The 72,089-nt window shown below is 42.5% G+C and overlaps 1 protein-coding gene across 1 annotated transcript; it reads right to left on the bottom strand.

Moving 5' to 3' along the window:
* Nucleotides 1-21,384: 21,384 nt before the first annotated feature.
* On the bottom strand, nt 21,385-64,255 carry LOC124553834 (ankyrin repeat domain-containing protein 65-like). Its single transcript, XM_047127824.1, has 3 exons — nt 64,120-64,255; nt 37,096-37,251; nt 21,385-21,977 (listed from the first exon to the last, which is right to left on the bottom strand). The coding sequence occupies exons 2-3, from the start codon at nt 37,230-37,232 to the stop codon at nt 21,485-21,487; spliced, it is 630 nt and encodes a 209-aa protein (XP_046983780.1). The 5' UTR covers nt 37,233-37,251; nt 64,120-64,255; the 3' UTR covers nt 21,385-21,484.
* Nucleotides 64,256-72,089: the final 7,834 nt, after the last annotated feature.

Raw genomic sequence — 72,089 nt, 5'->3', positions numbered from 1 at the left:
ATCAGTCCTACTGTTAATTTCATTAACATGTTCACATTCGGCCTTGAAATCTGTTCTATTGTCAGTATCTTTTTTTACATTCTTCCCTCCAAACTGCATGTTGGCCTGTGAATTGCAGTTATAAACAGCTAACCGGAATTTGAGCTTCATTGCCTTCTCATCAGCTCTAACTTTTATTTTATTCTCTTTCCCTAATGTTAACACCCCTCTTCCTAGATCGATGATAGCTTTCTGCACTGAAAGAAAATCTACATCGATTATTATCAGCTATTAGTTTCAGTATTATGAACAGATTTACAGTCATATGTTGTCCTTGGCAATCAAAGTCTAGACATATTTGTTGAGATATTTCCATACTCTATCCAACTAACGCACCTCATACCTTTGTTTTTGTGTACTGTGAGCATAGGTGGATTAACTGACTTCTTGCATCTAGCGAACAGCCTATTTCAAATAGCTGAGAGTTCGCTTCCACTATCTATTACAGCAATACCCATAATTCCTCCAACTTGTACTGTTACCACCAGGTAGATTTCCTGTATGGGTAATGTTTCCTTTTCATCAAGTAATATCTCCCTAAGTCCTCATATTCTACAATATTTATGTTATTACTTCCGAGACGGTTTATGGGCGCATTTTTTCTAGTGTCTGTCGTCTGGCCTAGTCATTGTTCATTTTCCATGTTATTTTGGCGTACTCTCCCCTGGGTTAGGTGGTCTAATTTCAGTCGATTGTTTCCAATTCCTGTTGTTCTTCAGTCTACCCCATCCTCGGTCAGACCAGTGACAGGTTTCTCTATTGTCGCCCCATGATGCGCCATAATTTTGTGGCTCCCATCTCCGCCCATTTTGTTGCCTATGTTCTCTGCCATAGTTTCTCCACTGCCCGTTATTCCCACTACGATCTCTCACGCCCATGTTTTCGTGATGCGGACGATTTACATTGTTTTGCTAATTATGGGCTCTATTATTCCCTTCGCTGTTCTCCCTTCTTTCGCCTTGCACGTCTCTCTGCCTACGTTTTTCTCGCGTCTGCTGCTCATTGAAAGCGAACTCCAACTCTCTCGAGATACTCTTGAAGTCTTCTACACCACTTCCACATCGGTCGACGAGCGTTTGCGGTTAGGCAATTGGCAGCTTCATCTAACACAATATTATCTCAGCCAGTGTGCATGGGTCATCCAAATACTGATTTTTCTTGGTCAAGTCTTCAAAAACCTTCACTGGACTATGGAACCCTGAGCTCTCCAAGTCTCTGCTCATCATTAGATCCTGTCCTGTGTCTCCTTGGAACAGTATTTGTTTAAAAATGCGTCACGAAACTCTTCGCATGACGTGTAGGTTTTTGCAATCTTCCACATGCATTCGGCCGTTGTTCCCTCGATATGTGAACATACGAAGTACAGTGAGGTAATGATAAATCAATTTGACCAATAAAAGTTTTAGAGTGTAAAACATTACCCTCGTCTTTGTAATGCTGAAATTTTCGTACAGAGATAAAATGCATAAAATCGAAAATTTCAATAGAGTTTCTCCCCCCTCGTCCCATCACATTCTCACTTGGTGCTAAAGTTTCCGGTCTACCATTACTTTGGGCATCCCCTTTTCTATTCTCTGTCACGTTTTCCTCACTGGAAAAATGTTCCGTGTTGCGGATTAACGGATAACAATTAAGCATTTGAAACATTTCATTGCTCTTCTCCGTATTCGCAATTTTCGATCCAGTCGTACTCTGTGTAGATGCGGGATCCATATCTCTAGCGATATTTCGTCACTCTGCAGATACGCTTTCAGTCTCTAGTTGGCGAGCAACTCTTACATTAGAGCACATTCTAATATCGTCTGGGATTTAACGTTATCATGAAGAGTTTGAACTGCCTCTTTCACAATCTGTTGTTTCAGAAATTACGTATTATTTCTTTTCCGGGAGGTGATTTTTATCTGTCTTGGTTGCGACCTGACTTCCTGAGATAATTGTTTAATTTCGCTTTCTATGTTCTGTTTAAATTGGGAGAGCTCCACAGTCAACGTCTTATTTGATGCAATTTCTGTCGTTTGCAGCTGTGTTATTTCTACTTGTCTCACACGCCTCTGCAACTTCGTTAATGCACCTCTACCTGTCTTTGTCATGTTTTCAGTCTTCTCTGATGTTTCAATAGCAATCCGCTTTGCGCCCCTCGCTAGTAATCGCGCCTCGTTCGCGGTCCTTCTGACTTCCGCTGTCTGTCGTTCTAGTATTGTTCTGAGCGTCATTACCTAATTTTCACTTCCCTCGTTTCATGTTTTATTGCCTGAATTTCGACACTAACGTTCTGGATTTTATTTCCCATTTCTAAGCGTACTTCGTCGGTCCCCTTTCTTACTTAACATCCCAATTCAGAGCTGACCTGCATTTTACTTCCCATTTCTGAGTGTACTTCATCATTCTCCTTTTTTATTTGCTCTCCCAATTCAGACACGACCTTCAGCATTTCAGCACTAATGTTTTGAATTTTATTTCCCATTTCACTTCCCATTGCTTTTAGGTATGTAAGGACGTCCAACGCATCTGCGTTATCTAAATCTTCTCTCCTGTTGTGACTTTGCATTCCACTACTCTTGCGTGAACTTCTCCCCTTTTCCCTTTCCATTTTTTGGTATTCAAAAGAGTCATCACCACGCGCCCCTTATATGCTGACTCCTGACGATGTCACTGACGGCGATATACCACAAATCTTAGATGTTCCGCACTCACTTGGACTCCATACGTAATACTCCCGTATCTTTACAATTGCCTCAGTGTGTCGCTGTTCCTCATCTTCGCTATCAGGTTGCCCACCACGGGCTTGACTGTGTGCATCATCCTCACAAAATTCCCTTGGATCGGTATTCTCCTGACCAGTGCCTTTTGCTGCTAACATAGCTGACTCTTTCTTATCCCATAGGCTTTCTTGACTACCCCGTGTATCTGCCATTTCTAGTACTCTACTGTGCTGCTTAGCGCGCTTTCGCCCTAGTTAACATGGACTGACCCCTGATAACAGTTCTCTCATAAAGGTACACAATCTACACAACCCACATTTATTATGTAACGGGCATGTAACATAAACTATCTACAACAAGGAAGTTAAACTAATGGCTACGTCATGAACGAGCGCCGACCGTGTGGCCAAGTGGTTCTAGGCGCTTCAGTCTGGAACCGCGCGACCGCTACCCTCGCAGGTTCGAGTCCTGCCTTGGGCATGGGTGTGTGTGATGTCCTTAGGTTAGTTAGGTTTAAGTAGTTCTAAGTTCTAGGGGACTGATGACGACAGATGTTAGGTCCCATAGTGCTCAGAGCCATTTGAACCAGCCATGAACGAGCAGTGTCGTTACAATTTAAGCAAAAAACAACGATATATACATTACATGAATATCAGTGAACTGCAGCCAGAGGGATGAAGCGCAACGCCTCTGAAGAGAAATACATTAAAATACACAAAAGCACAAAACAACGATATATACATTACATGAATATCAGTGAACTGCAGCCAGAGGGATGAAGCGCAACGTCTCTGAAGAGAAATACATTAAAATACACAAACATTATTTTTAATGTTATCACGTGAATTTGCCACTGCAAACTATACACTCAAGCTTGTGATCACTATCAACAACACCTAAACATTAAATGGAAATAAAGATGAAACGTCCCCTTTGAACAATTATATATGACTGTGCTTAAACTGACACACAATATTTGTAGCGCAACGCAATCTGACTTTAAAAAAATCCCTACGAAAGAATGGCTCTGACTAACATTAACCTATACCTTTCACTAATCACTTACCTCACAAAAATCTTCGTTACTGGAACTACTGCAATACAGAGAGCGCCACTACTGCCAGCTAAATAAAAGATTCAAACTACGGAAGGCACTAACTACTGATAGGCATAGTTAGCAAATGAAAGATTTTAATAGAGAACAAACAATGTATTTACCTTAATAGTGTTGAAAAATCATAATATACATAGGAGTTCATGACATCCAGTCTTAAAAATTTCCAAACTCCACCATTTCTCTCCCCACATCCACCACTGCTGGCGGCTCACCTCCAACCGCGCAACGCTACGCGCTGTTCACGTCCAGCTGCCACTGCCCAACACTACAATGGCAGACAACAATGCAAACTAGCCACAGATTGCACACAGCACAGCCAGTGATTTTCACACAGAGTGCTCCGTGGCTTTACCAATAAGAAAACCTAAACAGCCTACTTACATAGCCCCCATGCTGCCCACAAAAAATTTTACAAATTGTTTTGGGCAGTGGCCAATAATGATTTGATAAAACTTTTCATAATTACAATAACAAAGATATCAAATGCACACACTTATTGATACATTGTTGGTCAAAAGCTAAAATTTTCTCACAGTCCATAAAGACAGTCCTGATCATTCATCACAGTAAAATTGCAGTGTTTTTCTCAAAGTCTGAGCAGTAAAAGAAAATGCACACGGAAGTAGTGGATTTCCATGCAGTCTTGAAGAAGTAGTGTTGCCCTTCCAATGGAAAGACAGTGCTGACTCTTGACATGCAGACGGAAGTTTTGAAGAATATTGGTAGATAGGTCATCACAGAGCAGACCCACTGTAGTCCTGGTAGAGATTACGGTATTGGTGGGCCACCAGAGGTGCAGACCCACTGTAGTCCTTGTAGAGATAATGGTATTGGTGGGCCATCAAAGGTGCAGCCCCAATGTAGTCCTTGTAGAGATGGCTAGCAGCCATCCTTTGCGACTGTGCAGGTGCACAATCACCATCAAAGAGTCTTGCAGAGAATATAGCAAGTCCATAAACCACCACTAGTGCACTCACAAAGTTTTTTTCTAATTGTCCTTAGAACCAGCAATGCTGTTAACCAGTCCCTTGCTGAATTATTAACACACATCCAAACACTAACAGTCCACACTGCTCACATACTGTGCATATATTATGACCAACAGAAACGTGTGCAGTGAAATGATACTTAATTAGAAGAACTGGTGTCAATTACAATATTATAACATGAGAATACGATAACAAAGGTACAAAATACATCATTAAAGAACATAACAATACACATGACATTTGTAGTAATATGGGCTTTACAAAAGAATAGAAATAACATATACATGTGTCACAGGAATTATGACATAAGTACATACATGAAAGATCAGAATAACTTTTGAAACATCAACTTCACACATGAGCAACAAAACAGAACAGGTAAATAATGTATAAACATCTTTACAAAGTAAATAACATATTATAAATGAAAATTATATTTGAAAAGGAAAGGACAGGGTTTGTTTTACTGCAGTATTTTGCAAACAAAACTTTCTTTACTTCTTGGGGATCTCCCTTCATTCATCATTATTCCCAAAAAGTCCTATCTATACCTGCTTTCTGTATTCTATTCATATTTCTTTCAAAATAATTATTTCCCAGTGTACAATACTCATTTTTGCCAAATCTGTTTCATATAACTTCTCAATGCATTCTTTCCCTATTCTTCATAGTTAGTTTCTTATATAGTATCCCCCCTCTTAAGCTAACTTAAATCTACTGAGCTCAGATGCTAAACTAAGAGATGAGGCAATGCAGCAGCATAAAACAATTAATACAAACAGTAATGAAAAAAATGGAAATTGTCAAAGCAAGCTACAGTAAATCTGAATTACCAAGCAATGCAACATTACAACTAATATAAGGCGATGAGCAGCAAACAAGAAAAATAAATCAGTAGTAAAACTGGCTTAAAAGAATAATACAAAGTGAAATTTAGTAGCACTATGTCTGGCAAACAGCAGCAGCAAATGCAAAAACTTATATCTAAACATGACATAGCTCAAGCAGAAAAAATATTACACTAAGAACGGCCATGTCTAATACCTATGTCACATCTTAACACTAGTGTGATGCATCACAAGAACTTACACTAGCAGATAAGTTACCAAATCGTAAAGAAAATATTTATGCAATTCCTGTGAAGGGAAATGTCTATTTATGTGCCCTCGTTTTCTAGCAAGTAGATCATAAATTTCTTATTGACTGGATCTGTAGGCATAAAATAACTATATTAGTACATCTATTAAATTTTATTTTAACCAATGCTGCAGTGCAGCTAGAAACTAGATATTAAAGAAAATGAGCAAATATGTACAAAGGACGGCATGAAACATCATTCATTAGCCATATGGCATTTCATAAGGCAGTAAAAATTCTCTCAATTCTCGAGAAAGACGCTTGTCAGAATCAGGTGTGCAGATGTAAGTATCTTTCCAAGTAATGAGCGTGTCGTATTTGCGGTGCTTTCTACAATGAATGTCAATAGCGAGGATAATGGCCTCCCTTTTGTTTCTCTTTTCTACCTGTGCCTCTGAAAAGGCACGCACTAATAGCTTTTTCTCCAGGTGTCTGACACAGCTGGGTGCCCACGACGCATTACGTGCAGGTGGTCACTTAACTTTCTTATGGAAATATTTACGACAGCAGTTTCCGCTACAGTGGCAGTCTCATATAAAAAATTTCAGAGGTCGAGAATTTGCGTTGGAAATGTGTAGATACAAAATCTTATGAATATAACAGTGTCGAAAAAATTTTCGCCGGCATTGTGATACATTCACACATTTACACACATTTCATAACTCTTAAAGTACGATTCTTGGTTTCCAACATCCTTTTTCACAAGTCAGAGTCCCTAACCACTATTCATTACTCCTTGCCTTATTACACATATAAATATTCGTCGACACTTCTTCAATATTTCATCATAACAGATACGTAGCATAATCAAATAACTCATATAGCATCAGCTTATTGATCATAAACATACCGCAACTGCATAATACACATCATCATCGTAATAATAACATCATAAAACCTCAGCCAAATCTCAAAATCGTCGTTGCTTCCTCCAATAGTTTCAAAACCTAAAAAAAATTCTCTGCTCATGTCAAAAGTGTCATCTGCCTCCAACGTACTTTAAAAATCGTGATCCCATACCAAATATATCATTCAAAGCTCTCATAATATCACAATGGGTCTGAAAAAATGTGAACAGTTCACAAAGTACAGACAAAATACAATTTCGTAAGTGTGAAGTTATCCAACCATGTAATTATGTAAACATCTGTCACTGATGTAGTAAAAAAAAACGTTTATCTCTCAGTTACATGATCAGATAGCTGTGTCATTTGTGTTAGAGAAATATGGTACCGATGTGTAAAATTGTATAAGCAAATACCATATTAGGTAGGGCTCCTTGTGCTTGCCACATACATGGTACACAAAGTAAGCGTGTACCCTCCTGAGGATTAATGTAATCATACCCTCAGGTGTTACAGATTATTGCAATGGGATGAAATGTATCACGGAAAACTTTCTTTGTAATTCAAAAATATTTAAAAATAAATGTTTTAAGTATAAAATTAATCACTCAAATATGTGTACTGTAGCCCTAAACTGTGTGTCTTGTTGCAACATAATCTCTGTGGAAGTGTCGTAGTTATCGTCCTCTGAAAGCTAAGTTCTGCAGAAGCCAATGTACCTACCTCATGATACACCAAATTTCAAGTAAACCAAAGTGTGGCATTAAAATCTAATTAGCAGTACTGGTAAATGTTCTAAGTATGTGAGCCTTATAGTCGTTACGTAATCATGCAAGAATGTACACACACAATAACACTGTGTCGTCTGTTCACAATAACAATGCATTCGTAATTTCTGTTCAAAATGTTCCCTAGGTTCTAGGGTGGATAGTTAACTCCAAATCATTGTTGCATGTTAACAGTTTCTCAGTGTGACAAATTGTACTAGTAGCGTGAAGTGAAATGTTTTATGGCAAAGACTAAGTTAAAAAGCAGATTATCTCTCAATAAACGGTTTTACATGTGAAATGTGGTGTAAACCTTTACTCTTCATAGTACTCAGAGTTTCAACTTGAACGCAATTATCATGCGGTATACTTCGGTAAGGAATACTGGAATTTTTCTCAAGGTTAGCTTATGTTATTTTCCTCAAGCCAGCCGGCGCACGCGGCTGCCTACGGTGCGAGTCATTGTCTGTCTCTTTCTTGGCGCGCGTCGTTATTGGGATTAGGAGACCTAACTTGTACAAATTCACCTTGACGAGAAGGTCCTGCCCTGTTTGAAGCTCGCCAGTTCTGATGAAATTGACATCTGTCGTTAAGATTATATCGTCTGTCGTCATGTCGGTAGATTCCATAGTTTCTTTCTTGTCGGTCACGTGGTGGAGAATTTCTCCCTGAATCGTAACTGCGCGCTGGACCGTTGCATCTGAAGTTATTCTGTCTCCCTTGATAATAATTATTTTGGTCCCATATTGCCTGTTTCTCTGATTGTCTCTGTGATAGTCATTACCGCAGAGAGGTGATCTTTCCTTGTAATTATTACTACTCTGCCAACGGTTGTCATATGGGTGGTGTCTGTTTCGGTCACGATTTACATTGAAAGAATAGCCCTGCCGTATAATATTTCTGTCATCGCGGAATTGCGACGGATGTGACCTGTAATTGTTGTGTTCCTGTTTTGGCGTTCCGCGATTGTCAGTGTCAATTTCTATTTCTTGTAAGAGTCCCCGAAAAGCTTCAATGTCGTCTTTGCAACGTCCTGCCAAAATAATATGCTGTAAAGAGAATTGATGAAGCCACGCTTGTGGATGAATGTCGTTGCCAGAATTCTTAAATGTTTTGAATTTACGTGTAGTAATGAACAGCTTATAGTCAAAATCATCATGTTGGCGAGTCGCATATCGGTCATTGTTACGTCGTGTCGGCAGTTCCATCTCAAAATTCGGTGCACCTTGCCAATTTCTTTCATAATTTCCGATATGCCCTGTGTTATTATTTTGTGGCTTTTCCGTATTTCTAAGTCCCTCTTCCCGTGTTGGAGCGCGAGTGTCCTCTGAAATATGAAATTTTTGTATTACTTGTGCCAACTGATCTTGTACTTCCCGGATTTCTCTTTTGTATTGCGTATTAATTTGATTCTGATTTTGTTTGAATTTCTTAATTTGTTCATACTCTTCTGTGTCAGTGATGGCTATAGGTCTTGTGTCATTCAGATCATCATCTACCTTTGCAGATAAGTTAGTGAACTGATCCGAAACTTCGGCTACTTTCTCCGATAGTGTACTTATTTCCTCAGTGTGTTTTTCTGAACCAAGTTTCAGAGTGTACATTTGTGTTGAAATCGTATCTACTATGTCCTTTAAGTTTTCTTGAGTTTTTGCAAGTTGCGTAACCGAATCGATAGATGCAACTGAGTCAATTTTAGCTTGCAAGGTGTCGTGATTTTCATGAACAATAGTTTGGAGTTCTTTTATGGCTGCTTCGTGATTCTGTAATGCATTTTCATGACGCGAAAAAATAGGTTGGAAATGCTCACAAATTTGTGTTTTTACGTCATTACAGACTTTTTGACATTTCGATTCGATGTTATGTAACTCAGTAGTTAAATCTTTACGTGTTTGTTGAAGCGTGGTGTCTAACTTTTGAAGATTTTGTTCCATTGTGTCTAACTTTTTAAGATTTTGTTCCAGTGTGTCTAACTTTTGAAGATTTTGTTCCATTGCGTCTAACTGTTGCTGTGTTTGTCTCTGGTGTTGTTCCATTGTGTCTAACTTTTGAAGATTTTGTCCCATTTGTTTGTGATTTTGTACGAGCGTTGTGTCTAACTTTTGTAGCCTTTGTCCCATTTGTTGCATTACCTGTAATAACAATGCATTAGTGTCTGGAATCTGTTCCTCTACGCTTTTCGGCAGTGCATTTGCACCGGCAACATTCACATTTTGACAAGCAGAAAATGTGTCTTGACTTATTTGAGAAAACGGTGAGGACGCATAACCTGAATCTACAGTATTTGCAAAATTGTGTCCTGTCATTTCGGATTCCTGAGGAGAGCTGTTGCCGAGCGATCGATCGATAATGCTTCCCTGTTCACTAATTGTTTCGCTGCCTACACCATTATTTGCCGCCCGCTCCATTTCCCTATGCACAATTACCAAATTACTACTTCGAATGTCTCTTAATTCATTACACAGCGGTGCTGATAAGCTACGGTCGTCATCACTGTTATTTCTCAGTTTACTTTGGAGCCTAGTGTTGCGTTTTTCACACGCCATTATTGTCACAATATTTCACACGATAACACAGAAAAGCACAATTTGAAGAGCAAAAATAATAGAACACATTAACATTGCACTGAAAATAATATCTCGTTAATGCAAGCGCAGCTGCGAAATACTTGGTGCAAATCTGCATTCATGCAACAACTGTTTTACTGTACAAGAATGAAAAACTACAACTACAAAGGAAATTCTCTCTACAATTACGCGCTAGCAATAAACAAAGGCTGCACTAATTACACAAACTACAAGAAAAAAATCAGAAGATTCCAGTGAGGTATCCTCGGCTAAGGGTTGACATATGAAACGTCCCCTTTGAACAATTAATTAAGACTGTGCTTAAACTGACACACAATATTTGTAGCGCAACGCAATCTGACTTTAAAAAAATCCCTACGAAAGAATGGCCCTGACTAACATTAACTTATACCTTTCACAAATCACTTACCTCACAAAAATCTTCGTTACTGGAACTACTGCAATACAGCGAGCGCCACTACTGCCAGCTAAATAAAAGGTTAAAACTATGGAAGTCACTAACTACTGATAGGCATAGTTAGCAAATGAAAAATTTTAATAGAGAACAAACAATGTATTTACCTTAATAGTGTTGAAAAATCATAATATACATAGGAGTTCATGACATCCAGTCTTAAAAATTTCCAAACTCCGCCATTTCTCTCCCCACATCCACCACTGCTGGCGGCTCACCTCTAACTGCGCAACGCTACGCGCTGTTCACGTCCAGCTGCCGCTGCCCAACACTACAATGGCAGACAACAATGCAAACTAGCCACAGACTGCACACAGCACAGCCAGTGATTTTCACACAGAGCGCTACGTGGCTTTACCAATAAGAAAACCTAAACAGTCTACTTACAAAGACTTTTAGAAAATTTCCCAGGTTTCAAACCACTTTATGACTACTATCAAAAGGGTGTAGGTAGGATCCTGGCATAAGCCATATCCAAGATGCTACTAGAGGGAGGTTTAAATGAATGTGCACAACAGAAAATAATAAACGCTAAAATGAACATTTGGCCCTGTCTGACTACCCCCTGAAGCAGACCTTAGGATCTCTTAATGGACTTTAACATGTAAATTACAACGTAAACATAAATGAATGAATAAGACAACTAATACTACTAAATGATAAACGTTGTTGCTGCTTATATATTTTTGTATATAAAAAACTGTATATTACATAGTTTACATTTCCTAAGTAAAATTACTAATGCGATCTAATTACAATAACGCGAAATGACTGGCATCATCTAAGTACTAGAAGACACTACTTTTAGAGATGATCTACGGTGGTATGGAACCTCAGTGGAAATAAACTAAGGTGATCACAGCTGTTTAGCTTTTATAGCCCTAATAAGCCGAAGCAATTTCGATATCACCGTTTGTACTGCGTCCGGTACGTCGAAATGATGGTTCTCGTACTCATCTGCGACGATGGAAGAACTCCAGCCACAAATAAACTCTTTCAAACACTAGGACGGCACCAGGCGGTCCTCTGCCTAATATATTCTAATACCGTCTTCTCCTTTCTGTGTTCTACAGACGAGAAACGCGAACTCCCAGCCACAAGGACGGAGTTCAGATAACTTCTCAAAGTAAGTATAGGCAAGGGAACTGCTCCCAACAACTGAAAGCTGTGTACTCAACGACGACTTCCAATCTGGAGATGAATTGAAGCTCAGTATCGTATAGGTTCGCAGCAGTACAGTGCCTAAGTGTTCTAAGTATAAACTCTCCTGACAGGAAAAACAGCAAGTCCGTCTGTCCCAACAAAGCCGATATCGACCGAACGTCACACATGGCCACTCACAACGGAAGACCTCGTCTCTCCACCGCTGCCTTCCCAGCAAGGCTCAGCTCCCCACCATCGTAATTCCGGAAACGAATCATATTCCCGAAACTACGAAATACTTTGCCTCTCTACAGATTCTTCCGAGCACCGACCAAACATATTTTACTATTTTGTCGTCCAGCGCGGAAAGTTTGCGTGGAAATGCGTATACTCATACAATGGTAGGCTTCTGAGTAAAAATCCTTCGAAATAACCCAGACTGCGTGGTTTCCGGGAGGACGCTTCTTCGTTCCTCTCACCTGCGTCCAAGATTTCTAGAGTTCGGAAGTATCATCCAGTTATCCTTCTGGCCCTACTACAATAGCGGCCGTTCGCCCCTGTTTTGTCTTCACGCTCAGGTGTCCAGACTGTCCGTCTCGGTACTTCCTGTGTGGAGCTGAACCACCATGCCTGTGGTGGCCCTCCACCCAGGGCTTGAGTTGCACCTGCCATTTCATCTCCACTGCAGTTCCAACCTCTACTAGTATAGGCAATCATTCATTACGCCGTTCTGATAATAAATACACTGCATCACTTTTCATTCAATAAGCGTTAACAGTTATTTACAAGGCGTATGTGGCAATGTCGGTCTCCTTTATATATTCATATATAAGAGGTGCAACCTATCACATGATACTTAATTGTGTTAGTAGATCAGTGACAAAGAATGTGGATGGGTGCTTGTAAGATGCGAAATTATAGCTACCTTACAGATGAAAGAGGAAGAAAAGCGTGATGTGTTAGAATTGGTCTCTGAGCACTATGCGACTTAACTTCTGAGGTCATCAGTCACCTAGAACTTAGAACTAATTAAACCTAACCAACCTAAGGGCATCACACACATCCATGCCCGAGGCAGGATTCGAACCGGCGACCGTATCGGTCGCTCGGCTCCAGACTGTAGCGCCTAGAACCGTGTTAGAATTGCAACAACATTCCTATTGCATTTCTCCAGATATCGATGAGTATGTCTGTTGGCTCCAATGTATTTATTTATTAATTTTCGTGTTCAGCTCATCTTCAGTTGCGGACGTATTCTCTTTGACATATTCCTCACAGCAGAGGAAGGTCATCCTTGAATCTAATATGGCCCCATTTCGGACGAATATAGAGACTGTGTGTGTCTGGAGAGGAGATGGAGTCTACTTGTGGGGTGTGACAGCTGGTAGGTATACCCCACAGCGCCAACGGGCTTGGCGCTGCGCCACTTACTCGTGTAAAATGCTCTTTGCTCAGATAACAGCTGCCCCAGGAAGATAATAACATTAAACTGGTGGAAGATATTTGCCGCTGGCAGGGCTATAACGCCCAAACGCGCAAATCGCAAGCTGAACCTCATCACAGAGCTGAGCTCATCGACATCCTTTTGCTATGAAAGGTGCGGTACATGAACGTGGTCGATTAACCATGCTGTTTACTGGTGTCTGTGGCGGGGAAAAATTCGATGCTCTAACGAAATAATGTGCAACCAGTTGCGTTTTGCTGTATGCACCTCATTGATGACACTCGCAAACAATGTGACAAGATCCTGAAGACGGGCCAGAAATCAGATTTCTTTTCTGCAGCTGGTTGCCGGCAGAAGTGCCCGTGCGGTTCTAGGCTCTGCAGTCTGGAACCGCGAGACCGCTACAGTCGCAGATTCGAATCCTGCCTCAGGCACGGTTGTGTGTGATGTCCTTAGGTTAGTTAGGTTTAACTAGTTCTCAGTTCTAGGGAACTAATGACCTCAGAAGTTGAGTCCCATAGTGCTCAGAACCATTTGAACTATTTTGCAGCTGGTTGCTTATTATTCCGTCGCATACTACAGCTCCTGGTTAAAACATTAAATTCGGTGCTGTTCGCCACGTTGTTTCATTGGATTCACACAACACCCCGTTCTGCATGAGCTGCTCCAGCGTTTCAGCATATCTTTCTTACGCTGTCATAAAATGCCAAAAACTGACCACCATTTCGGTGCCAAAACCCTACAAGCTAGGCATGAATTCTAAGTAAAAGATTACTGGCTGACAATACTGACACTAGTAATGACAGTATTCGTTAAACTGACACTTCACCTTACATATACACATGTAAAAAGAAAATCGAAAGACCGAAACAGAATTGTCTGACATAAACGACAGTTAGCAGGCATGTTCCTACATCTGAAAGATGGCATAATCTCAAATGTCGCATCAGTTGAATAAGAGTGGAGCTAGTGGCCCCGCTATGAGGGTTCAAGTGAGGTGTGCTTCAAACGTGCGATGTAACAGTAGCGGTCGTGGGCGTTAGTTGCCTTTAGCAGTGGGAGTTGCTTTTAAGGCGACAAAGACGCCATTACCAACACCCCACTGAGTTTGAAGGAGGTCATGTAATACGGCTACGAGACGCCGGATGTTCCTTCTGCAGAAGGACTTGGCAGGAATGTAGACACTGTGTGTGGTTCCTGGCAGCTGTGGTCACGGGAATGTACAGTCGCCAGAAGACAGGGCTCCAAACAGCCACGTGGCTCTGCCGAGAGGGAAGACCGTCGTGATTGGCGTATGGCTCTGGCACATTGTAATGCATCTGCAGCAGCAATCTGAGCAGCAGTTGGCACCACAGTGGATATTGGTGGTACTATGGGACCAAACTGCTGTGGTCATCGGTCCCTAAGCTTACCCACTATTTAATCTAACTTATGCTAAGGACGACATACACACCCATGCCTGAAGGAGGACTCGAACTTCTGAGGGGAGGAGCTGCGCGGCTACCCCGCGCTGCAGGCATCACAGTGACACAACAAAGTGTTGTACATCGGTTACTTCGAGGACAGCTCCGAGCCAGAGGACCTGTAGCGTGCCTTCCACTGACCCTAAACCGCCGCCATTTGCGACCTCAGTGGCGTCAAGTGAGAGCTCATTGGAGGGCAGGGTGTGTTTTCTGATGACAGCTGGTTCTGCCTCGGTGCCACTCACGGCCGTGTGTTGTTCAGTAGGGGGCCATTTGACGGCCTGCAGCCAACCAATCTGTATGCTAGTCTCGCAGGACCTACACCCTAAGTTTTGGTCCGGGAGGATGCACTCTCGTGGTTATCCCACACACCCGGATTGCAAATTTGTATGTCGATCACGTGATTCGACCTGTTGCGCTGCCATTCATGATCAGCATTCCAGGGGGTGTTTTCCAAGAGGATAACGCTCGCCCATACACTGCTGTTGTAAGCAAACATGCTCTACAGATTGTCGACATGTTGCTGTGGCCTGCAGTCGAGCACACGTGGGACACCATCGGACGACAAATCCAGCGTCATCCACAAACAGCATTAACAGTCCCTGAATCCACCATCACACAAACTGACCTTCAGCACCTCTACAACACAATGCGTGCACGTTTGCATCCTTGCATTCGCCGTTCTTGCGGTTACGTCGGTTGTCAATGTACCAGCAACTCCCTTTTGCAATGGTTTATCTCACATTTACATTAATCTGTATCTTGCAATGTTAATCGCTTAAATATATTACCTCGACAAATGTATTCTTGAAATTTCGTTAGTATACACTACTAAATTTTGGATGTAGCAATGGTCTTCCCTTCAGTGTTCATATAAATCTAGCGTAAAATCTCTTGCCATGAAACAAAGAAAATTATGTAAGAATAAATGAAATACTCAACATAGATAACAACTTCATGCAGTTTTATTTTCTTGAGTGAATATGGAGTAGCCTAATGGTTCGACATAGATTGACAATAAAATACGTAAAAACCTACCATCCACGAAAGCAGCATGGACTGTGATTTTGCTTGTTTCGTTAATAGCTGTTATCCAGCAGATGGTTCAAGGCACTTGACTAACTCATTTAAGCCGGCCGGTGTGGCCGTGCGGTTCTAGGCGCTACAGTCTGGAGCCGAGCAACCGCTACGGTCGCAGGTTCGAATCCTGCGTCGGGCATGGATGTGTGTGATGTCCTTAGGCTCGTTAGGTTTAATTAGTTCTAAGTTCTAGGCGACTGACAACCTCAGAAGTTAAGTGGCATAGTGCTCAGAGCCATTTTTAACTTAATTAATATTTGACATGTTATCAGTTTTGCTGTAGTCTCTAACTTCGGTGTTTTTATTGATACAACTATGAATGACATTTTATTAGACACATCACACTGTGATTATTTGAAATGCTTGGTTTTGATCTACCATCTTCTCCTGAATAATAACAGATCATATACTTATTTAAGAATGTCCACCTTTCGTAGGCCTCAAATTCTCTCCAGTGTCCAGAGTCACCCACTCCAGGGAAGGCGAGCTGCCGGCAGACCTACGACGGCAACTGGGCAAAACCTGCTGGTATGGTAACTGCCTTGACACCCCCTTCCTTGCTGAGCACTCAGGCCTGCCAGAGGAAATCCCATACTGTGCTCAACAGCTACTCCATCTAGAACAGCACTCACATGTAACTTTGAAAACATTTTCGTCAGTTCCTCATTTATCCAGCATACGCTTTAACTTATGGCTTCCAGAACAGTTCGTGCATAAGCTTCAGGAGTTTAACATTAACTACAAGTTTCGATGTTTATATCAAAGCACTGGCCTGACCGAAGCAGTCGGCCACTAGGTACGTGTCATTCATAGATATTGTCAGAGTATGAGATGTGTTTCCTTAAAAAAATTTACTTTATTACTGAAAGAGTAAGTATTAATTCTATTACATCATATGTGTTAGCCCTGGGTGGGGGGTGTGGTTTTGTAGCATTAGGTACACATTATTCGCGCCAAATTGTAGTACATGTTTCTAGTATGGACAACTTGAAAACGAATGGGAGGGGACACGATGTTTGGGAGGAGCAGATACTAAAGATAAATTTATTGTCTGTAGTCAAAGCAACCATTGTACTGTTTAGATACATGGCCGGAATGTGTACCGGTAACGTATCACAGCAACACTTCTTGGAGGAAGATGCAACTATAGCGCGAAAAATTGATCAATATAGGTTTCACAATTCTATTACCAAGGCCGAAACTACAGCAATAAAATAAAGTACATTTGATTATTAATGACCGGATTTCACGTTATTCTGCATCTTCCTTTTTGTGCAGACATATTTCGCGATATGTATGGATATCATGAAAATGCTTTCCATCAGGGCTACTAAATAATATGTAAGCACTTCTTACCACACACTTACTAGCACGTTCTTTCATTCAATGCACCAAAGCTTGTCCTACTTCCGGCATGGAAATTTTAGCTCTTAAATTTATTTCGGAGACATCTGTTGGTCATCTACGTCACTATCGTTGGCCGTTTCTTTACGAGAGTAACTGCCTACGATTTCTTCGTGTCAGAGAACCTGCAGTCGGTGTATTGGAGTATTTCAGTCCTAACGAACCACATACTGCACTGTTTAAACGTTCATCTGAGAGGTTAAGAACAATTTTATTCTTCAGTCCTTACTGGTGTTTGCCTTTGATGCGTGTTTAATTTTGATGTATCAGTTCGCATCTATCCTAAATCTCCATAGCAAGCCCCAAACATTCACAGTGCTATCCATGACTTGTGTGGCGAGATTAAATGCAAAGAATTTTTCGAACAGGAATTACGCTCATCAGATGATGGTACAGATTTATTCCAAACTGGGGTTGTGTAGCTGTGGCTAGGGATAAATAACGAAACGTATAAGCAGTGAGTGTGCCGTGAATTACGTAGGACATGAGATCTACTTAATGGCACTACTTTCAGTTCCTAGTATCCGTTGGTTTTCTCCTACCGCACGTAATATTCTGGAGAACACAATTTGTTTTCCCATAACCTCTCATACCTTGCAACACCCAGTACCAAGGCGATGGTCTGGAAGATTGCGTGTGACATGATACGAAATGTTTACTGGAGTTCCTATTGGGACATTGGGAATGAATAGCAGAGGACCCGAAAAAACTAAACTACAGCCAAGAAGTGCTCACCATCCAGAGTAGCTTAACTTGGGAAGGTGGACGAGAATCAGTGCATTCAAAGATGTACGGTTGTATGGGTGTCCCTCCAGAGACACAGAATTCACAATTGTCGGCCGAAACCGGACAATATTTCATGCAAGGATGGCCTTCCTGCACTGTGTACAATGCGGCAATGAAATTACGTGTGTAAGTGGTGGTGGAATGTTGGTCTGTTTCTACTGTAGACTGTCCGTTCCACCCTCCACTGGATTCAGCAGTTGATATTCCCGCTAAACTGGAGCCACACGCTTTTTGGAAAATGCCCATAATGCAGAAATAACTCGTGTCGGCATTTTAGTGAGAAATTGAAATGGGCTGTCCTATTTGCTATGTCAATTTTCAAGTTCTTTGGACCATAAATGTGAGTGCAGTTGTGAATGTGACAAATGCACTCAACTCTTGTAGCATCGGCATAACCATATTCGTTGTAGGTCTGTTCCCGAGATCACAGGTGTCACTTATTTTCCAGTCAGTAGCAGGCAGTGTGTGTAGGGCAGTCTGGCTGTGTACTCAGCTGGAAACTGGACTGCCGTGTGTTGGAGACAGCATTAGCTAAGAAGGACATTGTACTAACATATTTCGAGTAATGATAACAAGTTCCTATTTCATATATTTGTAACTGTGTAGTTTGTTATTGTTATGACACTGCGTGTGGCTGCAGGTTATAGGGGAAATTTCATAATGCAACATAAGGTTTTGTCCTATAATTGAAACACATGATAAGGAAAGTAACTGTACATGGGAAATTTATTAAGAAATATTTTGCTAACCTGTGTAGTTGTGAGAATTTTATGGAAGAATGTATTGCTATTGTGGCTTAATAAAGCACACTTATACTTGGAATCTTTGTTCTCATTTATCAGTGGTGGACTTTAGTTCATCATTTTTCATTCTTTACCTTTGTGAATGTGTCTGCGTACTGCAACTACACACTGCGAATTGCATACTGGAGAAACATTTTTATGGAAACTGATAAGATACCGCTTGCACTGAATATCTTTATCAAGTGCGGTAGATGAAATTTGGTTTTTGACAGTTCCATCATTATCATAATAGTAACAGGTTGCAGAACAGACGAGCCTTCTGTTTGCACAGATAGGCCAACAAGTGTAATTACCAGCAAAGTTAATGCCCTCTGTAAGGTACAGTGACTGTCAGAATGTATCCGTTAAAATCCGTTTCAGATCGCTAAAAGATTTCAGAAAGTTGATATTTTGTCAATTTTCAAGCACTTTTAACACAAGGTCAGATGTGTAAAATTTTATGTTCTCTTGCTCTATGATTACAATAACAGTTCTGATAGAGTAATTGTTTGCAACTCTAAAGATAAAAATTAACAATATTCACGGCCAACATTTTAATGTGAGTCGTTTTGCAGTCAAATAGCATTTGTAAAAACGGACTGCTCTCTCGCAGGCGAATTGACTTTCTGGCTAGCGTGGATTCTGCTTCGTGTAGCGTGTGCTTCACGTACTTCCGCTCAAAATGTAATCTTAACGCATTTCTGTTGCCCTGCACGGAGATTTACGTATCTCTATAGCAAAATAAATTTTAATAATTTCTCAGATACCAACCATACATTCACAAACATAAGTTTAAATAAATAGTATCACATTTCAGAATATAGGATGTCCCGTTATTGAGCAGTTACCAGTAGTGAATACTGGCGTTTTTGACGATTCGAGGAAAGGAAGTGGAGTTATGGGCTGTTTCCACTCTGCTGAAGCGTGCTGTACCGTTCCAATGTGAGGAAATAGCAGACAACACCAGACAAAGGGCGTCAGGTGCATTCCGTATTTTCGGCAAGGGGCATAAGATTGCGCTGTTTTAGTTCCATAAAGAGCGTTTAATATCATGGCGGAGGTGTGTAAGATTGTGTCTGAGATGGAAGTCATAGTTGCACACAAAGAAATCAGACGTCAGTTTATATCTGCCACATATGGGGAATATCTGGGAAAAAGAAGCACTCAAGATAACTGCGATACTTCCCGAAGACGTTTCTCCTCTGTTTTCAGGACAGCTGCTGTTTCTAAGAAACTCAATTAAAATGGATGTGGCAGCTATGGAAAGTTTTAAAAGAAAATATCGGCAATGAGATGGTCTATGTGGGTTGGCACCATGCATCCATTTGCTGAGAATTTACCAGGATTACAAAGGCTGGTTGAACTTGCTAATAACTTGGACTGCGGGAGCAACATATTGAACTAAGGAGCATTCAGAAGTATTTGAAATTGTTATCTGGAATAAACATACATATAGTTGTACTTCAAACCAGAGAAACTACAAGACATGCAAATAGTATTAATACGTGTCTCGGAGAAGAATTAAATCAACTGAGAAATGTTAGGATACTATCTACGCAGGAAGTTGTGAAGTAGCAGAAAATATTGGAATATCACCTGAACTGAATGTAATGATTGATGACAGAGACAAACGGCAAGGCAGAAGAAAACGATTTGTTGATGAAGCACCAGATGACGATTTAAACCAGAGCTGGAAGAACAGTTTTAACTAAATGTTTCCCATTTTAATAGACAGCTGTAAGAAACTAGAGTGTACTGTGAGCAGCCACACACAGCACAAACATATTGTTTCCTGTGCAACGACGTAAGGAAAACGACGAATCTTCCTAGAGTGTAGCCGTTAGTAGGGAGGGTCTCAGATAAGAAATTTTGGTGTTGAAAAGATTCATGAAGGGAATGTTGGGTCTGAGCGACTTCTTCTGCGTCTTTTAAATGCTCTTCGTAAGTGCAATTTTAACGATCTACTGCAAAAACACGATGACGGCCTTACGGACTGTTCTGCAACAGGGTCACAGTTTGTCTGGTGGTTGCATTATATTAGGATTATAAAAGAGGTGACTCCTAAACAAACTAGAGAGAAAGTACAGTTTGGTGAAGTATCGAATTTGTACAAACAGCTGTGGGGGTACTGTGAGGGGTGAGGTTGTGCTCTAAATGTGTTTAGTTAAATGTGGACAGACTGTATATTTCCTGATGACAGGCGCGTTATGGGGGATGGATGTTGCTACTAATATCTCATTGTAATTAGACACTGGGAGTATGGTAGTATACAATGTATGCTGAATATGCTGAAGTAAAGTAAGTGTGATATCAGAAGGGAAAATTCGGTTGATACAACTCATATAACAGTGCATGTTGCAAAATAAAGTAGTCTGATACAGCACCTTATAGACTGCTGTGAAATACTTTTCAGCAATCAGATATCATAGAACAGTTGTGTTTGTTCACAATGACCTGTTGACTTTTGCCAAGTTTAATCTGGAAGAGTACTCACGACATTTTTCTTGAGAGATAGATTGTCTGTTGTTATCTGAATTATTTTGCTGTTATCTGGCGTTGTCTTAGTTTTGCTACAGCGTTGCTTAGAGTATTTTTGTGCTGTATGCTACTTGAGGAGGGCTGAAATTAGTGAGTCACAATTGGATTGAGTTATTTGCTTCTTTATTTAAAAAATTGTGAATACTGCTCTTCTACAAATTGTTTCAGTTCTCTTTTCTCGCACAGAGTTCGTTGTACTGGCTGCCTCATGACAGCATCTCCACCACCCGCCTGTAGCCCGACTCCCTGGCGATCTCCAGTGCTGTCTCCCCATCATCACCAGTTGTGGCCCCCCTGTCGGCCCCCGCGTCGAGCAACGCAGCCGCCACTTCTGCCTTGCCATAGGCTGCTGCAAGATGCAGAGGCCTCCACCCTCTGCAATCTCTGGCGTTGGGGTCGGCGGTCGCCCGCAGCAGCAGCCGCGCGACAGCGGCGCCTCCCTGCTCTGCAGCCAGGTGCAGAGGCGTCCTCTGCTTGCCCTTGATCTCCCTGGCGTCCACCGCCGCCCCTGCCTCCAGCAGCAGCCTCGCCGCCTCGACGTCTCCCCTGCGCGCTGCCCAGTGCAGGGCGGTCCGCCCCTCCAGCCCGGCCCTCGCCCCCACGTCTGCCCCAGCGGCGAGCAGCGCCCTCAGCTGCCCCACTGCCCTCTTCCCAGCCGCATGGACCAGCCTCATGTTTCTCGTCTTTGCAGAGAGCCTCCTGCACAAAACACAAACTGCCACTCTCTGTTACAAACATACAACACACCCACATAACGAGGAAAACTGCCGCACGAGGAAAAAAAATGGTTCAAATGGCTCTGAGCACTATGGGACTTAACATCTATGGTCATCAGTCCCCTAGAACTTAGAACTACTTAAACCTAACTAACCTAAGGACATCACACAACACCCAGTCATCACGAGGCAGAGAAAATCCCTGACCCCGCCGGGAATCGAACCGCACGAGGAAACAACTGTTGTGAATACAAAAGTGTCATGAAACAAGCCTACAATATAAGCTACAGCTTATCTGTTCTATCCGCCCTCATAAAAAATTCTTCACTCATCGTCCATTACAAATAGCATTACACAACCTCTGAAAGAATTACGTTGTAACATTTTGTCACACTCATCCCTCGAATTCAGCTCCATTTCTATCATGACGCTACAGCTAACCAGTCGCTAACCTCCAATACAGATCAGGCTTGTTGCAGCTAATACTACTACTCTGTCTGCAGCTTCACTGCCAGAGGTCACACACAAGAAGAATCCCATACCTTGGTTTTCCAAGACACACTTTCCTGATATGCGGCCACAAAATTTTCACTGCAGTTACCGGCAGTTTTCTTGACACAGCCTCACCAAATACTGAAACTTTCTGACAGACAACCATGCCTTCGAAACATTTCAGACGTAACATACAGCATAGTGGCCACTCCACCCCCATAAAAAAAAACTGTGTGCGAGTGTGTGTGCGCACATCACATTTTGTGTGGCTGATAGCATGTGCACATGTATTTAACGTGTACTACCATGCACAAAAGCATCTGTACAATCTGATTTGTTGTCCATCTTCGCGTTTTCGCGGTGTAAAGACTGTGCCATGAAGTTTCTGGCATCCAGCAGCATAAATTCAGCCTCTTCTCCTAATATTTTGGCTGAACACCGTCCAGCCATCTCCAGAGTGAGCCGAGGTGACTGACCCTCCCGCACTTGCTCCGTCCTTTTACGCAGTGGTTCGGTCCTCGGGTTTAAAAGGACGGACCAAGCACTGCAGCGTCAGTCACCTCGGCTCACTCTGAAGATGGCTGGACGGTATTCAGCCGAAATATTAGAAGAGGCTGAATTTATGTGGTTTCATACCCTAAACTTTGTGGAACGACCTGAATTGTGATTCGCCTCATTTGTGATCAGTCCACATGACATTGTTCATCTGCTCTGTTTTCGGTACAGTCTTTGCCTATACAGAATGTTCACTGCATGGGGCCACGAGAGACAACTGCTCTGTGCGATGCAAATTAATACTTCGATAATGCAATTACCAGAAACATGTTATTGGGGATTACATAGCCATTACGCTTGCAAATTGAAATTTATTGCAAAAATGAACCTTCAAAGCAACTTCCACCTTCAAATTACACGACGATTTTTATTTTACTGCGCTACTGTCTGGGAATTCAATCGAGCAATTAAGGACGACATATTTTTAAGTATGGTTTCAGTCACAAGTAAGAAAGAGTGTGCACGTTCAAACTTGAAATGACCTGACGCAGATATGTGTTTACCGGATATTCCAACACTTAATCGTATGGTTAACTAAGCACAGTCAAACGTCAGAAATCATTTTTCAGCAGCAGTGAGATGACAAACTGAAATGAGGAGACTAAAGTCTTGTCTTATGGGGATTCCAACCCAGCACCTACCGACGTTGACATCTATAACCCGTTCATTATAGGAATAAACCTGGTGTAAACAAATGCAAACGCGATGACTGGTCAGAAGCCGTAGCACACGTACACTGGTGTTGTTAACACTTTTGGAAGTAGGACCTACTTATGTATTAGGTATCTTATTACTAACTTACGTTAAATGAAACTTTAAGATATTCAAATGCATTAAGAGCCATCAAAGTTTTTGTTAGTCACGCTTTAGCCACAAAGTTGTTACTTCAAAAATCGTGTACAGTCACAGCCTCTGCAGCGTTGTGCTCTGATTGTCGTGCTGTTAATGCGCAGTATGAAACTGGCTGAGGCTGCTCTGTTCCGTGGTGAAAAATGCGCATGAATCACGGTTAAAAAGTGCCGAGAAATAGGCTGTTCCTAATGTTTTTTCATAGATTTAGAGAGATAATCGGCTTTGTGGTTTTTCCAGAGTTGTACATAATGCAGTTGTTTACAAGAAACTGCCGCCTGTGCCGCAGCGCCGCTTGTGTCGAAGCCGCTCAGCTCAGTCTTGTTGGTGTATCGGCCGGAGTCGCATCGTAGTCGGCGTAGCGGAGTTTGTCGTCGTTTTGCTCTCGGCGGCGGTGTTTTCTGCCGCGCCATGGTGTCCGTCGAGTCTCCAAAATCTGTTCCTCGTCGAGCCACTGTTCGTTTCAGTTTTGACGCGTCGTGTTCAACCTGGCTCCTTAGAAATTCAGGATTGGTTGGCTGATGTTATCCGTGGTACACCTGATCAGGTAGATACTGCTTACTTCGATTCTGATTTGTATGCATTCTTTGTGAAGTTTTATGATCCCGTTCAAGCAGAGAGACATCTCTCCCGGGTTGGTTCTAAAGTGTTGTTTACACATCGCGATGGTTCCGTTAGTCAAGTCCTCCTTGAAAATGTGGCACTCGAGTACACTCCGGTTAGAATTTATTTCCTGAAGTGGACGATTCATTTCTTAAAACAGCGTTGCTTCCGTTTGGAGTCATACGGCACGTCCGATGGGAACGCCGGTCAGCACAACGTCGCTTGCAGTGTTATAATGGTATCCGGACTGTCAAAGTGAAGTGAATTCTTTAATTTTAATTGATTGCCTTCAGTAAGTACTTTGGAAAAAAAAGGAGTGACTATTTTCGTTTTTTGAAGGAATACACTGCCATTTGAGTGTATAATTTCGGTGTTTTTCCTGTGTCTGGAAAAAAAAAGAAAAATTAAAATTGGTCGCGGTATTGTACTGTGGGGTGAGCGAGCAATAATAAAAAAAAAAAAAAAAAAATGTGTCTGCCATCTAAGTATGACATCCCGCGCCCGGGTTCCCGGGTTCGATTCACGGCGGGGTAAGGGATTTTCTCTGCCTCGTGATGACGGGGTGTTGTGTGATGTCCTTAGGTTAGCTAGGTTTAAGTAGTTCTAAGTTCTAGGGGACTGATGACCATAGATGTTAAGTCCCATAGTGCTCAGAGCCATTTTTAGCCAGATGACATCCTGCGTTCGAGCCCCGGTCGGGAAGAAAAAAAGAAACAAAGTGGTAATTGTAAAAAAAAGAGGTAATCGTCATACATTCTAAACTTACAGTCGCGTGTTCGCGTCCGAGTGTATCGACCTTTTTTTTTTTTTTTAACTACATTTCGGCCCTCGTCTAAAGTTACGAGTCAGATAGAAAATCTAACATAATTCGCTTCACATTCTACCCAACAGTAACACAAAAAAAAGTGTCGGCTAGTCGGTAGCGTAACTGAATGCAAACCACACGCGGTTATTCGTGCGTTTGTTTAAATCTCCTCAGTATCATTTTTTTTCCTCGTTCAATTTGAAATACCTACATCTCGCAATTATAGAACTACTCATCATTTTTTAAGAATAATGCATGTCTTCTTGTTTCTAATTACATACTGGACGAGATTTCCAGTTCCCATTTCAAATACAAATTCTTAATTATTATATGTTTTATGAAATACTGTTCATAAAAGTTGTTTAAATTAAAAAATATAATAGTTTAATTTTTAATGCAAAAATGAGAAACCAAATCCTGTTTATTTGGACTATGTCCATCGTTTTATGCCACAGAGGTAGACTAGTATCGTACAAACACGTAATATGAACCCAACAGAACTGAGCTGGAGCCAATCAACGGGATTTGGCCCGAGAAGTAACAAGACTGTTAAGCTGTCAGACGTACCGGAACTAACGCACTCAGCTTTTTCACGTCACTGTCGTACGCTGGCGCCTTGTAGAAAGGGTTCATCATAAAAGAATAAGAGAAAATGCTCTGCCTGGTTGGCTTCGTGGATTCTAGCAGCAGGTGAACTGAATGTTTTTCTCGGATTCGGGTAAGGAAGGAGCTAAGAGATTACCAGACGACTGACTATAAGAAATACTTCAGTGGCTTCAATATTTACCTGTACAGTGAAATGCTTCACTCTTCTCTCACGTTACACACAGATTATACAGAAAAAATACCATGTGGCTCAGCCAGGAATTTTCATCATTCTTGCTGTCTGCCGCTCGTGGTCTTGAGATAGCGTTCTCGCTCCCCGCGCACGGGGTCCCGGGTTCGATTCACGGCCGAGTCAGGGATTTTCTGTGCCTCGAGATAACTGCGTGTTGTGTGTCCATCATCATTGACGAAAGCAAGTCGCCGAAGTGGCGTCAACTAAAAAGAACTTACGGCGGCGGAACTGCCCCGCATGGGGCCTCCCGGCCAACAATGCCATATGATCATTTCATTTTTTGCATCATTCTTGTTTATAATTACTATAAAACATTAGCCAAAAACGATAACGTGTTGCGGTTTGCGTCTAGTCGTCTAAGGAGCGTATTGAGGAAGATTTGCAGTGTATTATTTCATTCTGCTTAAAGATTAAATGACATTCGAAGCTGTATTGCTCCTCTGCTCGTCTCTCGTTACGTGTGAACTGCAGCTGGGCACGCCACACCAGGCTAGCTGCACCAGCTGACCGGCCAGTGCTGTCCAAGATAAAGGCACCGGTAAAGCTGTTGTCGCGTATTGTCGCACAGTCCATGTGCGCGTAACGCACCACACAGAACATACCCTTATTACCGTACCTGACAGTACTTCAGACAGCTTGGCTGCAGTTCCACGTGAAAAGAAATCCAATGAGGTTCCAGAAAATGCCGAAGAATACATAGTGCAATGTTTACATCAGGTTTATTCTTATGAATAACGGGTTATAGTCACTCGTAGACGTTATATATTGGTTTACTCCATGAGCAGCGAAATGTGCACATGTATGAATTGTAAATATCATGATGAATGTTTTCTGTTGACTAGGAATCGAACCCTAGACACATAGTTGTTGAGTACATACAAAGACACATTGACTGTACTATTCTCTTTCACCAGTTGCTAGGAGTGGCATGTTTGAAACTGACATAAGAGAACGAAAAGCTGCCTGTCTGACTTGGGAGTCAAAACTAGAGCCCACTATTATTGTTGACAAAGCGCAGACAGGCGTTAAAAATCATAATAACTTGTCACATGTAGTTTGGTGTGCGCATGGTACAACTCAAAATGACATACCAGCATTCCAACCCAGACCTGTGTCTTTTGTGAAGGTCTTTATGACTTTTCAGACAAGTGGAAACAATGAGGCGGAGGAAATGTATCATCTGAAAGGCATCGAACATCGCGAAAAGGGAGAGGTGAGTTTGAATCCCAGTCCAGCGCCAATGTTTTCCACATCTCAGGCTCGAATACAGTAAGCGCCCTGTGGCCTTGCACGGTGATTGGCTCATTGATTTAAAAATATATCGCTTAAGAAAGGTGACTGGTGACAGAGTTTCGACCTGGCATGACTTCCTCCTCTGCCAGGGCCCAGCCTGTACCGACTCTCCTCCAGGCTACCAGAGGTGGGAGAGGTGCTACTTATGCTTGTTAAAAATGATTGCCGGATGTGAGAAACAAACCCAGACCTTCGGCATTCGTAGCAAGAATCATTTCAACTTTTTTTAACTAACAACTATTATCACGAATTAAAATTCATGCAAGTTGCGGTATTCGAACCCACTACGCCCTTAACCCCTTTTCTTTCATTTAATTTTTTGACGATTCCGAGGTCTGGCCACGCCTCACCCATACCTGTCACCGAGTCGTTGCGTTATTTTCGCAAAAAAGAAAAAATAGCAAACAGTTGAGAGCCTTTCCAGGTTTCTGTGGATTTTACAAAAAAATTGTTAAGGGACAAGGCTTCAATAACCCATACTTGAACAACCTCTTAAAAAGGAATAGTGCGTTTGTTTGGACAGATGAGTGTCAGCTGGATTTCGAATCTCTGAAGAATGAACTTTTACATAATAAATGTTTTACATCAGCCAATACTGTCAGAGACTTTCCATATGAATACCGACAGTAGCAGCTATGGGATTGGTATTGAAATTTTCCAAGCGGTAAATGGTTCAGAAAATTCAGAACAGAGCTATAGCTTTTGCCAGTGGGATGTTGATGGGATACGAAAGGAACTATACCATACACAGAAGGAGGAGTTGGTCATAGTACGGGGCCTAAAGAAATTTAGAAATTATTTGTGGGGTTATAAGATCATCATGCACACTGACCACAAGAGTCCAACATTTTGAAGAATCTTGCCTTCTAAATGGCATGCTAACTCGATGAGTTTTATACCTGTAAAAATTTAATTGCGAAGTCTGCTATGTAAAGGGAACAGAAACTTATGTGGCAATGCATTGTCCCAATGGTATGTATGAGGTACTCAAGGAATCCAATGAAGATGAATCTTTCCACATTAATCACATGAAGGAAGTTTCGGGCAAAAATAAAATTGAACGATTTACAAAAAAATGATATACCAATGAAATGAGGATCCAAGTTGAAATCTGTGAAAGTAAATTTTGATAATATATAATATCCCCAGATTGAGAAGTTTTTAAAAATATCTTGTGTAGGAGGAAAGACTTCGTTTCTGAAGAATGGAGGGTGTGTTGGCCTGTCAAATTTGATACCAATGTCAGATTATTTTCACCTAGCATTGAGACAAAGGGGTGTCCAGATAAACTGGCTAGTGTTATAGTGATTGCCAATAGTGCGCGTAGAAAGGTCACTGAACATATTAAGTCTTCTGACATCTGCAAGAGAGCTAAGGTAAACAACAGAATTAACCAAGGCCCAATGCAGAACACGTTACCTGAAGATACCATGGATTTATCATCTGTGGATCTGTATGGCGCCCCTTCCCCAAAACTTCTCGTAATTGCAAATATAATTTAGTGATTTTGGAAGTATTTTCTACATTTTCAAAACTGTAGGTGACAGCAAAGTCAGTGTTCTATAGGATGATTGAGTATTTGGAAAACCCAAAGCAGTACTGTCCGATAATGGCACCCAATTCAATTACAAAATCTTGAAAGATGGCATGGAGCGAAATGGTGCAGAAATTAAATATATTGCAGCCTAACATCCAGCAAGCAACACTGTTGAACGGTATGTGAGGGAAATAGGAAGGTTATGTAGGACCTATTCCATCGACAACGAGGCAGATTTGTATCTGAATTTGAGTGTGTAATGAATATCTTGGCTCGTGAATCTACTGCGTTCACACCTGAGGAAATCATGCTCAATAATAAGAACAAATGTTTAATTGAGAAAAAAACTAGTTCCCACCATGTACCCGATTTGACATTAGTGCAGAAGAAATAATTGATAAAAGAAGAAACAAAGCAGAAACGAGATCTAATAGGCACAGTAGGAGCCTGAAGTTTGCGACGTTCATAATTGGAGGCTATGTTCTTCTGAAGACCCATGAAAAATCAAGTGAACTTAAGAATGATATTAAAAATATGTATAACACGCCATTCATAATACAAGACATACCTTACAACAATGCCTTCTATTTAATCTATCCCAAGTCCAAGAAGCCCCTTGGTGTCCATAATATAGTGGATCTCAAACCGTATGTCCCTAGGAATGAGTAAATGAAGTATATTCAGAAATGATACAGAAATTAAAATGTGTATTATGCTGTAAAGGAAATACGAGGTATGTCCACAAAGTAAGTTCTGTTTGGTTATATAAAACAGATGTGTACAAATACAGAAAAAATATTTATTGTACAAAAGCTACAACTGTTGAACTACTTTCCTACATAGCTTCTGAAATTTTGTAGGCACTTGTCATAGCATGACACAAGTTTTTGTATGCCTTCTTCAAAGAAGGTTGCCGCCTTTGTATTTAACCATATGGTAACATGTTCTTTCAGCTCGTCACCATCGTTGAAGTGTTGACCACCAAGGACAGATTTGAGGTGTAAGAAGAGATGGAAGTCGCCAGGAGCGAGGTCCGCGCTGTACGGAGGATGAGCAAGCGCGTCCCAGTGAAATTCCCGTAAGCGTAGTTTGGTCACATTCGCCGTGTGAGGCGAGGCATTGTCATGGAAAAAAACAACACCTTTTCAGAGTAATCCTCGGTGCTTGTTCTGTATTGTGCGGCGCAATTTCTTAATGGTCTCGCAGTAACCATGTGCATTGATTGTTTAGCCTTGTGGTAAGAAATCAATCACAAAAATGGCTTTTCTGTCCCATTAAACTGTGCACATGACTTTTCAAGGTGTCAAGATTTGCTTAGGCTTAACCTTCATTGGGGATGAAGTGTGCCTCCATTCCATTGATTGCCGTTTTATCGTAGGGGCGTCATACGATACCCAAGTTTCATCCCCGGTGACTTTCCGAGAAAGAAAACCATCGCCTTCTTCATTGTAGCGTATCAAAGCCTGAAGTGCACTGCTCATCCATTGTTTTTTTTTTTTTTTTATTCGTCTCACCCATCTAACCACTGAATCACTCCTAGCATTTTGTCCGTAAACCTTGCAGATTTACCGACGAATTTCCTTTGGTTTAACTTTCTTTACATTTAGAAAACGAATCATAGATCTGTTTTCACATACGGCCCCGTTTTCAATTACGGCTGACAATATAAGGAAGCATTACAAAGCACACGTCGGCAGCAGCGATCTGCAAATGGTGTACACGTCTTCTCCTTGAGTCAGAGTAACTGCCGTGCATGCTCGGAACTGCGATCGTAGCGCTGCCACGGATAGAAATAGAAACGTATCTTACTTTGTGGATGACCCTCGTACATCTGTCTAATGAAGATATTGTACTGTACTTAACTGCAATTTATGTCTTTATGTAAATGATGGTACCTATCTAAAATTGCTGATACTTTCTTGTAAGTTACACATTCTTAAAGCTGTTGTAAAATGTGAAACCCTATGTTGAAATGGCTAAAGGCAAATGTTGCCGAATTGAAAAGAAATGTGGAATCCCTAAAATACAGAGTGGGCGGCATAAAACACTTGCCAAAGTGGGGCAAGAAAACGTGTCTGGAAGACTTCCAAAACTAAAAATGGGCAGTCAATCGATTGATGAGATACGTGATGTGTCAAATGTTGTCAGACTGTGAGATGCTATGACAGGTAGGAAAATTATTCGATTATCACCTCTGTTAGTATTGTATGTGTTTGCTATGGTTTTCAAAGAGGGACTGTGTTTCAGATTAGGGCAATGAGAAAGAATACTAGGTTCAGTTTAAATATTTTTGTTTGTTTATGTAAATATCAAAGAATGGACTGCTATTATTAGAAGCAGCATTTGTAGATTCCTGTTTCGTAACTTCAAACTTATGCTATAGGATGTGTTGCACGTACAATGTCAAATTGCTTGTGATATTTGTAGGGGTATACTTGTATAAGAGTACCTACATTTTTTGAATGCTTACAACATGCTACTCTCAATAATCTTGGCAATACAGAAAAATTTTACTTACTACTCAACTTAGCTGTTTCTCAAAATGAGATCCAGTTATGATAGGTGTACATAACTGAATAATGATGCTTATGTCTTGTTTTGGTAATTATGTGTATCGAGTGTATAGTGTTTTAACATGTTTTTTAACGTATTCTTTTCAAACCCAACTCTGGTAGAATTGGTTATTTCTCTGACTGTTCAACACCATTAAGGTGTTATTGATGTTAACCTAACAGCAAACTTCAGTGAACTATGGGGCATATGTAACATCCATTTTTGACCATTTCTATGTCAATTTGTAATGCTGCTTATGTAGACTGTTGTATCAATCATGGAAAGTCTTTGACTATGTATACATATTTCAGTTATGTGAACCTTCTGAACAATATTGTTTAAACCGCGCTTGTTGATTTAAATAACTACTGGAATGATTGTTATATAATGTACTGTAAATGACTTGGTCCACAGTTAGGGAATGTAGTGTTGAATGTCAGAGATATGGGGGAAGCCCTGCAGCTATGGAAGTAGCCTGGCGGACTGAAAAAGGTGTGGTTGGTACGCAAGTGACGACTCGTCCTTTGTGACGGGTATGGAGTCTGGGCAGAGCAGTACTGAGGTTAACACCTCGCTAGCAGTAGCGGAACATCGTGGCTCATGTTCTCGGAGTTTTGAAGCAGAGGAGCCTGAGAGCGGTATTTATGGGCCTTGGGTGATGAATTTGGTGACATTGTTATCATGGCATTGTTTTTGGCCCTTTAAAAATATAATTCCGATTCCAGTGAGGTATGCAGTAGGGCGAGGCCAACAGTACAGCCGTGACTGCATCGCCGCCATGTTAACAGCCACTGTAAATCACGCCACCAGTGTCGCCAGCTTCCTTCAAATTTTTTTATATTTGGCACTCTGTAAATGACCCAGGCATTTGTGAACTTTTCTTGATTTTAATAATAATCATGGTGTTGCTTAAAACTGTCTTACACCCGTGATTATCCCAAATCTCAAACCTGCACAGGAACCCCATCCTAATGAATTTAATTCCGAGTAGACTAACGTATTAAGGAAAGACTTATTCAGCAGTTGTAAAAATAATTGTGATTGCTTTCTAACGTGTGAAGTTATAGTGTTTAAAGTTCAGTTTTATAGTTTCAGAAATATTCCACTTCCAGTTCATTTTTAAATTGATCTGCAGTTATTTTCTTAAATAATTTGCTTTACTTGAAAAGCTGCCCACAGTAGTAGAGTTACTATTTAAAAGAACAATATTGATTTGAGGTGAAAAAGATTAATTGTTGCACTTATGCAGTTTGATCAGAATTACAAAGTTTTACCGCTCTTCATTTCATGAGAAACTGTTTGAACTTGAATTTAATGTTGTGTTGGCATTTGCACAGCCAAATATACTTTGAGAGGATTAAAAGACTGTTTACCAAAGCACATTTGTTATTTAAAGAGTTACAGTTTGTTGTGCTTCAGTTAATAATTGTTGATGACAATACCTACCATTTCCCACACACACTTGGGTAGTTCTGTTAATGAGCATGGTTCTTGAAACCATGAAAGTGTAACGACCATCATGTGCTAGGGTAGTTAATGAAGAAAAGCAAAGACTCCTTCAGTGTAGTTAGATTTGCATTCTGATTAATTGCTTCATACTGAGTGTCAGAAAGATTTCCTGTTTTAGCTATTCTAAAGCAATTTGGTTAATGCACAGGCATAGAGACCCTGTACTAAGTAATTATTTTATAGAGTACAATCATTAATAGACCCACTGATTTAAATCAGAATCATTTCATGCTCTGACCTGTTTAGTATTGCTATTAGCATCATGTGTGTTGAAGACTGTTGCTATCTCATTGGCCATTTGTTTGTCTGTCTTCCAAGTCAGTACTACTTTTATCTGCAAAGTTAGGTTACTGTGTTGTAGTGTGTTCATATAAAAGAATTTAGTGTGTGTGTGTCAAGGAAGTTTAGGTTAGCCGTAACACTGTGTTCTGATTTATTATATTGTTTGACACAAGAATGCCTAATTATGCTGATGACCGATATTAATACCTAATATTACAACTTGCTTTTGTGCTGGCAGAATGTCTTTTCCTGACCCACCAGTTTACTGTTGTTTATACTCTGTTGAAGTGTTTAGGGAAACGAATCCCCATCTGATTGTTCTGTTCCCTTTCTGTTATCTCAAGGCCATAACTTTAAAAAAAAATTCCTCGCACAGGATTAAAGTTAGCATCAACTGCTGTTTAAGGTGGCCAGTGTTACCGTTATAAGTGCTCCCTGTGGAGGACGCCTCCTGCAGCATTCCAGCACAGTTTCTGGATGGCGGACTCACTGAAGGACTACGCCCTGTAGTATTCTGTGACATTTGTATGGCTGCATCTGTGTCTCAGCATTTTCGGCTCTTAGGGATGGAGGCGGAGGTATAGTTGGTAAAGAGGTTTCCAGCTGGAGTACATCACAACCAGACACACATTCCAAAGTCAGGTATTGAATTGTAAGGTGTACCCAGGAACAAACGTATAGTAAAATCACAATTCAGTTATGATGATCAATGAAGTTAATTTTTAGAGAATTGTCACGAGGAAATCAATGTGTAAATAAATGGAATACGGAAGTACTGAGGAATGGAATGGGAATTTTAACTTCTATGAGGCTCTAGATAATGTGATAATGAATGCCTAGCTGGAAGTTCAGGTGAACAGTGGTTGGCGACTCTGGAAAGGCCAATAATCAAAGTTTGACAGACAAATCTAGGTACAAGGAGAGGAAATCTGAAGAATCCTTGGCAAACACAAGAGATATTTAAACTGTTTGACGAAAAGAAATACATCATTACAGGTTACTAAGGAATGAAATCAATCGGAAATTTGAGGAAAGTACAAGCAGAATGACTACAGGAAGAATTAGAAGAAATGAACGTAGCAAGGACCTATTCAACACATAGAAAATTCGGAACAATCTTCAGTGAAATTAAATGCACAGCAGTCAACAAGAGTTCGAAAGGAATTTCACTGTTAAACGTGCAGGAAAGAGCAGATGGCAGAAAACAGTTCATGGGAGGAACTATCACATGACTTGATGGAAGAAGAGATGAAAGCCGAATTGGAAAATGTGGGGACTGACAATTAGAATTTAAAGCTCAGGAAAAGTTACACACAAACAAGGCAGAATGGTTAGTTACCATTCCTTCAGAACTTACATGATCGTTGGGGAAGATGGCAATCAAATGAGTATTCACGTATCTGTGTGATTCATGAGACAGGAGTCTTAACAGCAGACTGCCAGAAAAAGACCATCTAGACACTACAGAAGCGACCAAGGGTCAGTAACTGCGATAGCTTTCAGACAATGACCTAAACAGCTCATAAATTCAAACTACTGACAAGAATAATAACAACATGCAAAAGAATGGAATACAAAGCTGACGATCTGTTTGAGGATACTAAAGTTGGAGTAAAGGATCCACAGAGGCCGATCTGACCTTTGACTTGATAGTAGAAGGGGTGTGTAAGAAAAATCAAGAGATCTTTATTGAATTTGTAGATCTTTAAATGATATTTGATGAGGAGAAATTGTGAAAATGTAAGACATTTTTCTTAAAAAAAAATAGGTGTAAGACATAGGGATCAGAAGGTAACATACAATATGTACAATAATCAACAAGGATTGGTACTCTGATTAAAGATAGTGAAAGACAGGGTTGCAGGTAGCCTCCAAAAATGTTCAGACTGAACACTGAAGAATCGTTGGTGGAATTGAAGAAACTTCTAGAAATATAATTAAAACTGAGGTTGAAGAGGATTTCAATGATAAAATTCACTGGTGATATTGCTATGCCGACTGAAAGTGAGAAAGGAATATAGTAAACAGTCGAATGACCAAATTAGGATTAATGAACAGAAGAAAGACGAAAGTGCTAGGGGGTGGTAAAAATAACATTGGTGGCAAAGTTTACATCAGAATTAAGGACAAACTGCTACCCTGAGGGACGAAGTGTGGTTGTTGTAAGGAGTAATGTAGCATGGAAAAACAGGAGATTCCTCATAAAACAAAGTTACTAATACCAAAGATATGCCTTAATTTGTGTTATATCTGAATGTATGTTTGGAGCTCAGTACTGCAGGAAAATGATTTGTGGATTATGGGAAAAACAAGAAGGGAATCGGAGCATTCTAAATGTGGTGCTATAGAAGGATGTTGAAGTTAGGTGAATACATAACATAGGAACTCTAGAATATCTCTGCAGAGTAGGTGAGGATAGCGATACATGGAAAACCATGACACTACAAGGGTCAGCGTAATAGGTTAAATGTGAAGGCAACAGGGATTAACTGCAGTGGTAATGGAAATAGCTGTAGAAGGTAAAAACTGTAGGGCAAGACAGATCTAAATGCATACCAGAAATGATTGTGAACTTTGGGTGCTCATGGCACTCTAAATCTGGTGCTCAAAGAGGCAGAAATATCATGTGCAGCAGGCAGAGTCTCTACTATGCATGTTTTATTACTGAGAGTGGCTGTTACACCAAACTACGGTGGGGTGACAAGGTGATCCAGAACCTGGCAAGCTGAGGCTCTGAAGAAAAATGGATCAAATGGCTCTGAGCACTACGCGGCTTAACTTGTGAGGTCATCAGTCGCCTAGAACTTTGAACTAATTAAACCTAACTAAGGACATCACACACATCCATGCCCGAGGCAGGATTCGAACCTGCGACCGTAGCGGTCGCTCGGTTCCAGACTGTAGCGCCTAGAACCGCACGGCCACTCCAGCCGGCTGGGCTCCAAAGACATTTGCTACTGTTTGGTGCTTTATTAGCATATTTCTTGTTACCAGCAGAAGTTTTATGGCAAATAATTAGGTTTTTTTGTCCTCTCTCATTCATGCCAACCACCGCTAATGGTCTTATAAACATGTGTTTATCTGACCTCTGCTAGACCATTCCAGTACATCGGCAGTATTAGATGTTTATCAATCTTTACCTAAAGTGTTACATACTCAGTGCATACCACCCTACCTCTTATAGTAGATTTTCTTTGTATGATGCTAGTGTACATGCCTGAATTATTGCAGACATTGGTTTGCTGATTCTGATGAGAATGAATCACTGAAGTGTTGACAGTAACACACTATATTCTCTACCAACCTATTCTTAATTAACCACTCTCTCATGATACTACAGTCCGCCTTCTTAGCTGGGTGGTAATGCGCTTGCCTCCCATGCAAGTGGGTCCAGGTTCGGCTCCCAGCTGGATTGGAGTTTTTCTCCACTCGAGGACTGGGTGTTGTGTTGTCCTCACCATCGTTTCATCCTCACCACTGGCGCGCAAGTCGCCCAGTGTGGCATCGACTGGAGTAAGACTTGCACTCGGTGGCGGAATTTCCCCACAATGGGGCGTCACGGCCAACAATGCCATACACTCATTTCAATTTTCTTCATGATACTACAACCTAATCCTGTGGATACCAGCCTGTTATTCATCTATGTTCTGATTGTATTCCCAGTTGACTTTGCTGACCCTAATTAAATCTAGACTGAACATTTACAGTTGACTTTTTGGTATTTATATCTTATCTACCACATAATGGTGTGTGTGTGTGTGTGTGTGTGTGTGTTGACAACTCACCGCATGCGAGAGACAGTGGCCTCATCAGGTTGAGGAGTCGTGGGCCGTGCAGCAGCAGGTGTCTGGCGAGGTGCGCTGGCAGAGATGTCGGCGGCGGGGGCGGCGGTGGTGGCAGTGGTGGTGGTGGCAGGCCTCATCTGTGTGGCGGCTGGTGGGCTGCACACAGAGAGAGAGAGAGAGGCACAGTGTGAGCTGGCTGATGTGTCCTCGTGGGGTCCTGGGCGCGGCTCACTGCAGCCAGCCTGTCCACACACACACGCACACACACAAACGCAGAACGCACGCCGACGACGGGAGTAGCGGCCCAGATTGTGCAAACGACTTGCCGGTGACAAAATCACATCAGTTGTGTCGAAGTGGGAGCAATGAAAGTGAAAGGTTGGCTCTATGCTCTTATGTGTCATGTAAGTGCATGAGGAAAACTGTCCCTGCATCTTGACAGAAACATTTTAATTTCCATATATAGAAAGAAGACTGACTTAAAAAAGGAAAAATGGAAATTATCGTATAGCACTGTTGGCCGGGAGGCCCCATGCGTGGGAGTTCGGCCGCTGCATCCTTTTTAGTTGATGCTGCTTTGGCGACCTGCGGGTCAATGATTATGGACATATAACACCCAGGCCCCTGCCGGGAATTGAACCCGGGCCCCATGCGTGGTAGAAGGAAACGCTACCGCTAGACTACGGAGGCAGACTTTAAAAAAAAGGGAAAATTAGTGAACATTTAAGATAGTTGTCCATCCAGCGGAAATACGCTACTGGCCATTAAAATTGCTACACCACGAAGATGACGTGCTACAGACGCGAAATTTAACCGACAGGAAGAAGACGCAGTGATATGCAAATGATTAGCTTTTCAGAGCATTCACACAAGGTTGGCGCCAGTGGCGACACCTACAGCGTGCTGACATGAGGAAAGTTTCCAACCGATTTCTCATACACAAACAGCAGTTGACCGGCGTTGCCTGGTGAAACGTTGTTGTGATGCCTCGTGTAAGGAGGAGAAATGCGTACCATCACGTTTCCGACTTTGATAAAGGTCGGATTGTAGCCTTTCACATTGCAGTTTATCGTATCGCGACATTGCTGCTCGCTTTCGTCGAGATCCAATGACTGTTAGCAGAATATGGAATCGATGGGTTCAGGAGGGTAATACGGAACGCCGTGCTGGATCCCAACGGCCTCGTATCACTAGCAGTCGAGATGACAGGCATCTTATCCGCACGGCTGTAACGGATCGTGCAGCCACGTCTCGATCCCTGAGTCAACAGATGGGGACGTTTGCAAGACAACAACCATCTGCACGAACAGTTCGACGACGTTTGCAGCAGCACGGACTATCAGCTCGGAGACCGTGGCTGCGGATACCCTTGACGCTGCATCACAGACAGGAGTGCCTGCGATGGTGTACTCAACGACGAACCTGGGTGCACGAATGCCAAAACGTCATTTTTTCGGATGAATCCAGGTTCTGTTTACAGCTTCATGATGGTCGCAGCCGTGTTTCGCGACATCGCGGTGAACGGACATTGGAAGCATGTATTCGTCATCGCCGTACTGGCGTATCACCCGGCGTGATGGTATGGGGTGCCATTGGTTACACGTCTCGGTCACCTCTTGTTCGCATTGGCGGCACTTTGAAAGGTGGACGTTACATTGCAGATGTGTTACGACCCGTGGCTCTACCCTTCATTCGATCCCTACGAAACCCTACAGTTCACCAGGATAATGCACGACCGCATGTTGCAGGTCCTGTACGGGCGTTTCTGGATACAGAAAATGTTCGACTCCTGCCCTGGCCAGCACATTCTCCAGATCGCTCACCAATTAAAAACGTCTGGTCAATAGTGGCCGGGCAACTGGCTCGTCACAATACGCCAGTCACTACTCTTGATGAACTGTGGTATCGTGTTGAAGCTGCATGGGCAGCTGTACCTGTACACGCCATCCAAGCTCTGTTTGACTCAATGCCCAGGCGTATCAAGGCCGTTATTACGGCCAGAGGTGGTTGTTCTGGGTACTGATTTCTCAGGATCTATGCAACCAACTTGTGTGAAAATGTAATCACATGTCAGTTCTAGTATAATATATTTGTCCAATGAATACCCGTTTGTCATCTGCATTTCTTCTTGGTGTAGCAATTTTAGTGGCCAGTAGTGTAGTAACTTTAATTCCATAAAAAGGCGAAGCCACATTTTCAGAAATTCACTTCGGCTAAAAAAATGGAAAAAAACAATAATGTGCAGTAGTAGCAGTGGTTACACTGGCCACACACACGCACACACACACACACACACACACACACACACACACACACACACACACACACACACACACACAGTTAGCGTTAAATGGATGTTGCTTTCGTGCTGTACAATTTTACTCCTTGTTTTCCACAAGCGTATTACATAACAGCAAAAAATTATACACAGCGATGTGTTATGCCTGCTCAGGAAAACTACAGCTGTAAAGCAGGACCCAGTTCATCGAGTGGACGTCAGATCGCTTTGATTAGTATACTGAAGGTAATAACAGCTCTCTATTAGCACGGGACGTAGCCGTTTAATGCCGTGTTGGACATATTTCTAGTTCCAGATGATTGTGTCACATAGACATCACTCACAAACCAAAGTACTTCTGACAGATGGCTGCTAGCAGGTATTATTATACCAGTTTATAACTTTGTACTCCAGCTCGGGTGACTTCCTTCACAGAGCCAAAGTCATGCTGTCTGGGGAGTTTATGTTCGACGTTATCTTTCCTCCTATACTCGCGCAATTAAAGCTCCGATCTAGGATTGTGGTCATACCAAGACAAGCCGCATATGTACCTGAAACACTGGAAGGCTTGCAAGGGAGTTATCGTTTTGGTCTGATGTTTCTACTGTTCTGTAGTGTGAGTCATTCTACAGTCCAGACCCACTCTGACAGTGTGTGAAAGGTTTCCGACCAACGGTCCTGCGCTTACTTTTCCGAACGACAACATTGTACATCGATCCCCTTCTCAAGCAAATCGAAAACTTTATAACGATAGATTAAACAAATTAGATCCCAAATAAAGTTGTACATCAATGTACGGCCATGAAATGAGGGGACATTCCATAAAGATCTTCATTTTCAATCTCTATGCTATTTACACTGCAAATAAACCAAAGTAATGTTCGATACATTGTATATGTCAACATTTTCATAAAACGAAAGGACAAGCAAATCCACAGATATACGACGAAAATTTTCAGGCTAAACAATCGCCATCGTGCAGTGTTTAGAGTGATTCTTCCCGAAATATAGTCCGTTGTCATCAGGCACAGAATTTGGTCAAAAATCTTCACAACCATACTTATCGTGAGAGAAAAGGAAATCACATCCAAACAAGACTGCATCAAAATATATTCCATTCTACATCACCAGCTATGCTTGCCAATATTTGGTGAAATGGTGCGTTGTGTGTGGTTTGCTGCCAAGCTATGCACTGAGGGAGAAGCTTTTATGTATCTAAATCAAGTTTTCTTTTTCTGGGGAATCCTTAAAACAAGCATGCAATTGTAAAAATTCAGAGTGGATTAATATCGACCAAGCACGTGTAAATCATCAAGTGTAAAATGTTAAAAGTATCGCATTTTACGTACGAAGTTTTCGTGCACGCTCTACAATCCAGTTCAGTTGCTGACCGCAGAAGAGTCCGTCCGCACACGGAGCGCCCTCCCCCCCGGCGCGACATTTCCGACCGTCCGACGCCCGCCCTGGTTTCACTGCCGCCTGACACCCCCCGCACACTCCCGACTTGGCCCCATCCATCCCATTTTCATCTGCTCCCGAAACTTAAAGAAACGCCACCGAGGACTTTGCTCTGGTAGTGGTGAAGCGGTGCGTCGAGAGTTGAGGTTGTGGGTTCGTCAACAAAGTCAAACATTCTTCAGTGACGGCATCGCGAATATGGTCTCTTGTTCGCGCAGATGTGTTCGTCGTAAGGGCGGTATGTTGATTTACAGATACGTAAACATGGAGAGAAAATGCAGAATGTTAATAAAGTCTGCCGTATTTGAAGCGCTTTAAGACTTTCCAAATAATTCGACAGCTAGCACTGATATTTGCAAACTCAAATTTTACTTTCCCATTCGTTTTCATGGCTTTTAATAAAATATTAATAAATACATTGTCTGGAGTATTACTCCGGTTTATTTGCGCTGTGACGTACAAAATGAGAAATAAACTAAAAAGACTGCACCAAGAGACTCGACCCCAGGACCCTCGGATTACCGCTCGGAACTCTCTCTGGACCTCTGGCTGGGAGCTGTGCCGACATAAATGACTCATTCCCCGCCCGACCCGCGCCAAAAGACCCAACGTTTGCTGAACGCTTGGCGTTCTGGAGCCCTCATTTATGTCACAGTGATTTCTGGCCGAGCCCTGCTGAGACCATAAATTTGGAGGAAGTCGGTGTTGACCAGCAGGTGAGCTGCCCTTGTCAGTGAAAAGGAATAGAGAGACCCCTGTTCGACAGACAACGCAGAATAATTTCTGTCGGCGAACATGCAAACGATTTGGAATTGTTCAGCGTTGCACTTTCCCAAATTTCCTCATTTTAGAATGGATCTATCAATTCTTGCATTGAAGAACAACCCAGCAGACAGATGCGTGAGCCCAGATGAGGAGCATTTGGATTGTCATCTATTTGCCATAATGCTTTTAGTGCTGGGAGTCTGAAGGGATGCTCGACACGCCTTTGATGCTGCTCTTTCCATTTAAGCAGAGGGGCGCGTCTTTAAGGGGTATGGATCTTGTCAGGACAGAAAGGCGTTCGGAAGCAATTCGCTATGGCCTCCAACATTTGCCTTAAGTGAAAATGACAATCCACTGAAAATCATTTTCAACAATGACACCGCATGGATTTGAACCAACTCGCCTCCTGAATCCAGGGACTACTAGTTCAGCGGCTCGCAGCGCTACCCGGAGTCGGTGGTGAATCGAGGAAAACCGGTTGCTGTACACTGTTTTACAATAAAATAAAATGCATCGCAACAAAAGATTGAATTCTTATATACCTTGTTTTTCCTTTACATGTGCATGTTTAGTCATTCCACACTGCATGAGTGAGTGCATATTTTTAAGATTTAACTGTGCATGGAATTGCTGGCTACAGTTACTGTGCTATTACAAGAGCAGAAATAGATTTCGTACGAAGGGGTGAGGGAAGGATGAAGAGTGCTGCCAGCTCAGAGGAATTTAAGCAGCCCGCTTTTAGAAACGAACGAAATGCGCTGTCATCCTGTACCCCTTCCGCACTCCACAACCCCCCCGCCCCCCCCCCCCCCACCCAAAAAAAAAGTCCATATAGGAACTGATTTTCATAACTGATATCATGCAAGTCATCAGATTGGGTGATATTTTGCCATTTCGTCTACTAATGGCAGAATACCGAGCAAATTTTTTTAAAGCAATACAGCCATCGCCATTTAGGCGATATGTTTCTTGATGAACGCGATTTTTGGGTGACACAGCTGAATCCTAGTGTATTTTTATCCACTGATTTTAATTTAATATTATTTTCTATGATATTTACGATTTCGCCGCCTTCTGAAATACTGTAATATTGCAACTCCAAAGTTCTACCAGCCTTCGAATAACGACTCCAGGGCTAACATTGAACTGCTATAGGCAGGTAATTAGGCAATGACAGTAGTATGTACATATTTTTAAGTTACCGTAACGCTGGCGGACGAATCAAAATAGGTTTGTCTCTTCTTTGCTGTTGCGAACTTATTCATAATTGTAAACTATCACAACAGCACAAAAACAATAAACGGTAGCACTTACATTACATTCGACTGCAATTAACAACGCGTCTCCTCGAAGCTTTCGAGCTTGCAGCGAAATGACGAGGAGAAAATTCGAGAAATTGCAGCCAATACAAAGGTATACCGACCGTCACCCTACCCACGCGCCATTCGCGAACTGGTATAAACAGATAATATTGTGAAAAGGAATCTTCTTGAGAATGGTATATTAGTTGGTACTAATGCCCTCTGTCATACTATCCGCAACGGACAGGATTCCTACTCCGTCGGTAATTACTACACTATAGTGCTATGTCGGTTGCATTCCAAGCGACGGATGCACCAGAAATACGGGGAAATTTTATCCAACCAAGATGTACTCCGCAGTATCCCACCTATTTCATCGGGAACACTTCCTGTCAGTTTCACTTACCGTAAGATAAGATCTGTTTTGTAAGAAAGCATTTCTGAGGGAACCCGTAATTTCTTTTCAATTTTGTTCTGCCACTTAATAGCAAGCTCAATCGATTCCACCTACAAGACCTGAATAAAAGCGTAAGCTGCATGTTGCTGCCTTCTGAGATCACTAGAACAATGAGAAAACTCAAAACAAGCAAGATTAAATGGCTGGTTCAAATGGCTCTGAGAACTATGGGACTCAACTTCTGAGGTCATCGGTCCCCTAGAACTTACAACTACTTAAACCTAACTAACCTAAGGAAGACACACACATCCATGCCCGAGGCAGGATTCGAACCTGCGACCGTAGCGGTCTCGCGGTTCGAGACTGTAGCTCCTAGAACCGCACGGCCACTCCGGCCGGCAACGAGATTAAACTCAGCACATGCTGACAGCTGAATAGTCGCCCAGAGCAAGCTTGTAACCCACATTTTTACAAAATCTGCCTTTTACACAGAGAAAGGTTAACAGTACCTGGCAAAAAGTAGCGATACTAGACCTGCTCTACACAATCTTTTGCAGGTGACAGATCAACAAGTTTGCGTTGCGCACAACAAGGTTGAATCGGTAAGTAAGATGGCCGACACATCAAGTCAGGGTCAGTGCTAAAAAACCAGTGATCTCTATACAACCTGGATGTAGAAGTCTGGTCTCTGACTATAGAACTGTAGCGTGTCTGCTACTTCATCTTGTGCGCATCGTCCGCCATGTTTTAGTTTGGCAAATAAATTTCCATCGCTCTGTACGTGACAAATAACTGCAGACTGATTTCTTGTTTTGAACTTTACGTGAATGTATGGTGTAATAGACTGATGTGGGGGCACAATCGGATTATGTTTTCTTTCCGTGTTCTTGTGACATTGCCCAGCGGCTATGTTGTAGCTTGACAGGGAACGAAATATGAGCTTCTATGGCTGGCACCATCAGACAGCTCAAGTTCAACAGCCAGGACTGTCAAAAACACACGAATAGAGGCAAAAAGCGTAAACAACGAGTGAGTGAGTGGCGTGATGTGAAACGTAAAAGACTCGTGGATGCTGGAAAACAATATATACGTATTAAAGAGGGGAATGTAATGGTGGCAAAATCTGCACCAGATGAGGTACGTAGTACCAGGTTGCAACCCATTTTTCATGGTAGTATTATGATTCCATAACCTTAAATAACTAGCCTAGCTTGTGACTAGCGAAGCAAATTTCCGTCTAGCCTTTATTGTGAATTATCACGAAGTAGCGCAAACCATATCGCTATATAATGTATCATTACACAATGGAAAGGTTAGGCAATACAATGCTTAATAATAAAACACTACAGAGCACGTGAGTTACACCTTCAGGCAATATTCTTCAATCATTGTGTTCGACTGGATAAATAACGAGTTATTTATTCAAACACTGTTTCAAAAGGTGGTTATTGTTTACTGTGATCCCAGGCATTCGGCTGCAGGTGCACCTAGCAACCTAAACGAATTGCACTGGATACGAAAACACACAGTTTAAAGACTTCTATAGTTTGAATTACAATGAACAGTCAGTATTGTTGAAACAAAACTGTGTCAAACTTGAGCACACCAAAATAAGATATGTCAAAGATCTTTCTCGTAGACACTGCAGTTTTTCTTATTTGGTAACAATACCATCAGGTGACAGCAGGTTTGTCAAAAGACGCTATTTCATGTTTATAACAACTCTTCATGGAATACATGAATTGGAAGAAAAAATATAAACTTCGAAGGTGTTCTGTGACAAGACGGGCAAACATAAAAATCAACTTGCGCAATACCTGGTCATCGGAAGCTATGTGAAATCAAACGTACACTGCCAGGACAGTCGCCACAAATCTGTTAAGAGTTGCTTGTCCGCTGGTCTATATTTAAAAAAGATGTTGATACGTTTAGAAAACAACATCCCGTATATAAATGCAATGAATGCACATAGAGAGCGATTTTCCACTCGTGTTTCAATCTGAGATTTGATGTTCCTGGAGCAGAGTCTTGATCCTACTGTGACAGGTTTTATTTGGGTATTATGTCAGCAGAGAACGATGAAAGACAAGCTATTGAAATTGAAGGAAGATTACATCATTACAACGCTGAAGGGTCCTATTGTAAGTAGGCTGTTTAGGTTTTTTATTGGTAACGCCACCTCTGTATGACAATCACTGGCTGTGCTGTGGGCAGTCTGTGTCTGTTTTGCATTGTTGTAATACTCGCCATTGTAGTGTTAGGCAGCTGGCTGTGAACAGCGCGTAGCGTTGCGCAGTTGGAGGTGAGCCGCCAGCGGTGGTGGATGTGGGGAGAGAGATGGCGGAGTTTTGTAATTTTTCATGAACTGATATATTTATATATGATGATATTAAGGTAAATACATTGTTTGTTCTCTATTAATATCTTTCATTTGCTAACTATCCCTATCAGTAGTTAGTGCCTTTAGTAGTTTGAATCTTTTATTTAGCTGGGAGTAGTGGCGCTTGCTGTATTGCAGTAGCTTGAGCAGCGAAGATTTTTGTGAGGTAAGTGATTTGTGAAAGGTATAGTTTAATGTTAGTCAGGGCCATTCTTTAGTAGGGAGTTTTGAAAGTCAGATTGCGTTGCGCTAACAAAATATTGTGTGTCAGGTTAAGCACAGTCTTGTGTAATTGTTCAAAGGGGACGTTGCACTATAAAGCGGTGAAGGAAGACGAAAACAAATCCCCAGTCCTATCTCCATTTTTACTTTACCTTGCTTTACAGCAAGTGTTTTTCTGTCCTGTATTGTCCCTCTCCTCCGTGTTTTATCAACGGCAATATTCCTGTTATAGTGAAGCCACACATAATGCGGGAACTAATGATGGAACAATGTGCTTTTGGCGTGAAAGTGTTGACAGGCGAGGATCAACCGACATTTCTTCGTGTATATTGAAGTACACCACCACAAACTATCAGCTCCTTCCTCAGGGAGAAGGTAAGACTTTCGTCATTTGGTCTGACAGATACACAGGGCGGAAAAATAACTGGCATATGTTGTCACTTTGGCAATATTTAATAACTCTGGAATATTTTACTACAGTCAATCATAAAACTTCCTGGCAGATTAAAACTGTGTGCCCGACCGAGACTCGAACTCGGGACCTTTGCCTTTCGCGGGCAAGTGCTCTACCATCTGAGCTACCGAAGCACGACTCGCGCCCGGTACTCACAGCTTTACTTCTGCCAGTATCTCGTCTCCTACCTTCCAAACTTTACAGAAGCTCTTCTGCGACGATACTGGCAGAAGTAAACCTGTGAGTACCGGGCGTGAGTCGTGCTTGGGTAGCTCAGATGGTAGAGCACTTGCCCGCGAAAGGCAAAGGTCCCGAGTTCGAGTCTCGGTCGGGCACACAGTTTTAATCTGCCAGGAAGTTTCATATCAGCGCACACTCCGCTGCAGAGTGAAAATCTCATTCTGAAGTCAATCATAAGTTCCTGGTATCAGGTCACAATTTTCTGCAGTGTGACCGAGACCTTGTCCTGATACAGCATCAGAAGGATCATCATACTGTGCATGTTCCTGAACACTGGGTAGAGGTTTTCGCTTCATCGGGGCTATGAAACCTTTCCTCGTATGTGATATGAAGCCTGAGGAGTTAAATTGGAGTGATTTGGAACATTCGTTGAGAAGGTATTCGAAATTCTAAATAACTTCTTCACACTGGATGCAGATAACTGCAGATGATCCAGGAAGAGTTCGCATCAGAATCCGCCACAATGTATTACAACGGTTGCATGCATATTCCACCGTAAAGAAATCAGGAGGGGTTCGCAATACATACTGTCTAAGCCCTATAGTGTGCCACTAACTGAAATTCCTCTTCTCTGTTCAGAGCTGTTGCCAATATAGGGAGGAAAATTGAATGACTTAATGGATATGTACAACTGTATTCCGGTGGAACTGAAACAATTTTGTGAAGTGAAGGTTGAGTAACATTTTAGTGTACTGATTTCTTTGTAAATGAAGTCAGCATAACACATAATACAAGAATTTACTTCAGTGACAATTTCCTCTGCGCTGCACGTAGGTGCAACACAACAGAGGGGTATCTGTTGAGAGGCAAGAAAAAACGTGTGGTTCCTGAAGAGGGGCAGCAGCCTTTTCAGTAGTTGCAGGGGCAACAGTCTCGATGATTGACTCATCTGGCCTTGCAACACTAACCAAAGCGGCCTTGCTGTGCTGGTACTGCAAACGGCTGAAAGCAGGCGGAAACTACAGCCGTAATTTATCCCAAGGGCATGCAGGTTTACTATATGGTTAAATGACGATGGCGTCCCCTTCGGTAAAACATACCGGAGGTAAAATAGTACCCCATTCGGATCTCCCGGCGGGGACTAATCAGGAGGACATCGTAATCAGGAGAAAGAAAACTGGCGTCTACAGATTGGAGCGTGGAATGTCAGATCCCTTAATTGGGCAGGTGGGCTTTAAAAGGGAAATGGATAGGTCAAAGTTAGATATAGTGGGAATTAGTGAAGTTCAGTGGTAGGAGGAACAAGAAAATGGTTCAAATGGCTCTGAGCACTATGGGACTCAACTTCTGAGGTCATCAGTCCACTAGAACTACTTAAACCTAACTAACGTAAGGACATTACACACATCCATGCCCGAGGCAGGATTCGAACTTGCGACCGTAGCGGTCGCGCGGTTCCAGACTGTAGCGCCTAGAACCGCTCGGCCACAACGGCCGGCGAGGAACAAGACTTCTGGTCAGCTGAATAAGGGTTATAAATACAAAATCAAATAGGGATAATGCAGGAGTAGGTATAATAATGAATAAAAAATAGGTATGCGGGTAAGCTACTACAAACAGCATAGTGAACGCATTATTGTGGCGAAGATAGACATGAAGCCCACGATTACCACAGTAGTACAAGTTTATATGCCATCTAGCTCTGCAGATGACGAAGAGATTGATGAAATGTATGACGAGATAAAATAAATTATTCAGATAGTGAAAGGAGACGAAAATTTAATAGTCATGGGTGAGTGGAATTCGATAGTAGGAAAAGGAAGAGAGGGGTAAGTAGTAGGTGAATATGGAATGGGGTAAGAAATGAAAGAGGAAGCCGCCTGGTAGAATTTTGCACAGAGAATGACTTAATCATAGCTAACATTTGGTTGAAGAATCATGAAAGAAGGTTGTATACAGGGAAGAGACCTGGAGATACTGGACTCTGACGACAATCTATTGGTTATGAACTGTAGATTAAAACTGAAGAAACTGCAAAAAGGTGGGGATTTAGGGAGATGGGACCTGGATAAACTGACAGAACCAGAGGTTGTAGTGAGTTTCAGGGAGAGCAAAAGGGAACGATTGTCAGGAATGGGGGAAAGAAATGCAGAAGAAGAAGAATGGGTAGTTTTGAGGGATGAAATAGTGAAGGCAGCAGAGGATCAAATAGATAAAAAGACGAGGACTAGTAGAAATCCTTGGCAGAGCGTATACGCGGAAAATGAAAAAAAATTCCCGGCTTTTTCCCGGATTTCCCGGTTAAAAATACTCTCTCTCCCGGGTGAAAACACACTTTCTCCGTGTTAAGTGACACTATATTTTCTCTCAGAACTGTAAAACTTATCAATCGTTTGGATGGTTATGGCTTTATGCACGGGCGTGGAATTTCCCGACAGTTTAGAAAACGAAACTCACGGGGGAAAAAACACGTTTGGAAAGATGTCTAACGTGCAGCAACATGTGCGCTGCTTATTACGAAAGTATACATTGGAATTCCACCAAACACCGCATGTTACTTTCGGAATCATTGAAATCGAGATTGCGATGCGCTTTTGTAAGCCAGTCGCAGCTCATGTCACGTGATCTCGCCAGCCGATGACAGCGGACATACAGAGCATAGGACACATGATGTAGTCAGCCAACAGCAACATCACTGTTATGTAGCGTGAACACACAAACAGGGAAAGTTAATAGTTTAACTTAATATACATTGTGTTGTTACAAGAAAAGCAAAGCTTTCACATATAAAATTCGTCTCTAAGGTTAATAAGCTGCAAGAGAAGCTAAGCTTTCGCATATAATGTTGATCTTTTCTGCACGTGTTACACTTTAAGATATATCAAACAAATGTGCCAGTAAAATTTTTAATAATGACATAAATGTCTAATCTTCAGGTTCGAAATTCTTCTAAATGGCTCGTTATCAAAGAGTTGATTTTTAAATGAGAGTCAAACGCTCTGTGATTTAATAAATTCATGGTACATTCTTGCACATAGTTCAACTTACGTAAAAGGATATTTACTTTGAAAGTAACGCTTTTCAAACCACCATTCGCAATATTTTCCCGCGACCTGTTAGAAACAGATCCGTTTCCGCAGTTGCCAGAGAGCGCAGATAACAGGCGACACCGCGCTTGCGAAGCTGCCATGACGTAGGAAGCCCGTATGTGCGTACGTGTAAAACATTAAAAGATCACACATTATGTCATAAAAGAAACAAGACGTCAGAGATTACTGCAAGAGCATCGGAATTTCGTGAACCATACTAAAGTGTGCACATTTAAAGTGCATATTTAAAGTGCACATTCCAATGTCCAGATTTCCAATGAAGTAGACCTCGACCTGATACTAAGCATTTCAGTGTGGTTTTCGGGATGTAAATTTTATTGGAGCACCAGTACTGTATTATATCATGTCTGGCTCTTAATTGTGGCAAAATGTCATACGTGCTAGAAGATGAAAACGTGCACTTGAAATTCCGCAACCAGTTGAAACTAGCCAGTACTGTAGAATTTCGTTTCAAATACATTGACTGCCTCTGCGGAAAAGGTTAATAAAATCAAATTTCTTTAGCAAACAGACTAAAAATAACTACATTGTTCTGCAACGTGATTAATGCTTGACTGTCAGAAAGGTGGAAATAAAATAAAATCTGAAAGTAATAAGATATTTTAGCCTTCCATAATTATGTGAATGTATTTTAATTCACTTGATAGCTCCCGGCCACAGACATCCATTTTGTTTTCATTTGAGGTGAGAGTAAACGATGGGGAAACAGCAAAATCACTAAATGTAAAGACGGGTCACGTGGAGACTTCCCACTATAGCTCAGACTGCTCTGCGCATCAGCCCCGAATCTACGACATTTGCGAACCGGGTCAATACGAAAAAATCGAATTTTCAAAAAGATCTTCATATTGTAGCGTACATCTTTCTGAAAAGTCTGAAACATAAAACATATGTGTTCGAGGAAATGTAAGACATGTTATATGGTCTGAAGTGTGCCAAAGTGCATTGCCACGCCTCTTCATACACCATTCTTCTATAGCACGTCATTGTATTTCGCTCTCATTGAAATGTGTGTATTTTGTAATGGATGCCATCAAACTATATTCAGGACAGTGGAAACTGAAATCTCCTGTTGTGCCTCTCCTGCCCCCAGTCGGCCCGTTTGACAGCCTGCCCCCTCCCTTTTTTTTTTAAATCTCGCAATTAATAGTGAATGGGATTATTTGTAAAAGGGAGAGTAAGATCTCTTCTGAAAATTTTCACTCTTTATTGTCTATTAGCTAATAACTTGCTCTTTTGTGAAGTACACATTTCTTCAATCCTTAGCTCCTAGCATTTTTTTCTCTGTAATCTTGCTACAGCTTTACATGGTGTGCTTACCTCATCAAAGTTCGTCAAACGTTTTGCTACATGAAAAATCGAAATGTCACTATCTAATACTGAAAAAATCATACCCAAGATGGTCTGGTTTTTCGATCTGATTACGTCTATTTTGTCACTGTGTGATAGATAAAACAAAATAGGCCTTTCTAATATTGCAGCAATTTTGTAACACACACCAAATAAACGACACTGTTTTGGCACAAATGGTCATTTTTACACGACAGAATGTAATTCACGAAGTACCAATATCAAATGCCTATAAGACCTACTGCAAGCAAAAAGCTTTATGTTAGGAAATAGTTTCACATTTCATTCATACGCACCAGTTTCTCAAGCACGAGATCGAAAAGCAGTATTACGAAATTTTTATATAAATTTGGAATCGTCTTATTGTTCCGTAATTTGTGTGATGTCCCCGTTTGTTCTCCTTCCCCGCTCTAACAAACAATCTTGTCATCAAGAATTCTGTAGCTATTCCTGCCATTGTGAAAATTTGTTCGACGATTAACTTCACAAACCCTGCCAGAATCACGGGTTTAGTTATCCCGCGATTATTTTCCGGTTAGGCGTTATTAGGTGTTGGTACAACACGTTTTCCGCGTTACTATCAGAATAGCACTTCAGCGGCTGCTAGCCAGGGACCGTACAATTGGTCCTTACAAGTGTAGCGATCTGGCCAAAAATTTACTGTCAAAATTTCATTTTCTTATATACACTGAGAAGATAATACGTAATCTTTCTTACCCGTTATTCCTGTTAGTCGTTTATTTCCACTCTGGTTGTCTGAGTTTATGGATTTCGCTAATAACGCTGAACATTTGCTAACACAGTCAACCACATAATCAGACAGCCATTGGCGTTCATCCGTTCGGCTTTACTCCGCTCAGCTCGTATAGTCACGTTCCCTTTGGTCTGCAGAAGTTTATTTCTAAATGTGACGAATATTCTCCTGACAGAGACATCACGTACACTATGCACGCATTCAAAAATCAACTTATGATTCACTCAGAAACCAACTTAAGATGTGTTCAAAAATGTTCAAAAATCAACAGGGATGCGTTTCGAAATCTTATGAATAATCGATAGACCAACGTGAGCTGTATGCTAGGCATTTTGTGAAACAAGTTTTTTCCCCACGAGAATATGAATTTGGCGCCCCCTTTTCCCAGTAGCATCTAGTTACTTGCTGCGACTGCTTGCACAGCCAACAGCCACATTCCTGTAGCCAGAAGCGGGAAAATCTACTGCTCAAACACGACTCAACTGCGCATGCGCATGAGCCCGCTCGTAACTGCTAAAAAGAAAGTAATGTAAACAGTTGCGGCTTCACTCTCATCGGAGGCAATTTGTTGTTATGAAGCATTGCATTGCCTTTCTAAAGCCTTTGACACATTTGCTGTTGGCAGACGCTTGCATGATCACTGGGTGTCGTTGTATATGGCGCATTTCCTTTGAAATTTAAATTATTTTCGTATTTTTTCTCTCGTTTATGTTTTATTGTTGAAGTATTATTCTGCAGTACGGGGAAACAGTAATATCCTTACGTAGACTATCGGTTCTTACCGATCAAAATTACAAAACTCTAACTGAAAACTATAACAATGAAAAATTCCCGGAATTCTAAAGAATTCCCGTGTTTTTCCCGGATCTCCCGGTACGTATACACCCAGCTTGGATAACAGAAGAAATATTGAATTTAACTGATGAAAGTAGAAAATAAAAAAAATGCAGTAACTGAAGCAGGCAAAAGGGAATACAGACGTTTCAAAAATGAGATCGACAGGAAGTGCAAAATGGCTAAGCAGGGACGCCTAGAGGACAAATGTAAGGATGTAGAGGCATATCTCACTAGGGGTAAGATAGATCCTGCCTACAGGAAAATTAAAGAGAACTTTGCACAAAAGAGAACCACTTGTATGAATACCAAGAGCTGAGATGAAAACCCCGTTATAAGCAAATAAGGGAAAGCAGAAATGTAGAAGGAGAGAATCTATAAAAGGGAAATGTACTTGAGAACAATTTTATGGAAATGGAAGAGGATGCAGATGAAGATGAGATGGGAGATATGATACTGCGTGAAGAGTTTGACAGAGCACTGAAAGACCTTAGTCGAAACAAGGCCCTAGGAGTAGACAACATTCCATTAGAAGTACTGGCTGCCTTGGGAGAGCCTGACAAAACTCTACCGTCTGGTGAACAAATGTATCAGACAGGTGAAATACCAGCAAACTTCAAGAACAATATAATAGTTCAAACCCCAAAGAAAGCAGGGGTTGACAGATATGAAAATTACCGAACTATCAGTTTAATAAGTCACGACTGCAAAATACCAACGCGAATTCTTTACAGGCGAATGGAAAAACTGGTAGATGCAAACCTCGGGGAAGGTCAGTTTGGATTCCGTAGAAATACGGGAACACGTGAGGCAACACTGACCCTACGATTTATCTTAGAAGATAGATTAAGGAAAGGCAAACGTACGTTTCTAGCATTTGTAGACTTAGAGAAAGCTTTTGACAATGTTGACTGGAATACACTCTTTCAAATCCTGAAGGTTCAAAATGGTTCAAATGGCTCTGAGCACTATGGGACTTAACATCTATGGTCATCAGTCCCCTAGAACTTAGAACTACTTAAGCCTAACTAACCTAAGGACAGCACACAACACCCAGCCATCACGAGGCAGAGAAAATCCCCGATCCCGCCGGAATCCTGAAGATGGCAGGGATAAAATACAGGGTGCGAAAGGCTATTTACAAATAGTACAGAAACCAGATGCCAGTTATATGAGTCGAGGAGCATGAAAGCGAAGCAGCGGTTGGAAAGGGAATGGGACAGGGTCGTAGCCTATCCCTGATGTTATTCAATCTGTATATTGAGGAAGCAATAAAGGAAACAAAAGAAAAATCGGGGTATGTATTAAAACACATGGAGAAGAAATAAGAACTCTGAGGTTCGCGGATGACATTGTAATTCTGTCAGAGACAGCAAAGGACTTGGGAGAGCAGTTGAACGGAATGGACAGTGTCTTGAACGGAGGATACAAGATGAACATCAATAAAAGCCAAACGAGGATAGTGGAATGTAGTCGCATGAAGTCGTGTGATGTTGGAATTAGTTAAGGAAGTGAGACACTTAAAGTAGTAAATGAGTTTTGCTATTTGGGGAGCAAAATAACTGATGATGGTCGAAGTAGAGAGGATATAAAATGTAGACTGGCATTGGCAAGGAAAGCGTTTCTGGAGAAGAGAAATTTGTTAACATCGCGTATAGATTTAAGTGTCAGGAAGTCGTTTCTGAAAGTATTTGTGTGGAGTGTGGCAATGTATGGAAGTGAAACGTGGACGATAAATAATTTAGACAAGAAGAGAATAGAAGATTTCGAAATGTGTTGCTACAGAAGAATGCTGAAGATTGGGTGGACAGATCACATAACTAACGAGGAGGTATTGAATAGAATAGGGGAGAAGAGGAGTTTGTGGCACAACTTGACTAGAAGGGATCGGTTGGTAGGACACGTTCTGAGGCATCAAGGGATCACCAATTTAGTATTGGAGGGCAAGAAGGAGGGTACAAATCGTAGAGGGAGACCAGGAGATGAAAACACCAAACAAATTCAGAAGGATGTAGGTTGCGTTAAGTACTGGGAGATGAAGAAGCTTGCACAGGATAGAGTAGCATGGAGAGCTGCATCAAACCAGTCTCTGGACTGAAGACCACAGCAGCAACAACAATTTAGTATTCACAATGTTTGATATGAAGATTTTGTTGAATACCGTGGTTAACTACAATCCATTGTATACTGTTGTTGGTTACAATCTTGTACACTTATGTGTGAGGTTGAAACCTTGTTCTCTGTCAAGATGGTAGTTTATCCATTATTCCTTTTTTTAGTTTACGTGTGGCGTTAACAAGTGCCTGTCAGTCAAATGACGAAGTCAGTAGAATTGTTGCATTACAATTTTGGTTTCAGAAGTGCAAACATTTGTGCAATATAATGTTTTCCTTCTTCCTGGAAAAAAAAATTACTTCTGTCGGTTACAACCTTGTTTTGGGAGGCTATTCAGTTACAATATCAGTCCGTACTTGCCGCTGTTTACACTGAATTCAAAGTATTGCTACCGGCAACAGTCGCAACATTTTGCTGTACACGGGGCTTCCACACTTCAGAGAGCAGGACGTGATACGTGTTGTACAGGCGAGTACGTCACTGGGTATGCGAAGTTCCGTGTCTGCAGCGACGAGCGCGTTTAGACGATACTGGAAAATGCTACAAGGCGCTGTCTTGTGGTTTTGAAAGGATTTAGACAGGTCACCCACACATTACGCAGCATTTTACGGCCTCAGGCCGTAAACCAGACAGTGCCTACATTCTCTGAATCAAGGTCTAGGAATTAAATTGCACACATCACGTAAATTCCGAGGATAACAACTACTATAAATAATTAGAAGGTAACTGTCAAATAGGTAAGCGAGACTGACATATGGCATAATATTTTTTACCACCTGAGAGATTATGCACACACACTCACACACACACACACACACACACACACATGCCGTGATGTAGGAAAGTAACTGAGCGCCGCGTCGCGAGCCACTGTTCCCTGAAGTGGCGGGGCAGCGGCTCTGACGTCACGTGGCCCCCTCCCCCCCTTCCCCCACCAACAGCCTCCGGCAACGGACGCTGCAAGCCGTGACCTTGGCGCTCCCGCCTGCTTTTTTTCTCCCTCCAAGATGCGAGCACATGCAGCGCTTCCCGTGACAGAACGCTGCATTCCGAATAAACAGTTTCGCCCTCCACTTGCCTCTAAGTCTTCCTCAGCCATTCTTAGCAACGACAGAACAGAACCTAGCCCCGTGTTCTCAAGGAAATCTTACGTTCCGAACGTATCCTTAAAGGCTATTTTCACTTACAGTAGTACAAGTACTTTTAACTCGAAGTGGTGGCCACTTGTATTTTCCACAGTCATTTTGATTTCAGTCTTACAGAGAAGTTGACAGGTTGCGAGTACATAACGTAATCAATTCGTATCAGATGGCCATTCAGTACATTTCACCGACTCAGTTTACTGTTGGCTGCCCTGGTATCCATCCAGGAACTTAAATTCATCCGTTCCCTTGTGCTGTGCCCAGTACGAGGGCCTAAATTGTTATTTTGTGTCAGCTGTTTTTGTAGTAACCGTCACTGTTGCGCTAGTATTTTTTAACAGTTCTTAGTAACTGGCTGTTATTGTGCTGTGATTGGTTGATGCAGTACAGACTGAACAGTCCCGTATTCGGTTTTATACTACCGGAGTACTGGTGCCACATTTAGTGGCTTTGTATTGAACATAAGTGCAAGGAAAGAAAGAACCCTCGGAAGCGCGTACTTGTAGGTGCGAATTCTTACAACAGAACAGCGCAAAATGACGCGCCATATGACGACGTCGTCATCGCGAGCTGCACTTACTTTGGTGTCAAACACCGAGTTTAATTTCTGCCCCTTCAAACCAACTACAGTAAGAAACTAACGACAGTAAGGTCAGCACTGTGGATCACCACACAAAACTGTCAAGTCTTGATGCCGTAGTAGTTTTCTTTAGTCGTGTCGGAAATATTTCGTTAGAGAAAACTCACGTTAGTAAAGTCTTGCATGCATTTATAAAAACTGCGCCATTCATCGTGTAAAGACTGGGTATTACGTTTCGCACTGTGAGAATGGAGACTGCTACACCTGTCATTACACTGTTTTAAAGACCTCCTGGGTGGGGTCTGCGCATTTTGGACAATATTTGACCGCCGTGTCGGCTCCTCTGTCCTGACTGTGCTGAATCGACGCCAGGGGTCGTGGGTTCTCTCCCAGCAGTTGCTTTTCTACTCAGAAAGCCGTGACTCGCCGCGGTGTGTAAGAATGTGGCGTGGAGGAGACCCTGGATTTTTCTTTACATTGTTTATCTTTATTCACTATCGTTGTTTTAGCTTTGCCGCCACCGGCTCTCAGCCGACGATAAACTGTTGTAAAGATAATGAACATCAAATAAAGATTTTGTTAACAAGAAAATTAAAAATCAGGTCCCTCATTATCATTTCAAGTTAGAATTTCTCCTAATTAATTTTAGGTCTCAAAGACAAATGCTTTGGAAGACCCCAACACAAAAGAGATTACGAAGAAGAAACTAATTCTCTTCTAGCCGCAACAGAGAGTAACCGACCACAGAAACAATTGTTTTAGATCTGTCTAGGTGCTAATGATCATTTGCATATTTTTTATGTGAAGTAAAAACATGAAATAATATGCACAGGCGATACGAACAAAGAAATATTCGAAACTAATTTTCTCACTAGGAAAAGATAAAGAGAAATAGCTGTTTGAAACTGATAAATAAGGAGACTAAAACTGTATCTCTGATTTGGCAGTTAACTTGTATGCTTGGAGTTGGAAAAATTTACCCGTCGAAAGAAAGAAGGCGCGAAGGTCGAGGCCGTATTTTGAATAAGTGTAAGTAGAACAATATTTGCTGTCACTAGATTTGCCAACTACTCAACATTTTAAACGTGAATGAACGAGAGATGGAATAATTCGTGAGTGGTATCGAAATTTAATTGTATTATCTGTACAAGTCAGAGATGTAGTAGGGATCCAACTGTGCTTTACAGAACGTTACATCACTTACTGTGGCCTTTCGTAGCTTGTAATCGGAATGTTACACAAGGAAACCAATGATACTATAAGTAAACTGTCACTAAGACATGAATTACAAGTTAACGAATAGCAACACTGATAGCTCACCGCCGGCCGGAGTGGCCGTGTGGTTCTAGGCGCTACAGTCTGGAACCGCGTGACCGCTACGGTCGCAAGTTCGAATCCTGCCTCGGGCATGGATGTGTGTGATGTCTTTAGGTTACTTAGGTTTAAGTAGTTCTAAGTTCTAGAACCTCAGAAGTTAAGTCCTCAGAAGTTATGACCTCAGAAGTTATGACCTCAGAAGTTATGACCTCAGAAGTTAAGTCCCATAGTGCTCAGAGCCATTTGAACCATTTTTTTATAGCTCACCATACGTGTTAGGAAACACTATGACAAATTTCTCAGTATTATTTTGCAAGAAGAATGAAGCCATTGGTGCAGTGGTTTTTCGTACTTGACTCTGCACATAATGAACTTCTAGATCCAATTCTAGAATTCAAATACTTAACGCAACCTATTAACGACACCTGGGTCTTTTGTCTATGTATACGTCAGTCACACACGAAACTGCGTTGGTCCCGTCTATGTGCGTAATTAAAGTGTGTACCACAAAGGAGTAATATGGGTCCGATACCAACAGGCACATACTCACCATTTATTTATTTATTTATTTATTTAACCTGGCAAGATTAGGGCCATCAGGCCCTCTCTTACATCTAACCAGGCATTCTACTTGTTTTACATTCATATGTTTTAGTAGGCATGTTAAACTACATCTAGTACAAAAAGTGAAATAAACAATTTGAAAGGTACACCTGGAAAAATACATACATATAGAGTTTATATTCTTAGATCACAAGTACTGCTATAATTAGACATTATTGAAGAGACAGATTTTAGATAGGAGTGCTGGCAGCAGGGAGTATGAGGGAGACTCATGGCGAAGGGAGGAGAAGAATAGAGAGACATGATGAAACATAATTAAGGAAATATAAAGGAAAAGAATATTCCGTGGCTAATATAGATGAAGAGGAAGGCATCTCAGGAGCAAGATAGGAGACGCTAGCTTTGCTATTTGACAGATGAGGGGATTGCCCTTGTACATTAATTTTGTGGAGAACTTTATGAGGATGATAGTAGGAAATGCTTCAACTTCTTCTTAAAAGCAGCAGGAGATTGAATTTTGCGCAAGGTAAGGGGCAGTTTATTCCAGAGGCGGACAGCGGCAACTGAGAAGGAGTTTGCAAAAGTTTTTGTTTTGTGAGTGGGCACAGTTAGGACGCGCTACCGTTGACTGCTTACGGACAGATTCCCGACAGTAACGTACACAGTATATGTGCTTGCATTATAGGCAGCACTGTGTGGTCAGTAAATACCAAAATGCTGCTGTACTCTCTCAATTAATACTGGACACTGCAGTGATTAATAGTAAGGGCACAGGAGTACTCTGATTGTAAACATTGTCGGGAGTGTTCTTTGAGGCAGATTATGTGTACAAATATTTTCTAGGTCATTCAAAGAATTCGCAAATACAAATTTATCAACAGTTCTGACTAAAAATTAAAATAATTTTTGGCATTACATGAAAGCAGCAAGCGAATCGAAATTATAAGTTCAGTGGCTCAGTGACCATACTGGCGTAGAAAAGGAAGACGACAGACAGAAGGCGAAATACAGTGCTACCAGGAATCATTTGTTTCCTGAATTCTGAATTTTCCAAAATATTACGTGCACAAATATTATTGGATCATCAATACAAACGCAGCTAGTTTAAACTGTGCCGACCACCTGACATCACGAATTCACCGCCTTGCCAAAATGCCGACGAGGCAAGAGAAGCGATTTCATGCGTTGGAATACGCGAGATATTTGACCAAATGTGGGCAGCTGCAACCGTGGGGGGGGGGGGGGGGGGGGGCTGAACGAGATTTTTGTACAAAGAAGTCAACAGCAGGCACAAGCCGCGAACTCTAAATAGCGCAACAAAGTGTGTGGAAGACCGTGCGTCGGCGCTTACACTTCAAAAGGTGCCGTTTGCAGCTCGTGGGAAAGCTGTGGCGAGTAACAGAATGAGATGGGGCTCAGGTAGTGTGCATACTCGCGTCCATCTAGAAAAGGTTTTACTGAGTTTAACGAAAGCGATGTTGGCCTGATGTATTGACGATGCCCTTTGGCTACACTGTCTAAAGGATCATTCTAAGAAGTATCAAATTAAGATCCACCTGAAGACGCCTAAGTAAGGCGAAACGCGTTGTTGAAAAATAAAAAAATTAAAATGCAACCAAGACTGTTTTGGCAGAAATAGTCATTTTTATAGCACGACAGAATGTAATTCACGAAGTATCAACAAATATATATATATATATCAGATGCCTATTACACCTACTAATAGCAAAAATCTTTATGTTAGGAAATAGTTTCACGTTTCATTCATACGCTCCAGCTTCTCAAGCATGAGATCGAAAAGTAGTAGTATGAAATTTTTGTGTAAATTTGGAATCATCATATTCTTCCATAATTCGTGTGATGTCCCCGTTTCTTCTCCTTCCTCATTCCAACGAACAACCTTGTCATCACTAATTCTGTAACTTTTCCTCGCAATGTTAAGTAAGACTCATTCTCTGGTTAGCTTCACCAACCCTGCCACAATCACCAGTTTAGTTATGCCGCGTTTATTCTCTGGTTATGCGTTATTACGTATCCGTACAACGTGTTTTCCGCGCTACTCCCAGAATTTAACTTAAGCGGCTGCTAGCTAGGGACTGTACACTAGTAAGTGTAACGATCTGACCATGCTTTTCTGTCAAAATTTCATTTTCTTAGATACACCGAGTAGATAATATATAATCTTTCTTTAAACTGTTATTCCTGTTTGTCGTTTATTTGTACTCTGGTAGTCTAAATCTACGGATTTAGCTAGTATTTATAACAAAGCTGATCATTCGCAAACCCCGTCAACCACATAGCAAACAGCTATTGGCATTCACCCGTTTGGCTTTATTCCGCTCAGCTCGTATAGCCCTGTCTACAGGAAAGTTTATTCCTAAATGCGACCGAGATTCCTGTGGCAGAGGCATCACGTACTCTATGCATGCATTCAAAAATCAACTTATGATTCATTCAGAAATCAACTTGGAATACGTTCAAAAATATTAAGAAATCAACAGCAATGCGTTTCTAAATCATGTGAATAATCCACAGACCAACACGCTCTGGATGCTAGACGCTTTGTGAAACAAGGTTTTTTCCCTCAAGAATATGAATTTGGCGTCCCCCCCCCCCCCCCCCCGCCCCCCTGAAACTGTCGATTTTTACGGGTAGCATGTGGCTGCTTGCTGCTGCTGCTTGTACAGCCAACAGCCACACTTCAGCAGCCAGAAGCGGGTGAATGTACAACTCATAGGCGACTCAACTGCGCATGCGCATAATCCGACTCGCAAGTGATCAAACTGATGTAATGGAAACAGTTGTCGTCGTAGTTGTTTTTGGGGAAGGAGACCAGACAGCATCGTCATCGGTGTCATCGGATTAGGGAAGGATGGGGGAGGAAGTCGGCCGTGCCCTTTCAGAGGAGCCCTCCCGGCATTTACCTGGAATGATTTAGGGAAATCACGGAAAACCTAAATCAGGATGGCCGGACTCGGGATTGAACCGTCGTCCTCCCGAATGCGAGTCCAGTGTCTAACCACTGCGCCACCTCGCTCGGTAAAACCTAACTAACCTAAGGACATCACACAACAGCCAGTCATCACGACGCAGAGAAAATCCCTGATCCCGCCAGGAATCGAACCCGGGAACCCGGGCGCGGGAAGCGTTTATTGCTGCAGTATTATTCTGTAGTAAGGGGGATACAGTTATATCCTTTGTTAGAATATCGCTTCTTAGAAGCCGAAAACACAAAAATTTCACTGAAAACTAAAACAATGAAAAATTCCCGGAATTATAAAATATTCCCGGGTTTTTCCCGAATCTCCCGGTTGTCCAGGGTCGTATACACCCTGTCATTACATCATTCAGAAGCCATACTGGAAATTACCGATAACTCGCGTCACAAATATGCGCAGTAATGTTCAGATCCGTTTTGTTTCTTTTTATACCAACTTAAAAGTAAGACGCAGTAAAACGGAGCAAACGAAATAAAACCGTGGACGGAACAGCCCGGTCTGTACTCGTCCGGGACGTGGGGACTCCCACGGGGCGCCGTGCTCACGTGTTAGGCGCGTGCGACGCCTCTTCGTGCACAGGCTGCGCGCGTCTTGAAACGTACCTCTACACTAGGGACGAACGCTGTCCAATACCGAAAAATACTGAACCTGCCGATTCCAGCCACATTTCCATCCACGACGAATTGAAAACGGACATAAAACACTCTTCAGAATCAAACATGCGTAAAATACGTGCCACAGCAAGAATTATTGTTGCTATAACATTCCATTTCTTTGGCTTCGCTGACAACCGTACTGTGAACCTGTCAACTAGCCTAGGCCTCGGGTTATGCAACAGATCAGTTTTCCACCACAGCCTACATTACAAAAAATAATCTACCGGTATGTAAAGTTAAAATTAACAATTTATAGTTATGGTACTCAAATTTGCGTTTCATGACGATATGCGGTCTAAGTGATACACATCTTACGGTGTGCAGTCTAACTGACACACATTTTCAGGACTGTTTGTCAAGTCAAAGTGTCGATAAATGCGACGTCAGGGGCAGTGACTTACCGTCAATTACATGTGAGGCTTCTGTAACAGTACGTGGCTAAACGAAGTATTAACTACAGGTTTCAATCAAATATAATCAGCAAATGTCTCCACAAATGTTATAATTCTGGCGTGATTCACTCTTCTGACGGAAACTAGTAACAGAAATCTACCTCGATGCTCGCAATTATAGCGCTGAAAATGAGAAATTGAATCCAAATTCTGCCGTCGTTATAGGCTGCATATAAAAATTTACACTGCTCTTTAATCGTGTCATTTCAATCTCAAGTAAAGAAGTTGGTAAATGACAGCGTCATAATCACTTTCATTCTTTGGTCACATAAGATACGACTAATGCGCAAGGTCAGTTACGACAATTTTTCTACGCGAGCTGCACACAACACGACGCGTCTCAAAGATCGCTGATGCGTTGCTTTGTCAAGACACAACGCTCTCTTATCAGACAAATATTAACACGAGAACAGCCAAACAAAGTGTTGTATAGTGCAAAAAGAATTGTGGCGTGTGATCGCTTCCGTTTCATCGGCAAATCTCAACCGAGACGTCACAGAACAATAATAAATAATACGAAAGGTTTATTTCACGAAGCACAAACATTACGATGAATTCTCCAGAATTCGCCAACTACTAACCAAATCTTCGCCTCAGTTTAACCAGGATGTTGCGGAAAGCAACAGATCGCTCGTGCATCACAACCTCAACTCCAGAGAATTGTGAAAATAGTGAAATGAACGCGAGTGCTGCGTTTGATCGCCGGAACCATGTCGGCACGACGCCACGTGTTGTGAATCGCGAGTGGATCACAGGATTCGGAACGCCCACGCACAAAACAAATTCCGACGTCTGAATACTTTGCAGACGACTTAAAGTGTGTAATATCTGACGTTAAGCACGTAAGCGAGAAAATAGGAACGGTTTGAAAATATTCTTAACGTGTGTTCCAACTCGCGAAGTGCTCATTCTCAAGTACTTGTTGAATAACGTCCGCGTATTTCAGCCCTGTGCGTTACGTTACGTCCAGACACGCCAACTTTCCAACTGTGATAATTTCCTCACTGTGTGCAAACCGTAATGGCAGATTATACCTCTGAATATTACGACAATATTTTAGACGTTTAAATTCGGCCAAATTAAGCGAAATGCTGAAAAACAAATTGTCAGCCGTGCAAGCCGCCGCATAGGCGACCTGCAATCGTTCTCGGCTTGCGGGCTGGCGGTCCAGCATTACAGACAACCACGGCTGCCGGAGTCTGGAATCGGTGGCGGAAGACGCCGTCTCGCAGTAAAATTCCCTCAGTCCGAAGTGCTGAATTTGAAGGTCTTCGCATACTGGCGTCCTAATACCATTGGTTATTTCGTCGCAGTGACGTAATCAGGAACGCGTGGTTTTCGTTTTCAACAACAGTGGTAGGAGAATTCTGCAGGATTCGACACTGGCAGATCGAAACGCTGCCCGGCCGAATGTGGCGGTATTTTCCATTTGGTTCCACGTTATTCTCGCTCAAGTTATCAGCGATTAAACGACTGAAAGAAGGCGATAAATAACGAGTAATAAATTACTAAACACTAGACACGCTGTTTCAACACACTATTCGCCATCCCTCTGTTCGTACCGATCCTAATTTTTTAACGTAAGAATGTATTAGGCAGGAGCAGCAGTTGCTTGACGTTGCCCTGCCGTGAGTTACGGGACAAACCACACAGAAGCGTGCAGAACAACATCCGCCGCTTCCACATAATCCAGTGGAGCCCTGCTGCCCGCCTCACCTGTCTCTGGTGGTCTCGCCGAGAGGCTGGACTGAGCCGCACGCTGCTACACGCCTGGCAACGGAGCGACACAACTGGGCCGCACAGACAGCCGGGGCGCGCGGCTGCCCCCACCCGGCGATGACGTCACGGGGCGGGGTTGCCAGGCAGGCGAGGGAACGGCTGCAGCGGGGCGGGCGAGGCGCCCACGTCGCTGTCGCCACGGCACTCCGCTGCTCGACTCGCTGCGGCTCACATCGGTACCGTCGCTGGCGCACGCCGACGCCACCAGCCCGACGCCACGGCTGGACGGAAAGGGAAGCAGGTGGCAGCCGCACTGGGAATTCTCATCCGTGCGATGGGGAACAACAGCGGCCGCCAACGGCAGCCAAAGCGCAGGCGCACTCAGCACAAGAGCAAGATTCAGCGGTGCTACAAGTGCCAGCAGCTGGGCCATACTGCGCGCGACTGCGAGAACGCCGTCGCGTGCTCGAACTGCGCGGCGGCTCGCGACACGCGCAGCTGCACGAAGCCTCGTGGGGCGGCCAGCAGCTGCGCGAACTGCGGCGGCCCACACGCCGCCAACTCGCGTAGCTGCAGCTGCCTCAGTGAGTCACGTCGCCAGCCCGCCGTACCACGCGCTGCGGCGGCGTCAGGCCCCCACAACCGCACGAGTGGTCGACTGTGAAGAGCGGACAAATTGAATAGCTGGACGGCGGCCATTAGAGTGGTAAACTGACGCGCGGAGTTCGAAAGTTTATACATCGCTTTTGGTTGTAAAATGCCTTCCCTAGAGTTAGGTCACAAACATAACGCCTCATTTAAATACGTTGCTACAATATAGTTTTTAATTTATGAACAAACAGCAACTAGTCACTCTTTATGAATTTATGTTACGTAGTACATGGAATCTGCCGTAGCTAAAAGTTATGCACTGGACCCCTAGCATTTTTCGTAGTTCATTTACGTTAGATGTACGCAAAATGCATCAAAATAGTCCAAGATTTGCCCACTATGTTAATAGATATTTTCTGACTCTACCTTGCTTTAGATTTTATGATGAAAAGTGCGTTATATATGGCGTAGTGCTTTGGCAACTCACGACCAAATTATCAAGTTTCAACCTAACCTAGACCATCAAAACACTACCGATGAGCCAGCTACAACAAACAAGACTTCAGGCAGGCAACCAGTATCGCATTAGTCACAATATTTACTTTCGTAGATGTACACTTCAGTTTATATGTGTGGTTTTTTCATATAATAAATAAAACTCAACAACTGTTCCATCGAGAGAAGTTATGAAATCAGATTACAATTACACACATTCAGTTGCATTTTATAACGATAAAAAGCCTGCTAACTCAAATTTCGTGTTGCTTGCAACTCAACTTTTATAGTTAAAATAAAATGTGGTTCACAAAGAAAAATTTATCTTCCGCTGTATATGGTCTGGAAAACGAAAGATGGATGGAACAGCAACATCTTTCAGCTTCCTGCGATTTACGTAATTTTCAAGGAAACAACTTTCTTCAAAATGACCGGAACATATAAAATGGTATTCTGTCGGTCGGAAATCTTGCCTCCTGACAGTGTGTAACCATTTTTGTAGCAGCTGTGGTTTTGAGAAAGGAAACCTGCAAATACATGCACAGACATTATGCTAATACCGTGCTACAAAAACATTTACTAAGCAAGTGCACTGACTTACAAAACAACTTAAATCGCTACACAACTGTTCACCATTGTACTTCTTTTGATTGGAACGTACAGACAGTAGAATTACGAGTAACAAATACTGTATGTACGCCCCGACAAATATACAACGTTGAATCAGGGTCTTCATAAACAACAGTACTACACAACACATCAGACTACAACCACTATAATGGCGTCCAGCCGAAGGTTCAAATTATCCCGCGACTGCAGCGCCATCAGTGAGTCTAGTTATTTTTTACAACGTCTTTGGGCGGCGTCCAGCGCCATGGCGGCCGCCCCCCCCCCCTCGCTACGGCCAGGGGTGCGAGCCGCGCCGTCACGAAGCAGGAGCCGCCACTGACGACGCCACGGCCGGCCTCCGAGTCCCCTTTGCGGCAGAACGGGCCGCGCTCAAAGGAGAACTTGTCGAAGTTCATCGGCAGCTCCAGCAGCTGCGCGAGGAGCTGCGTGTTCTGAACAAGAATATGGTTCCCACGCCCGCCCCCCCCCCCCTGCGGTGCGCCCGGTGGGGGTGGACGCCGTCACGCATACGGACCTGCTGTCGCAGAAGGACGTGGCCAATCAAACGGACGTCGCCCCGGAACCTGTAGCAATACAGCAGACCGGGGAGACGCCCACGGACGTGGCACCGTCCTCTCCTTCCCCAACTCCAGGCGGCAAGGCAACACAGAGGGGGAAGCAAGAAGAGGATGGCAATCTTCGCACGGACGTCATACCCTTCCCGGACAGCACAAACGTGCCAAACGTGCTGAAGAAGATTGCCACCGTGGTACGGGATGGGCGCTTCAACGCCCAAAAGAACCCGTACCTCTTCGCCCAGGCGGAAGGGGTACGGAAGCCGTCGCTCCCACACTGGCCGTTTGAGATACGTGGTGGACATCGGGCAATTCTGCTCGAGTTCGTCACCAAGAAAGATCTCGACACCATCAACGCGAACCCAGTCTTCACGCCGCGCGACTGGGAATACATCCTAGAGGACGCAGTCGTGGGGCCGAGGAACGAGGTTCGCGACGGCACGAGGAAGCTGTCAGCAGACCTGCAGACAGCGCTGCAGAACGTCTCTCGCGTGACAAAGAAGACCTAAAACATCAAAGTCCACTAGTATGCCTGCCTGCTAGTAGCCAGGCCAGGACAGACACCGGAGAACGAGAGGACAAACCATACAGTGAGGCCACATCACCATCGCATCACCAGGAACAGGAGGAACGACTGTAATAAGTCTAAACTCTTACACCTCGGGCCAAGGCCAAGGCCCGTTTGTAAAGCGTAAAGCGTAAGCCGTCGCCACTGCCGGGCCGCCTGCCTCCTTCCCCGCCACAGTGCGTTTATCTCGTACCGCGCTATACGGCTGCTGACACAAACCCCGATCACATGGGGCTCCCAAAAGTGGATTTCGTAAACCGATTTCCCAACACCACTACTGGGTGGTCATGTAAAGACTTTAAAATCAGTTCTGCAAAACCACTTCTAGTTGCCAGTTTTCCAATTCCGCAACCGATTTTCGCTCCGATGTAAAAGCAACCGGTCCTGAAATGTGCTTGTGCTCTCAGCATTCGCGTTATTTTTAAAAATTTTCGGGTAATATGGATAGAGTGGCTTTTTGTACAGTGAAGGATAAGTGTAAATGTTAAACTACACTCCTGGAAATGGAAAAAAGAACACATTGACACCGGTGTGTCAGACCCACCATACTTGCTCCGGACACTGCGAGAGGGCTGTACAAGCAATGATCACACGCACGGCACAGTGGACACACCACGAACTGCGGTGTTGGCCGTCGAATGGCGCTAGCTGCGCAGCATTTGTGCACCGCCGCCGTCAGTGTCAGCCAGTTTGCCGTGGCATACGGAGCTCCATCGCAGTCTTTAACACTGGTAGCATGCCGCGACAGCGCGGACGTGAACCGTATGTGCAGTTGACGGACTTTGAGCGAGGGCGTATAGTGGGCATGCGGGAGGCCGGGTGGACGTACCGCCGAATTGCTCAACACGTGGGCCGTGAGGTCTCCACAGTACATCGATGTTGTCGCCAGTGGTCGGCGGAAGGTGCACGTGCCCGTCGACCTGGGACCGGACCGCAGCGACGCACGGATGCACGCCAAGACCGTAGGATCCTACGCAGTGCCGCAGGGGACCGCACCGCCACTTCCCAGCAAATTAGGGACACTGTTGCACCTGGGGTATTGGCGAGGACCATTCGCAACCGTCTCCATGAAGCTGGGCTACGGTCCCGCACACCGTTAGGCCGTCTTCCGCTCACGCCCCAACATCGTGCAGCCCGCCTCCAGTGGTGTCGCGACAGGCGTGAATGAAGGGACGAATGGAGACGTGTCTTCTTCAGCGATGAGAGTCGCTTCTGCCTTGGTGCCAATGATGGTCGTATGCGTGTTTGGCGCCGTGCAGGTGAGCGCCACAATCAGGACTGCATACGACCGAGGCACACAGGGCCAACACCCGGCATCATGGTGTGGGGAGCGATCTCCTACACTGGCCGTACACCACTGGTGATCGTCGAGGGGACACTGAATAGTGCACGGTACATCCAATCCGTCATCGAACCCATCGTTCTACCATTCCTAGACCGGCAAGGGAACTTGCTGTTCCAACAGGACAATGCACGTCCGCGTGTATCCCGTGCCACCCAACGTGCTCTAGAAGGTGTAAGTCAACTACCCTGGCCAGCAAGATCTCCGGATCTGTCCCCCATTGAGCATGTTTGGGACTGGATGAAGCGTCGTCTCACGGGATCTGCACGTCCAGCACGAGGCGCCAGGTGGAAATGGCATGGCAAGCTGTTCCACAGGACTACATCCAGCATCTCTACGATCGTCTCCATGGGAGAATAGCAGCCTGCATTGCTGCGAAAGGTGGATATACACTGTACTAGTGCCGACATTGTGCATGCTCTGTTGCCTGTGGCTATGTGTCTGTGGTTCTGTCAGTGTGATCATGTGATGTATCTGACCCCAGGAATGTGTCAATAAAGTTTCCCCTTCCTGGGACAATGAATTCACGGTGTTCTTATTTCAATTTCCAGGAGTGTATTTACAACTCGTCTGATTGAACAGAAATAGCGATTGTGCTGACTAAATCAGAAAGTGTAACAGCTCTTTTCCACGCGCCAGCAAACGCGCTTCAGACCTTAATATGTGAACAAGACGGCAAAAAACAGTTTTCTTCTTTCAGAAGATGTGTCTCACGTACACGTAGTGACGGGTGCCGTTTTAAGCCGCGTACACACTAGGACGTAGGCTGGGGTGACTTAAATAGTCCCTTTTTTTAAAGAGGCCGCCCTTTTTCTCGTTCTGCGTCCCGTTGTCCAGCAGAATATACAACGGGTTACCAAATACCCCGTTCCTTCGACATCAGGAGTAACCATTTTTTTTTGCTTCATTTTGTGTTTTGTATTTATTTTAACATCAATTTAGCATCACAGACATGGTTATTTAACATTTAATGAGTCTTGGAACGAAGAAGCTGCATTTTGGTCACCGCATGAGGGGAGGTCCGAACAGGAGATTTTCCGCCATCGTGCTCACTTCTAGTGACGTATGAATCACCTTGGCGACTTGTATCGATGATTTGCTACTGCAGAAATGGACAGATGTAACAAGTTTTCGTTGAAAGAGCGTTATAGGGCTATCAGTGTTCAATTATATTTGTAGTTACGACTTAGTTATTCTCTGTTTATGACAAATTTGTAGTAGATGCAACCGGCACGATGTCCTCGGAGTTTTACAGACAACAATGAGAAGTAGACAACAGTTGAAACACTGGGTTCGGAGAGCTCGCTTTAGTGCGCTCCATTGTTGTTTGCTGCATGTGTAACTAACTCGTGCCCGTTAATACTAGGGAAAGAAAGTGTTCTTCCTCTAAAACCGTGAAGGAAGAGTCCCCTTTCTTTAAGGAAAGCACGACTATACGAGGGTAGAATGTACGCCGTGTCGTTTGGTATTTTTCACTGAACATTGGGGACGTGTCGACAAAACGCAGCGCACAAAGTTTCTGCAAGAATTTCTAGCAGCATAACTTTCTTTGTAACTACGCATGAACTACAAACAGAGGAACAGAAAAGTTCCGCTACGGAAGAAGTGCTGTTTGGGTTCCATACCGCAAAACACGGTCGTTCTTTCCGTTCTACGGCCTTCATGGCTCTTCTTATCAGAGACGAATTTGAGAACAACTACACAAAATGCGAGTCGATCTTCATGAACGTTTTATAGCCATACAAATTGCGAGAAATTCACGCAGAATTTGAGTTCTAATGTTCAAATGTGTGTGAAATCTTATGGGACTTAACTGCTAAGGTCATCAGTCCCTAAGCTTACACACTACTTAATTATCCTAAGGACAAACAGACACACCCGTGCCCGAGGGAGGACTCGAACCTCCTGCAGGACCAGCCGCACAGTCCATGACTGCAGCGTCTGAGACCGCTCGGCTAATCCCGCGCCAGAATTTGAGGATGCTGATAGTCCGTTTGTGTGAGTGATAGCTGAGGCATCAAATCACAAAATCTTGAAGCTGGTGACAATCCTAACTAGGTAATTCATTCATACAAAACTTGTTACATCTTCAGAACGTTAGTCGAGAAATGGCGGAATTATTAGCTAGCTTGAGTCTGGATATTTTAAAAAAGAAAAATATGGTTGACAAGATTGTCACATTTTGTACAAATGACTGTAATACCAAACTTGGTGAATACAAGAGGGCAGGAATAAACAATGGTTATTCCAAACTTAACAGTGTTCTCGAGATTAACTTTCAAGGCATTGGTTGTGCAATCCATGTGGTACAAGTGGAGATGAAGTGCAGAAATTCTTCCCATTAACATAGAAAAAGTTGTGAATTAAATTTTTCAGTATTTTGACGTTTACATTCGGTGTGTGTATGGGGACTCAAATCATTCCGTGATTTCGTTGATACAGAATACAAACAAGTTCTAGGTAGTATTGACACTAAATGGTTGTCATTGTTGCCGGGTGTTACAAGAGTTATTGATATGCATGAACCTTTGAAATCTTATTTTCTGTCTCAAGATAGGTGTCCCAAATTGCTGAAACAATTTGAGAACCCACAGACACGTCTTTGGCTTTATTTCACACAAAGCTAATGAAAATGTTTTCAAAAATTGGAAAGAACCACAGTTCCGCAATCAGCTGAAGAGTTGGAGCTGTCAATTGTAATTAACTTGAAAAAGAAAGGCGTTTTCAGTCTGGTACGGGACAGTTGTCAGTTCATTTTATGACACTTTTGTAACTTGTTTAGAAAAGTCAACTTCTCCGTTTCTACCTCTGAAATCATTTCATTGGGTAACACTGAAAATTTCCGTTTCTTGGGCTTAACTTTTAAATTGTATGATAAATCTTGAGACAGTAGACTGATGTGCAACATTTCAGATGAGATTGGATGCGTGAACAACATTGCATCCCAGAAACATGAGGAATGGGAAAAAAACTAATTTGGAAACAGGTAAGTCATGGTGTGGTGGATTCCATACACTTCAAATCACAGGTACTTCATGTAGAAATATAGAGACACATGGGAGTTTTGCTCTTGCTGCACCAGGCACAAATGCTGTTGTGGAAAGTGTGTTTTCAACTGTGAATTCCATTTGGATAGATAAGAAAAACCGTTTTACCACTAAACTGTTGCAGCAATTGGAATAGTTAAGACTCATTATGCAGATTTTACCTGCAACGAGTTCTGCAATCTGCTATTAACCAAGTCAAAGCTTTTGAAAGGTATTAGGTCTTCTGATAAGCACAAAGTTAGTTCAGCTGGTTCAAATGGCTCTAAGCACTATGGAACTTAACCTCTGAGGTCATCAGTCGCCTAGACTTAGAACTACGTACACCCAAATAACCTAAGGACATCACACACACACCCATGCCTGAGGCAGGATTCGAACCTGCGACCGTAGCAGCAGCGCGGTTCCAGACTGAAGCGCCTTGAACCGCTCGGCCACAGCGGCTGGCACAATGTTAGTAGCAGTGTTCGTGATAGAGTAGATAAACGGTTTACATATTTTTGATGTCTACATTTGAGTCCATTTGTTAGAAAACGTTTAATCAGTTTCTGAGTATTTAGCATTGTAATCAGTTCTTGGAAAAACAATGATGTGTCATAGGATGCTCTGCCATAATAAGCCTGTTTCGAAGTGTCTTGTTAAATTATGAGCCTTTTCGCTTTTATTTATTTTAGTAAAGCGATTCAGCCATATATGCAGAATATTTTATTTTTGTCTAGTGTCCCGATTTGTTCCAATTTTTT

This window comes from Schistocerca americana, chromosome 11 (assembly GCF_021461395.2).
Source record: "Schistocerca americana isolate TAMUIC-IGC-003095 chromosome 11, iqSchAmer2.1, whole genome shotgun sequence".
Classification (NCBI taxonomy): Eukaryota; Metazoa; Arthropoda; class Insecta; order Orthoptera; family Acrididae; genus Schistocerca; species Schistocerca americana.
This window is presented reverse-complemented; position numbering and strand designations above follow the sequence as displayed.

What these genes read in the sequence shown, in the direction of transcription:
- LOC124553834 (XM_047127824.1), bottom strand. Translation starts at nt 37,232, where the DNA reads ATGAGGCCTGCCACCACCACCACTGCCACCACCGCCGCCCCCGCCGCC. An exon ending in GCCACTGTCTCTCGCATGCG is followed by an intron (nt 21,978 to 37,095) that starts GTGAGTTGTCAA and finishes TGTTTTGTGCAG; the next exon opens with GAGGCTCTCTGCAAAGACGA.